At 45.8% G+C, this 72089-nt stretch overlaps 1 protein-coding gene and 1 long non-coding RNA gene across 7 annotated transcripts in view; both read right to left on the bottom strand.

Moving 5' to 3' along the window:
• Nucleotides 1-36854: 36854 nt before the first annotated feature.
• LOC119367798 (probable magnesium transporter NIPA1) lies at nucleotides 36855-41785 on the bottom strand. 2 transcript variants are annotated; one of them, XM_037633204.1, is made up of 9 exons: nucleotides 41723-41785; nucleotides 40578-40749; nucleotides 40386-40442; nucleotides 39987-40077; nucleotides 39742-39902; nucleotides 38933-39060; nucleotides 38712-38849; nucleotides 37607-37699; nucleotides 36855-37285 (listed from the first exon to the last, which is right to left on the bottom strand). In XM_037633204.1, exons 2-9 carry the CDS (start codon nucleotides 40702-40704, stop codon nucleotides 37124-37126), a joined length of 957 nt encoding a protein of 318 aa, XP_037489101.1. In that variant the 5' UTR covers nucleotides 40705-40749; nucleotides 41723-41785; the 3' UTR covers nucleotides 36855-37123. The 2 variants fall into 2 exon arrangements, with proteins under 2 accessions (XP_037489101.1, XP_037489103.1); XM_037633206.1 differs by lacking the exon at nucleotides 41723-41785 and having other exon boundaries at nucleotides 40588-40693.
• Nucleotides 41786-71288: 29503 nt separating this feature from the next.
• Nucleotides 71289-72089, bottom strand: part of LOC119364050 — a 12392-nt gene continuing 11591 nt past the window's right edge. For 3 of the 5 annotated variants that reach the window (XR_005174639.1, XR_005174637.1, XR_005174641.1), the window contains 2 exons: nucleotides 71711-72089; nucleotides 71289-71594 (listed from right to left, as the gene is read on the bottom strand). The exon at nucleotides 71711-72089 is cut by the window's right edge. This is a non-coding gene — a long non-coding RNA (uncharacterized LOC119364050). Of the gene's footprint in view, nucleotides 71639-71710 lie in introns of all 5 variants that reach the window. The other 2 variants (XR_005174638.1, XR_005174640.1) reach the window with 2 other exon arrangements.

The following is a 72089-nucleotide window of genomic DNA, read 5'->3' as shown; positions in this document are numbered from 1 at the left end:
ACCTCCCCTGCTTACGCTCCTGCGACGCGCCGCTCCAGCGCCCGCAGCCACCAACGTCGCCGCCGCTGCGCCGCTCCACGCCCAGCCCTGCTTCTCCCCTGCAACGCCGCGGTTCCCTCCCGGTTTACAAACTCCAAGGTATGCTCATGGGGACCTCGTGCGCTCGCTGTTCCCGCAGCTGGCTGGATCCACGCCAGATCTGGGCTCCCCGCCAATGTGCCATGCCTCTACAAGCTCGTCCACCTTCCCGGATCCGCTCCTCGAAGGGCCACCTCCAGCTGCGGTTGTCGTCGCATCAGGCCCAATCCGGAAGGTGTCCTTCGCTGCTGCTGAAGAGCTGCTGAATCCAGCCCCTCTCAAGCCCATCCATGGCGCCCCCAGGTCGTGCCTCAAGATGGCGGCGTCTACGACCTTCAAGGCCAGTCGGTGTGCGGCTCGGACGCCCCTAATCTCAAGCCCCGCGTCGCCATCAACCGGGTCGTCATATTTGGATGCTAGCTCGGAGGAAGGTTGGAAGACTGTCAGAGCACCGTATTGGTGGAGAGCCCTGTCTCCGAGCCTCCACCATTCAAGATGGCGACTCTCGCCTTCCTATTCCCCTTCAACGGGCAGCAGTTTCATCAAGCATCGCCGTCGGTCCTGCCATCGCTGCCTGGAGCGGGGACACTGTAAGATTGACTGTCGCGACCCCTACAAGTGTCTGATATGCCGGCAGAGTGGGCACCACGCACGCCAGTGCACCAACAGGTCGCCGCCTACGCCGCAAGCCTGCCTCCCACCGCCACCATCGATGTTGCTACCCCCTCCGGCTGATGCTAATGCGAGGGCTCCACGCCGCCCTTGTCTAGAAAGCTTGCGTGACCATCAGGGGATGGCCGATGGCCACCATGGCCATGGCAACCAAGGCCGCCAGGACAACGACCGTGACAGAGACCGCGGGTCTGTCTGTGATGAGAGAGATCGAGACTCGCACAATCCGCGACGAGAAGACCTCGACAACCATGCCCGCAAGAGCGCTGACAAGCGTCGTGGCCTGGCACGCCAGACTCTTGATGCCCGGAAAATTGACAGCGGGCGTGTGCAACGACTCCCAGGTGGTGATGTTATCCCAGCTTCAGGCAGAAGGTCCCGTGATCGCCCAGCTGACACGCCGGTGAGGTGCGCGCGCCGGAGTGCGCATACTACTAGTCCGCGCTGTGAGGATAATCGAGGAAGATCGCTGACGCCTTCCCTCGCACTACATACCGCGACATCATCGAGCTGCAGCCTTCCTTCATCGCCTCTGAGAACCTCGAAAGACCAACGCCGCCTTCGCCTCGCACTACTTACCAAGACGTGATTGAGCTGGGACCTTCCCTAACTGCCCCCTACTGGCTGCGTTGCATGGCACCGTATCGGGGCTTGACAGTGCTAACAGAGTCCGCACCGCCGGGAGGGGTTGCTCGATCGCCACTTCGTTTGTTGCACCGTGCAGCCAGCCTGGCCTCAAGCCCCGACACGCCGCTCAACAAACAAGCTTCCTCGACATGCTCCCCCGCGCCACTACTCCATCTCCATATTTCGACGGGCACCGAAGATGAGCCTGTCGCATTGTCGACCCCAGACGCGACCCCATCCTCTAACAGCTCGACTTGCACACCTATCTTCGTGTCGCGGTCGCCGACACTACTCTCGACACCCACCTCCACTCCGTCGAGGCCGCCTACTGCTAGGAGAAGAACGTCGTATGCTAGGCAGGACAAACCGGCATTGATAGAAGTTCAACTCTCCGATCAGCCGGATTCAATGCAATGGAAATTAACTACGAATGGGAGGTTTACGGTGAAATCTTTTTATATGGATCTCATTAACTCTGGCCCCCTATCAAGGTCGCTGCACATTTGGAAAGTTAAGATTCCTTTGCGTATTAAAATCTTCATGTGGTTTGTTCACAAGCAAGTGATACTCACAAAGGACAACTTAATTAAGAGGCGATGGGTAGGCTCTTCGCGGTGCTGTTTTTGTGATCATGACGAAACAATACAACACTTATTTCTTGAATGCCCACTTGCTAAGTTACTTTGGAGAACGATTCATATAGCTTTTAATATTAATCCTCAAGTTGATATTGCGTCTTTGTTTGGGACGTGGTTAGCTGGGGTTGATCAGATTAATGCGGCTCGTATTCGGATTGGAATATGTGCACTATTATGGGCTATATGGAACTGCAGGAATGATATGATTTTTAACAGACAACACACTTTAACTTTTTTGAAGGTTGTCTTCAGAGCTACAGCTTGGATCCGTGTGTGGTCCTTACTCACTCCTATGGACTCCAGGGAGCCTTTGGTTACTGGGTGCAACCAATGGGAGATGGTAGCTCGGGTTATCTTCAACCGGTTCGGATGGCGCTCGCATAACAGGATAGGAGTCTAGAGAGCTTATCCTTTTTATATTCATTGTGCCAGTTGACATGGTTCACATGTATTTTTCCTTTTTTTGATACTTTATTCTGCTCCGTTTTGTGAGCTGTAAGACTTTTATGATGATTTTGGATTGTTAATAAGATGGCTGCATGCATCATCATGATGCAAAGGCCAGGGGCATGCCTCCATTTCCAAAAAAAAAACCCGGCATCGCCATCGTCGCCTCATCCTCACGGCTCGTCTAGTTTGACCAGGACACCTCCCCTCTCAAATTCGCCAATGGGGGAGGCCTTTGCTCGTCCAAGCTCCCAGCAAGACATTTTTGTGCAGCCAGAGCAGTGCACTCCCATCTTCGTGCCTTGTCAGTCGGCCCTACTACCATCACCAACGCCAAGATCCACCCCGCCTAGGCGGCCAACAAGAAGAAGGAACACCCTTGCTGGAATCTCTAGTTTCCAGATGGGACGCAGTAGCCCGCGGCTTCACGCCAAGAATCGATCAATGCCTATTGCGCAACTAGCGGAGAAACTGCTCTGCCAAAGGCTGGGCATTGTCGAGGAAGGAGAGATGATCACCGAGGAGGCGATCAACAAGTACTTAGCGTTGTTCAATGGTCAACTACTTGACATTGCGGTGGCGGCGTTGCGTGCTCTGTTCAAGCTTGACTGCGACCTGGCCACTGCCATTGAAGATGCTCTAGTTGAGCATGGTGGAGACACGGTCCCAGAACTGCAGCCGATGGGAAACGAGGAAGCCACAGCAAGGACTTGATGTTGTTTGGTCCCAATGATAGATGTAATGCTAGTTTCTGATGGATGATAACAACTTATGCATTTTGAATTAGAATGTACGTGGTTTGAACTGCCTAGACCATCATGCAGCTGTAAAAGAAACCATTGCCTCCACCTCGTGCAACATTGTATGTCTTCAGGAAACCAAACTTGCTGTTGTGGATCCTTTTGTTGCTGCTTTTCTGGGCAGCCACCGTTTGAAAAGCTTCACCGAGCGCCCCGCGAATGGCACCCGTGGGGGCATCCTTCTCTTGTGGAATGATGACCTCATCAAGATTGATAATGTGTGCTTTGGGACCTTTTTCCTCTCAGCCATGGTGACGATCATCGGCTCAGGCACCTCTTTCCAGCTCACAGCTGTTTATGGCCCCACTAGAGGAAATTTGAAGGATGCGTTTTTCCTTGAGATGGTTGGGCAGAAACCTACTAATGGCACGAAATGGCTTATCACCGGAGATTTCAAGCAAGTCTATCGTGCCCGAGATAAGAACCGTTCCAATGTTGATCGGAGCCGCATTGTCCGGTTCCGCAACGCTCTCAATGCTTGCGAGCTCAAGGAGATACATTTGCAGAATAGGAAATTCACGTGGAGCAACGAGCGAGCTGATCCGACCATGAGCAAACTAGATAGCTTTTGTTGTAATGAAGATTGGGACATCCAATTCGGCACACACGTCCTACATGCGTTGTCATCTTCATTGTCCGACCATTGTCCTCTCCTCCTCGCTAGTGACTCCGGGCCCTCTCGACCAAAGTGCTTCCGCTTCGAAAACTTTTGGATCAAGATGTCGAACTTCAAGAAGGTTGTTCAAGATGCTTGGAACGAGAGAGTCCCCCATGCTGAGCCATGCCAAATCCTCTTTCACAAGCTAAAGAGAGCTAGTCAACGCCTACGCACTTGGAGCAAAAAGATCTTCTCCAATCATAAAGTCCAACTCCACATGGCTCTTGAGATCATCCTTAGACTGGATTTGGCCCAAGAAAGTCGAACTTTGAGCAGTGAGGAAAGAGATCTTCGGAGTAAGCTAAAAAAAGATAGTGGCCCTTGCTGTTCTAGAGAGAGCCAGAAAGAGACAGAGCTCCAGGGTTACTTTGCTTAAAGAGGGCGACGCCAACACTCGTTTCTTCCACATTCGTGTCAATCATAGAAGAAGGAAAAAAATTATTCATCGACTAAAGCATGACAACAGATGGGTCACAAACCATGATGATAAGAAAGTGATTGTGCTAGAACACTTTGGCAATGTCATCAAAAAAGGAGCACCCCGTGCTAAGGACCTCAACTGGGACTTCATCCCCACTTCGGATTGCGACCTCGCAGATTTGGCGATGCCTTTCTCAGTGGAGGAGGTCAAGGCTGCCATCTTTGCCCTCCCAAGTGACAAAACCCCGGGTCCTGACGGATTTACTGGAGCCTTCTTCAAAGAGTGTTGGGAAATTGTCAAACCAGAAATCATGGATGTCATCAACAACTTCTCCAACCTTCAGGTCTCCAACTTTCATTGGTTAAACTCAGCAAACATTGCTCTCATACCAAAAAAAGATGGTGCCGAGGACATCTCGGATTTTCGGCCAATTAGTCTTATCCATGCCATTGCCAAGATCATCGCAAAAATGATGGCCACGCGACTAGCTCCTCATATGCAGAGCCTTGTCTCCAACGCGCAGAGAGCGTTCATCAAAAAGAGGAGTATCCATGACAATTTCGTGTATGTGCACAACTTGGCTAGGCGCTTCCAATGCACGAATACACCAACTTTGTTATTCAAGCTCGACATTAAGAAGGCCTTTGATTCTGTGCGTTGGGATTACTTGATGGATTTGCTTCGCCACAAAGGCTTCCCAAGCCGCTTCCGAGATTGGATCACCGCCCTTCTTTCATCAGCATCTTAGGGTGTGTTGCTTAATGGTACTGCCGGTGACCCTATTAAACATGGGCGGGGCCTTCGTCAAGGGGACCCTCTCTCCCCGTTGCTTTTTGTGCTTGCCATTGACCCGTTGCACCACATCCTTACCACGGCGACTTCCCAAGGCCATCTTAAACCGCTCAGAGGTCAACCCATTCGTGGTCGCTTTATGCTGATGATGCTGCCATATTTGTCTCCCTAATAAAAAATGACATTCGGTTTTTGGCTTCAACTCTTGCCTCTTTTGGTGATGTCACTAGATTAGTCACCAATTGTACCAAGAGTCTTGTTGCGCCCATTCGCTGCGATAACATTGATCTTGATGACGTTCTTCAGGCCTTCCCGGCTATTCGCTCCACCTTCCCAATGAGATATTTGGGAGTGCCTCTTTCGGTTACAAGGGTGAAGAGGATACACTCTCAGTTCTTAGAAGATAAAGTTGTTGCGAAGTTACCGCCTTGGATCGCGAGGCATGTGGCTACCCCAGGCCGCGTTGTTTTGGTCAAGGCTGTGCTTACGACCATTGCTATATATCATATTACGCCTTTGGAGTTGCCGGTGAAAGTGAGGAAGAAGATTGACAGTTTGTGGCGCGCCTACCTATGGGCGGGATGTGACAAGGTGACTGGTGGAAAATGCAAGGTTAACTGGGAACTTGTCTGTAAGCCCAAGATCTTCGGTGGTTTGGGCATCCTCAACCTGGAGAAGTTTGCTACTGCCCTTCGTTTGTGATGGCTTTGGTATGAATGGGCTGACCCACCCAAGACTTGGGTTGGGATGGGAACGCCATGCAATGACAACGATAGGAACATTTTTGCTGCAGCCACCACGGTTCATATTGGGGATGGAGGTAAGGCGAAGTTCTAGGAATCACCCTGGCTCCAAGGCATGAGACCCAAAGATATTGCTCCTAGGATATTTGACCTCTCAAAAAAGAAATCTTGCTCAGTCCAAATTGCTCTCCTCAACAATTTTTGGGTTAGTCAAATTGATACCCATCATGGACTCACCCTGGAGCACCTACAGGAGTTCATCACACTTTGGGGGAAACTATCCTCTATTACTCTCAACAACAGTGTGCAAGATACTATCCACTGAAAGTTCACCTCTCAAGGAGAATCCTCGATGTCGACTGCCTATATGGTGTAGTTTGCGAGACACATAACTAGCATCATGCCTGCTGTTGTTTGGAAGGTTTGGGCCCCTCCGAAATGCAAGTTTTTTGCTTGGTTGATAATTCAAAACAGAGTATGGACGGCCGATCGATTGCTCCGTCGTGGTTGGCCGAATTGCAACCTTTGCCCGCTTTGCAAGCAAGTCCAGGAAACTGCGGCGCATCTTCTCTTCCAGTGTAGGTTCTCCCAGCGTGTTTGGGTTGAGGTTGCTACATGGATTGGCCTACATGGTGATGTGGTGAGGAGCTGGAGATTTGAGGCTTCAGTTCAAGATTGGTGGATTAAAAATGTGATTGAGCGCGGAAACCAGAGAAAGGCTATCACCTCCTTATTCATGCTTATGCCTTGGGAGATTTGGAAAGAGCGCAACGCAAGGGTCTTTCGCAACACTGCCGCTACAACGATGATGGTCGTCGCGAAGATCAAAGAGGAGGCCCATATTTGGGCTATGGCAGGTGCCACCCACTTGAGTATTGTAATGCCGCGAGAGTAGTTCTTTGTTCCCTGCTTTGTGGCTTTTTGTCTAAAATTTTCTTCCTTAATCAATGAAAATGACAAATCTTTTGCCTTGTTTCAAAAAAAATTACATAGATGAGTAGATTAATCAGTATTAATGTACCAACTACAGTAGTAGTAAGCTTTGGGTTTCAAAAAGAGAGGTGAACACGTAGGTGTTCCTTCCGTGTGCTGTCCGTGTAGCTAGCTAGTTTGGTGAAGCATATGTTGCCGGGCGGTGCGTGCGTGTATGCTGGATGTTTAGGGTGAATCCATGGAGGGAGGGAGGGAGCTAGCTAGCTTAGTGGTGGTAGGTGTGGCTTGGGGACGTACTTGCGCGCCCATAGCTGCCGCCCGTTGACGAGCAGCTTCACCAGGCGCTGGCCGCCCAGCACCGCCTCCGCCACGGACGCCCACCGGAACGCGACCCTGCCGTACCTCGGCGCCTCCCCCAGCGGCGGCGTCCTCTGGATCATCACGCTCTCCACGCACCCCTCGCCCCACCTCCTGCACCAATACATATAGAGTAATAATAATGTTAAGCAGAATGCTCCCTTGTGATGGATGGATCGATCGATCGATCATCAGGGTGACGTTAAAAGTGGTGCGTACTGTACTGCATCGAGCAGCAGCGGGCACGTCACAGGATTGCTGCTGCTGCTGCCGCCGCCGCGGCAGGCTAGCTAGCTGTGACCGAAAAGAAGGCAGGCCACCAGGCCTCCAAAACCAAAAGCAGCGCAACAAAACTTCCAAAACCGGAACGGAAAATTTTGCTTTTGTCGATGCGACCGAGTCAAAGCAGCTGTACAGGCTACGTATACTGCCCCTACGGTACGATACCAGCTCATCCGCTCTGCGACAAGCTTTGCCTTGGCTCTTGTGGTCTCGCGCAAAGCACCTGACACGACAGAGGGCAAGACCAAGGGAAAATAAACAGGGGAAAGGAAGGAGACTCCTCCTACGCTGCAGGCTGCAGCAGCGCAGAGTTGTGCAGACGAATGAAACAGCTAAAACCACCGAGTAATAGTGTGTCAAGACACAGTAGTAACAGCGTTTCGTGGAGTAATAAAACGTGTTTTCATCGGGAAAAAACTATAAATGCATGTACTAGTAGGAGTATGTATGTGTGCATCGGAGAGCAGTCAAAGGAGTGCATGCATGCATTAGTCGGGGGCTTGCTTTGCTTCGGGGTTTGGGAGCTACGTACTCTGTGAAGTAGGCACTGATCTCCTCGCGCGTTAATGGGAACCCCTTGGAGAACGTGATGAACAGCGACCGCCCGCCCTCGCCCTCCTCGTCGGCGTCGCCGGCCAGGTACGGCGCCGCCAGCTCCGCCGGGACCGGGCCGCCCTCCTTCTCGTGCCGCCGCAGCAGCGCCTGCAGCCGGTCGTCGAACACCAGCGCCCCGACGCCCCGCAGCACGCCCGCGACGCCACGCCGCGCGCCGCCGCCGCCCGGGACCAGCCCGGCCAGGAACGGGCGCGCGTCCGCGGCCACTGCCCCTCCGCAGCCGCCGCACACGAGCGGCATCCCGGCCAGGAACGGACGCGGCCGCGGCCAGGCGACTCCGTGCAGCACGGCGAGGGCGTCGGAGACGAGCCGCGCGGCGTCGGCCGGGGTGCGGACCTCGTGGCACACGCTGGCGACCGCGTCGGCGCCCACGCTGTGGTGCACCCACATGAGGAGCGCCACGGCGTCGCGGGCGGGCTGCCGGCCGGCGCCGAGCGAGACGAGGTGCTCGTAGGCGGCGCGGTCGACGCGGTGGAAGGCCAGGACGTCGCGCACGGTGGGCTCCATGTCCGGCCGCGGCTAGCGAGCACGTACGTGTGCGCGCTTGGAGAGCGCGTACTGTCGCGTCAGTGCTGGTGTGGTGTGAACCCTTGGTGGTTTGCTCGGGTGTTTCGGTGCTCGGGTTTTAAAAGTGGCCTCGTTTTCAGAATGCAGAAAGGCATACTCTACAAATGTGCTCACACGTAAACTAGAAGTAATTGCTCGTCTCATAATATGAACACGAAACTAAAATTTTGAAAGTGTCCAAATAATCTGAGAGAAAAGTAAATCATGTGTACACGAGGATGTCATCTATCATCTATGTGTCTAAATTTTCATGTAATACGTTTTTTTTTGTTTTAGTATACCTCTGAGCATATCTTTATTAAAAGACAGGTATGTTAAAGTACTATGTCTTAATGAATTTTTGCACTTACGTATAATACATCTATATATACTGATATATTTCAAATTTCGTTTGGGACTTTCAATTATCTTTTTTGATTCATTTTCCAGAGCCCGAGCTCCAAATAGCCTCACTCCATCTCTTTGTCGTAACTTTATATCTTTTGTTACTCCCATTTAATATGAAAATTTAACACGCAACTACATAACACTTAGTAGTACTCCCTCCGATTATTTTTTTCTTTGTGCATAAGCACCGGCCTGCTTTGTGGACGGAGATCCGCTACGCACATGGACGGAAGAAGCGGCAGCTATAAATGCCCCATGCAGCCATTGGCTCTCCGCCCTTGTCCTCTTCGTTCTCCCCTACCCACGCACATCTGCATGCGCGGGATGCTTTCTCTGCATGGTTGTCTCTCTGACACAACCTGCACACCGTGGCGCTGGCCTATGAGGCGAAGTGGAGGTGAAACGGTATTTCTGTAAAGAATATGCTAAAGATCTGAACACACGGAATATTGCGGATATTTTGGCAAAAAGTTATACGCGGAGTAAATGGGATCGAAGGGAGTACTATGGACTTTCGGAGGATGTTTGAATGTGATCTTAGTGGGAGTTCAAAAGTTATATGTTCATAATCAAGTTTGTCGACAATTCCAACCTTTTCAAAGTATAATTGACATACAAATTCAAAAAGCTTAATATTTCTTCAATCATCATCGGGTGAGCCTGGGAGTGGAAGGGGGCGAAAGCAAACATTGGTGTAACAGAGAAAGACAAATGCAAAAGAACATGTGAACAAAACGACCGCTCCAATGGTTGGACGTAAATTAGATGTCTCTATATCATGAGCCTGGAAGCAGTTAATTGGCGAGCAAGGGCATCTACAAAGCGGGCCCTCAAACCGCTCGCAACCGTGTAGTCCAGACGTGTGTATCCATCCAAAGCGGGCCTGTATTGATCCGCCGAGCGGTCCAGACGTACTTTTTCCAGCAAACTCAAGACAAACTGGGGGGGGGGGGGGGGGGGCTTTGCGGAAGGCCGAATAGTAGCCACGTAGGACTCCGACACCCCCAGCCCACGCAAAACGCCTCCCGGGCCCCGCGCCTCCATCCTCCCATTTTCTTTCCTTCAGTTTTTCTCTCTCGCCTTCGTGCCTTCGCCGCCGCTCCACCACCCCGACCGCCACGCGACATCCCCTACTTGACGTCAAGTCCGTCTCCTCTAATGGTACACCCAGGCTCCACGTCGCTTCTCCTCCGCTGTCGTTCCACACCTCTCTTTTGACCGCCGCACATGTACCATTCGCTCGTACGATGCTCACCATCTCTGGCGACTGTTCGGTAAATTGCTCGAGCTAAATTTTTTGTCCCTTCTTCTTTGAAGCAATGGATTCGGATATGGAGTACATATACGGGCACTATGTTGAGTCGCCCGACTCGTCTGACAAGGAGGACTAGCGATGATGCAGGCGGTTCTTGCATACACGGAGCGTGCGGAGGAGCATGTTTTGATCGACCAAGGGTCATCGCGCAACCATTTGATGCTGATGGACGACTACTTTGCCTCCGATGTCCTCTTCACTGACATTTTTGTCCGCACTTCCGGATGCGCAAAAATGTCTTCGGTCGTCTCTATCATGGCGTCTGGTCCGTAGATGACTACTTCATCTTGAAGAAGGACACCATGGGAAGGATTGGTTTCTGTGATTATGTAAGTGCATCTAGTGCCACCCCTAGTTGGTTTTGGAGTATTGACGACAAAGTTGGTTGAGGGACTAATGTGTTTGTGAGAATTGCAGGATAACGCAGGTAGTGTCCCTCATTGATTCGGTTTACCTACCGGAGATGACCCCTAAAAATGTATGAAGATATCGACGAAAATGGTGGTATGTGAAGATATTCATATTGAAGACTATGACATGAGAAGACACTGAGTGAAGACTATGGAGCGCGAAGACTGTGTTGTTTCGCTGTTTCCTTTTTCTTTTTTGTTGAGTCATAGGGACCACCGTACTGTTAAGTGGGGTCCAAGTGAACAAAGTCAGAATGACTGAAGTGATGCTCAACCCAAATCCTATGTCTTCGAGCGAAGACACTGAGAGCAAATATTATCCAGAGCTGGATGAGTCAGCTTTGCTTGTAGCCCAAGTAAAGTTGCCGTGTGTGTTTGAAATCTGACCATTGGAACACGTGTCAGTTCCTTAGTGACCCAGGGTCATTTCGGACATATCAGGTCGGGTTGCCCAGTGGCTATAAATAGCCCACCCCCTACACCATAAATTGGTGGCTGCTCAGAGTTAGTGCACGGCTTTTGTCGTTTGAGAGCAACCCACCTCGAAGCCTTTGAGAGAGAGAAATCCTTGCGAGGACCAAGCCCAAACACCCAGAGCCAAAGAGTGTTAGGCATCACTGAAGTCTTTCTGTCTGTGACCTGAAGACTTATTACACTTGAGGACTGTGAATCCTCCAGCCGGTTAGGCGTCGCGTTCTGAGCATCCAAGAGTCATTATGGATTGCCGATGAACGAAGTCTGTGAAGGTTCGAAAGTCTACCTTGAAGACTTACCAGAGTGATTAGGCGAGGACTGTGTGTCCTTAGATCAAGGGGAATAAGGTGAAGACGCGGTCTTCTGAGTTGAATCTCAGCCTCCCTAACCAGACGTACAGTTGTCACAGCAACTGGAACTGGTCCAACAAATCCCGTGTCTTCAACAAGTGACTGGTTCTATCCTCTCCCTTCCTTTACTTAGAGTTTGTCTTCGTGAAGTCATTGCCTATCTGTCGTACCTGTTTGACTTCATTGCTTGACTACTATCGTTGATTGGCTTCATACTATCTTCCATCCTGATCCTTACTACTTAGCTGCTATTAGTCCTATACTTTCACATCATTGCATACTTGACTATGGTTTGCTTGTTGTAGTTTATCTTCCGCTGCATATCAATTAGGTCATTTCTATTGTTTGTCTTCAAAACTTCCATGTTTTGAATACTTTCATAAAAATCGCCTATTAACCCCCCCTCTAGTCGATAACTAGCACTTTCAATTGGTATCAGAGCAAGGTACTCCCTTGTTCTGTGTGATTCGGTTTAACCACCTGGAGTTTTAGCTATGTCGACTGCAGGGATAATCAAAGTATCCGCTGCTTGCCCCGTGTTCGATGGAACTGAATATCCCTACTGGAAAAATAAGATGTGTATGCATCTTGAAGCCATTGATATCGACCTCTGGTATGTCGTCAAGAATGGCGTTCCCAAAACTGGTGAAGGTGTCACCCCTGCTGATGTCAAGAAGTTCATTCAACTGGACTCTACTGCCAAGAACATTATCTGTGGTCATCTGACCAAAGGACAATATGGCCGTGTGAGTGCTCTAGAAACATCGAAGCTGGTCTGGGACTGGCTATCCAAGGTCAATGAAGGCGTCTCAACCCAGAGAGATCAAAGGATCAGTGTTCTTCGCAACCTCTTCAACCGCTTCAAGAGAAACGACAATGAAAATGTCCAGCTCACGTTCGATCGCCTCACTGACATCACAAATGAGTTTCAAGCTCTCGGCGCAACTGAGATTACCAAGCATGAAATCGTCAAGACACTACTGAGATCACTTGACAGCTCCTTTGACACCCTTGCCCTCATGATACAAGAACATCCTGACTTCAAGACACTCGATCCGTCTGATATACTTGAGAGGCTCAACACACATGAGTTCCAGCTTTCTGAGAAAAGAGATATCTATGGTCCCAACTATGGCCGAACTCGCGCATTGAAGGCAAAAGTTGTTTCCTCATCTGAAGAAGAATCTGACTGCAGTTCTGATGATCCTGAAGACATTGGAAAGGAACTTGCTATGCTTGTGAAGAAGTTCCAGAAATTCACCAAGAAGAAAGGCTTCAGAAAGTCTTCACGATCCAGCTCAAGGAATGATGAAGCTTCCACCCATGACCACAAGAAGAGAACCTGCCACAAGTGCAAGAAACCTGGTTACTACATATCTGAGTGTCCACAGTGGGACAATGAGAAGAAGAAGAAGAAGAACAAGGAATATGATTCTGATGATAAGAAGAAGAAGAAATTCTCAAAGTCTTCTTCTAAGTCTTCTTCCAAGTCTTCATCACACAAGAAGAGCTCATCTGGCAAGGCTCGTGCCTTTGTTGGCAAGGAAATGGATTCAGAGGAGAAGTCTGCTTCTGAGGAGGCGGAGGTGGAGTCTGGAGAGGAGTCCGACCCTGGCGTTGCAAGTCTGGCTCTAGCCACAGCCTATGTTGCCAAGTCCATCTTCAACACTGAAGACAATGACTTCCACACCAACGCTGAAGCTGATAACGAAGACGATCCTACTCCCACCTACTGCTTCATGGCACGTGGTGCCAAGGTAAAATCACGTGATGCTTACTTTCGAACATCAAGTGAAGATGACTCTGATTGTGAATCCAAACCCAGCTACAAAACACTTGCTAAAATTGCAACTGAACAGCAAAAGGCTATGGAACATACTCAAAAACTGTTAGACAAAAGCGATGACCTGTTGGACGCAGAAATGACACGTTCATAGTCCTTAGTTGAAGATATAAAAGTTCTTCATGCTAAGTACCAAGAACTTGAAAGTCGTCATGAAACGCTCTCAACCACTTATGAAAAGCTCTCCTATGATTATCTTCAAAGGAAGCAAGAGCTTGAGAAATTGAGAGCGGCTCATGAAGATCTTCAAAAAGAGAATGAGTCACTTCGCGCTCAACAGATCAGTCCCGCTCAGGATGGATTTGAACCACCATGTCTAAAATGCATTGAGCGTGATAACGCTACATCTGTTGCCGAATGTTCCACTGTTGCTACTGTTGCATTGTCTTCAACTACTGATGTGGTAACTAACCCCTCTGCGGAGGATACCACTACTATTGCTGATGAAAATGCTAGGTTGAAGACATTGCTTGAAACAGGGATGTATAAAAGTCTGAAAGGACATCAGACACTGTGCGATGTCCTCAAAAAGCAGATTCTGAACCGAAACCCTAGGAAAGAGGGTGTTGGGTTCGAGAGGAAAATGAATGTTGATGGCTCCTACTGGAAGCATGAGCAGTATCCCAAAACCACATGGGTTGCTGCAAAGGAACCTTCAGTAGATCCATCCACCTTATCTGGCTTTACCTGTGCTAATCCTATTGTCATTGATGAATCCTTTGATGCAAACTATAAGCTGTTCAAGAATCAGAATGGTGAAGTGTTTGCCAGGTATATTGGTACTAACTGCAGGAATGAACCACCTATGAAGAAGATCTGGGTACCTAGCCAGTGCATTGAGAATCTTCCTGTGAATGTCGTCATGACACCACCAAGGAAGAAGACAAACCCCATACCTATGGCTTCATATGGCCCAAATGCTTCATACAGATACAAGACTCACCTGAGTCACCCTAACGCCAATGTTTTGCAGGGAAATCATACTCAGACTTATGAATATGAGCGTGTGTCTTCAAACCGTTATGTTCATATAACTAAGAACTTTTCTGCTTATTCATATGAGTATCATTCATCTCCTGCAAGGCTATTTGCTAGGGCTCCAAAGCCAAAATTCTCAGATGCTGCACTTAGACTCATTGCTTCTAAGCCACCCCTGAAGATGTGGGTGGTGAAGAAGAATTAACCTTCCTTGCAGGGAAAGGTCTCCAGCCTGTAATCAAAGGCGTCCTATGCTATTGCTGGGGACCTAAAACACATAAAGGAACGCATGATAAAACGATCTTACTATGTATTTCATATCTGAATCGCTTACCAGTTATACTATGTGTCCTAACCTTGATCTAAGCTGTGATCATCCTTGTGTGCATCAAATGCTTATGCTTCACAACGCTCTTCGTGAAGCCCAACCTCCTAACTATACTGTAGGGTATGACACCAAAAGCTTCAGAATGGATTATGGACAGCGGATGCACAAATCATATGACTGGTGATCGAAGTCTTCTCATGGACTCAACCTTACGTCCATCAGACAAGAGTCACATCACATTTGCTGACACTGGTAAAAGAAAGGTATTGGGTCTAGGTAGAGTTGCAATCTCAAAGGATCAACACATGGATAAAGTGATGCTTGTTGAATCCCTTGGTTTCAACTTAATGTCTGTCTCAATGCTTTGTGACTTGTGTTGGAAATATGCCCTAGAGGCAATAATAAAAGTATTATTATTATATTTCCTTGTTCATGATAATTGTCTTTTATTCATGCTATAACTGTATTATCCGGAAATCGTAATACACGTGTGAATACATAGACCACAATATGTCCCTAGTGAGCCTCTAGTTGACTAGCTCGTTGTGATCAACAGATAGTCATGGTTTCCTGGCTATGGACATTGGATGTCGTTGATAACGGGATCACATCATTAGGAGAATGATGTGATGGACAAGACCCAATCCTAAGACTAGCACAAAAGATCGTGTAGTTCATTTGCTAGAGCTTTGCCAATGTCAAGTATCTCTTCCTTCGACCATGAGAGCGTGTAACTCCTGGATACCGTAGGAGTGCTTTGGGTGTATCAAACGTCACAACGTAACTGGGTGACTATAAAGGTGCACTACAGGTATCTCCGAAAGTATCTATTGTTTTATGCGGATCGAGACTGGGATTTGTCACTCCGTGTAAAAGGAGAGGTATCTCTGGGCCCACTCGGTAGGACATCATCATATGCACAATGTGACCAAGGAGTTGATCACGGGATGATGTGTTACGGAACGAGTAAAGTGACTTGCCGGTAACGAGATTGAACAAGGTATTGGATACCGACGATCGAATCTCGGGCAAGTAACATACCGATAGACAAAGGGAATTGAATACGGGATTGATTAAGTCCTTGACATCGTGGTTCATCCGATGAGATCATCGTGGAACATGTGGGAGCCATCATGGGTATCCAGATCCCGCTGTTGGTTATTGACCGGAGAACGTCTCGGTCATGTCTACATGTCTCCCGAACCCGTAGGGTCTACACACTTAAGGTTCGATGACGCTAGGGTTATAAAGGAAGTTTGTATGTGGTTACCGAATGTTGTTTGGAGTCCCGGATGAGATCTCGGACGTCACGAGGAGTTCCGGAATGGTCCGGAGGTAAAGATTTATATATGGGAAGTCCTATTTTGGCCACCGGAAAATGTTCGGGATTTTTCGGTATTGTACCGGGAAGGTTCTAGAAGGTTCCGGAGTGGGGCCCACCTGCATGGGGGGACCCACATGGACGTGGGTAGTGGGGGCAAGGCCCCACACCCCTGGTCAAGGCGCACCAAGATCCCCCCTTAGAAGGAATAAGATCATATCCCGAAGGGATAAGATCAAGATCCCTAAAAAGGGGGGATAACAATCGGTGGGGAAGGAAATAATGAGATTTCTTTCCTCCCACCTTGGCCAACGCCCCAATGGACTTGGAGGGAAAGAAACCAGCCCCTCCACCCCTATATATAGTGGGGAGGCGCATGGGAGATATAGACGAAGTTCTGGCGCAGCCCTCCCCCTCTCACAAGTACTCCTCCTCTCCCGTGGTGCTTGGCGAAGCCCTGCAGGATTGCCACGCTCCTCCACCACCACCACGCCGTTGTGCTGCTGTTGGATGGAGTCTTCCTCAACATCTCCCTCTCTCCTTGATGGATCAAGGCGTGGGAGACGTCACCGGGCTGTACGTGTGTTGAACGCGGAGGTGCCGTCCGTTCGGCACTAGGATCATCGGTGATTTGAATCACGACGAGTACGACTCCATCAACCCCGTTCACTTGAACGCTTCCGCTTAGCGATCTACAAGGGTATGTAGATGCACTCTCTTTCTACTCGTTGCTGGTCTCTCCATAGATAGATCTTGGTGACACGTAGGAAAATTTTGAATTTCTGCTACGTTCCCCAACAGTGGCATCATGAGCTAGGTCTATTGCGTAGATTCTTTGCACGAGTAGAACACAAAGTAGTTGTGTGCGTTGATGTTGTTCAATATGCTTACCATTACTAGTCCAATCTTGTTTCGACGGTATTGTGGGATGAAGCGGCCCGGACCGACCTTACACGTACTCTTACGTGAGACAGGTTCCACCGATTGACATGCACTTGGTGCATAAGGTGGCTAGCGGGTGCCAGTCTCTCCCACTTTAGTCGGAACGGATTCGATGAAAAGGGTCCTTATGAAGGGTAAATAGCAATTGGCATATCACGTTGTGGTCTTGCGTAGGTAAGAAACGTTCTTGCTAGAAACCCATAGCAGCCACGTAAAACATGCAACAACAATTAGAGGACGCTTAACTTGTTTTTGCAGGGTATGCTATGTGATGTGATATGGCCAAGAAGAATGTGATGAATGATATGTGATGTATGAGATTGATCATGTTCTTGTAATAGGATTCACGACTTGCATGTCGATGAGTATGACAACCGGCAGGAGCCATAGGAGTTGTCTTTATTTATTGTATGACCTGCGTGTCATTGAAGAACGCCATGTAAACTACTTTACTTTATTGCTAAACGCGTTAGTCATAGAAGTAGAAGTAGTCGTTGGCGTGACAACTTCATGAAGACACGATGATGGAGATCATGATGATGGAGATCATGGTGTCGTGCCGGTGACGATGATGATCATGGAGCCCCGAAGATGAAGATCAAAAGGAGAAAAATGATATTGGCCATATCATGTCACTATTTGATTGCATGTGATGTTTATCATGTTTATGCATCTTGTTTGCTTAGGACGACGGTAGTAAATAAGATGATCCCTTACAAAATTTCAAGAAGTGTTCTCCCCTAACTGTGCACCGTTGCTACAGTTCATCGCTTCTAAGCACCACGTGATGATCGGGTGTGATGGATTCTTACGTTCACATACAACGGGTGTAAGATAGTTTTACACAGCGAAAACACTTAGGGTTAACTTGACGAGCCTAGCATGTGCAGACATGGCCTCAGAACACGGAGACCGAAAGGTCGAGCATGAGTCGTATGGTAGATACGATCAACATGAAGATGTTCACCGATGATGACTAGTCCGTCTCACGTGACGATCGGACACGGCCTAGTTGACTCGGATCATGTGATCACTTAGATGACCATAGGGATGTCTATCTAAGTGGGAGTTCATAAGATGAACTTAATCATCCTGAACATAGTCAAAAGACCTTTTGCAAATTATGTCGTAAGCTCGCGCTTTAGTTCCACTGTTTAGATATGTTCCTAGAGAAAATATAGTTGAAAGTTGATAGTAGCGATTATGCGATCAGTAGAAAGCTTATGTCCTTAATGCACCGCTCAGTGTGCTGAACCCCAACGTCGTTTGTCGATGTTGCGAACATCGGACATACACGTTTTGATAACTACGTGATAGTTCAATTAAATGGTTTAAGTAGAGGCACCAAAGATGTTTTCGAAACGTCGTGGAACATATGAGATGTTTCGAGGGCTGAAATTAGGATTTCAGGCTCGTGCCCACGTCAAGAGGTATAAGACCTCCGACGATTTTCTTAGCCTGCAAACTAAGGGAGAAAAGCTCAATCGTTGAGCTTGTGCTCAGATTGTCTGAGCACAACAATCACTTGAATCGAGTGGGAGTTGATCCTCCAGATGAGATAGTGATGTTTCCCCAAAGTCATTGCCACCAAGCTGCTAGAGCTTCGTGATTAACTATAACATATCAGGGATAGATATGATGATCCTTGAAATATTCATGATGTTTGACACCGCGAAAGTAGAAATCAAGAAGGAGCATCAATTGTTGATGGTTGGTGAAACCACTAGTTTCAAGAAGGGCAAGGGAACAAAGGGATACTTCATGAAACGGCAATTCAGCTGCTGCTCTAGTGAAGAAACCCAAGGTTGAACCCAAACCTGAGACTAAGTGCTTCTGTAATAAGGGGAACAACCACTGGAGCAGCATTACCCTAGATACTTGGTAGATGAGAAGGCTGGCAAGGTCGATAGAAGTATATTGGATATACATTATGTTAATGTGTACTTTACTAGTACTCCTAGTAGCACCAGGGTATTGGATACCGGTTCGGTTGCTAAGTGTTAGTAACTCGAAATAAAAGCTACGGAATAAACGGAGACTAGCTAAAGGTGAGATGACGATATATGTTGGAAGTGTTTCCAAGGTTGATATGATCAAGCATCGCACGCTCCCTCTACCACCGAGATTGGTGTTTGCGTTGAGCATAGACATGATTGGATTATGTCTATCGCAATACGGTTATTCATTTAAGGAGAATAATGGTTACTCTATTTTTGAATAATACCTTCAATGGTCTTGCACCTAAAGGAATGGTTTATTGAATCTCGATCGTAATGATACACATTTTCATGCCAAAAGATATAAGATAGTAATGATAGTACCACTTACTTGTGGCACTGCCATGTAAGTCATAATGGTATAAAACGCATGAAGAAGCTCCATGTTGATGGATCTTTGGACTCACTCGTTTTAGAAAAGTTTGAGACATGCGAACCATGTCTATTGGTGTATACGCATGAAGAAACTCCATGCAGATGGATCGTTTGGACTCACTTGATTTTGAATCACTTGAGATATGCAAATCATACCACATGGGCAAGATGACTGAAAAGCCTCGTTTTCAGTAAGATGGAACAAGATAGCAACTTGTTGGAAGTAACACATTTTGATGTATCCAATCCAATGAGTGCTGAGGCATGCAGTGAATATCGTTATGATCTTACTTCACAGATGATTCGAGTAGATGTTGAGAATATTTACTTGATGAAATACAAGTCTGAATTATTGAATGGTTCAAGTAATTTCAGAGTGAAGTAGAAGATCATTGTGACAAGAGGATAAAATGTCTATGATGTGAATATCTAAGTTACGAGTTTTGGCACACAATTAAGACATTGTGGAAATTGTTTCGCAATTAATACCGCCTGGAACACCATAGTGTGATGGTGTGTCCAAACATCATAGTTGCACCCTATTGGATATGGTGCGTACCATGATGTCTCTTATCGAATTACCACTATTGTCCATGGGTTAGGCATTAGAGACAACCACATTCACTTTAAATAGGGCACCACGTAATTCCGTTGAGATGACACCGTATGAATTATGGTTTAGAGAAACCTAAGTTGTCGTTTCTTAAAGGTTTGGGGCTGCAACGCTTATGTGAAAAAGTTTCAGGATTGATAAGCTCGAACCCAAAGCGGATAAAATGCATCTTCATAGGACACCCAAAACAGTTGGGTATACCTCCTGTCTCAGATCCGAAAGAAATAAGGGATTGTTTCTAGAATCAGGTACTTTCTCGAGGAAAAGTTTCTCTCGAAAGAATTGAGTGGGAGGATGGTGGAGACTTGATGAGGTTATTGAACCGTCTCTTCAACTAGTGTGTGACAGGGCACAGGGAGTTGTTCCTGTGGCACCTACACCAATTGAAGTGGAAGCTTATGATATTGATCATGAAACTTCGGATCAAGTCACTCCCAAACCTCGTAGGATGACAAGGATGCGTACTACTTCAGAGTGGTACGTAATCCTGTCTTGAAGGTCATGTTGCTAGACAACAATGAACCTACGAGCTATGGAGAAGCGATGGTGGGCCCGGATTCCGATAAATGGCTTGAGGCCATAAAATCCGAGAGAGGATCCATGTATGAAAACAAAGTGTAGACTTTGGCAGAACGGCTCGATGGTCGTAAGGCTAATGAGTACAGATGGATTTCAAAAGGAAGACGGACAATGATGGTAAATGTCACCATTAAGAAAGCTCGACTTGTCATTAAGATGTTTTCCGACAAGTTCAAGGAGTTGACTACGATGAGATTTTCTCACTCGTAGCGATGCTAAGAGTCTGCTGGAATTATATTAGCGATTACTGCATTATTTATGAAATCTTGCAGATAGGATGTCAAAACATTATTTCCTCGACGATTTTAATGAGGAAAGGTTGTATGTGATACAACCGGAAGGTTTTGTCAATCCCGAAAGATGCTAATAAGTATGCAAAGCTCCAGCAATCCTTCTAAGGACTGGAGTGAGCATCTCGGAGTTGGAATGTATGCTTTGATGATGATCAAAATTTTTGGGTTTGTACAAAGTTTATGAGAAACTTGTATTTCCAAAGAAGTGAGTGGGAGCACTATAGAATTTCTGATGAGTATATGTTGTTGACATATTGTTGATCAGAAATGACGTAGAATTTCTGGAAAGCATATAGGGTTATTTTGAAAGTGTTTTTCAATGGAAAGCCTGGATTAAGCTACTTGAACATTGAGCATCAAGATCTATAAGGATAGATCAAAATGCTTAATAATACTTTCAAATGAGCACATACCTTGACATGATCTTGAAGGTGTTCAAGATGGACCAGTCAAAGAAGGAGTTGTTGCCTGAGTTGTAAGGTACGAAGTTAAGACTTAAAGCTCGACCACGACAGAATAGAGAGAAAGGACGAAGGTCGTCCCCTATGCTTAAGACGTAGGCTCTTCAGTATGCTATGCTGTGTACCGCACCTGAAGTGTGCCTTGCCATGAGTCAGTCAAGGGGTACAAGAGTGATCCAAGAATGGCTCACAGGACAGCGGTCAAAGTTATCCTTAGTAACTAGTGGACTAAGGAATTTTCTCGATTATGGAGGTGGTAAAAGAGTTCGTCGTAAAGGTTACGACGATGCAAGCTTGACACCTATCCGGATAACTCTGAGTAGAGAGACCGGATACATATAATGGAGCAATAATTTAGAATAGCTCCAAGTAGAACAGTTGTTTGGAATAGCTCCAAATAGAGCGTGGTAGCTGCATCTAGGAGATGACATAGAGATTTGTAAAGCACACACGGATCTGAAAGGTTCAGACCCGTTGACTAAAACCTCTTTCACAAGCAACATGATCAAACATAAAACTCATTGAGTGTTAATCACATAGTGATGTGAACTAGACTACTGACTCTAGTAAACTCTTGGGTATTAGTCACATGGCGATGTGACCTGTGAGTGTTAATCACATGGCGATGTGAACTAGATTATTAACTCTAGTGCAAGTGGGAGACTGTTGGAAATATGCCCTTGAGGCAATAATAAAAGTATTATTATTACATTTCCTTGTTCATGATAATTGTCTTTTATTCATGCTATAACTGTATTATCCGGAAATCGTAATACACGTGTGAATACATAGACCACAATATGTCCCTAGTGAGCCTCTAGTTGACTAGCTCATTGTGATCAACAGATAGTCATGGTTTCCTGGCTATGGACATTGGATGTCTTTGATAACGGGATCACATCATTAGGAGAATGATGTGATGGACAAGACCCAATCCTAAGACTAGCACAAAAGATCGTGTAGTTCATTTGCTAGAGCTTTGCCAATGTCAAGTATCTCTTCCTTCGACCATGAGAGCGTGTAACTCCTGGATACCGTAGGAGTGCTTTGGGTGTATCAAACGTCACAACGTAACTGGGTGACTATAAAGGTGCACTACAGGTATCTCCGAAAGTATCTATTGTTTTATGCGGATCGAGACTGGGATTTGTCACTCTGTGTAAACAGAGAGGTATCTCTGGGCCCACTCGGTAGGACATCATCATATGCGCAATGTGACCAAGGAGTTGATCACGGGATGATGTGTTACAGAACGAGTAAAGTGACTTGCCGGTAACGAGATTGAACAAGGTATTGGATACCGACGATCGAATCTCGGGCAAGTAACATACCGATAGACAAAGGGAATTGAATACGGGATTGATTAAGTCCTTGACATCGTGGTTCATCCGATGAGATCATCGTGGAACATGTGGGAGCCATCATGGGTATCCAGATCCCGCTGTTGGTTATTGACCGGAGAACGTCTCGGTCATGTCTACATGTCTCCCGAACCCGTAGGGTCTACACACTTAAGGTTCGATGACGCTAGGGTTATAAAGGAAGTTTGTATGTGGTTACCGAATGTTGTTCGGAGTCCCGGATGAGATCTCGGACGTCACGAGGAGTTCCGGAATGGTCCGGAGGTAAAGATTTATATATGGGAAGTCCTATTTTGGCCACCGGAAAATGTTCGGGATTTTTCGGTATTGTACCGAGAAGGTTCTAGAAGGTTCCGGAGTGGGGCCCACCTGCATGGGGGACCCACATGGACGTGGGTAGTGGGGGCAAGGCCCCACACCCCTGGTCAAGGCGCACCAAGACCCCCCTTAGAAGGAATAAGATCATATCCCGAAGGGATAAGATCAAGATCCCTAAAAAGGGGGGATAACAATCGGTGGGGAAGGAAATAATGAGATTTCTTTCCTCCCACCTTGGCCAACGCCCCAATGGACTTGGAGGGCAAGAAACCAGCCCCTCCACCCCTATATATAGTGGGGAGGCGCATGGGAGATATAGACGAAGTTCTGGCGCAGCCCTCCCCCTCTCACAAGTACTCCTCCTCTCCCGCGGTGCTTGGCGAAGCCCTGCAGGATTGCCACGCTCCTCCACCACCACCACGCCGTTGTGCTGCTATTGGATGGAGTCTTCCTCAACCTCTCCCTCTCTCCTTGCTGGATCAAGGCGTGGGAGACGTCACCGGGCTGTACGTGTGTTGAACGCGGAGGTGCTGTCCGTTCGGCACTAGGATCATCGGTGATTTGAATCACGACGAGTACGACTCCATCAACCCCGTTCACTTGAACGCTTCCGCTTAGCGATCTACAAGGGTATGTAGATGCACTCTCTTTCTACTCGTTGCTGGTCTCTCCATAGATAGATCTTGGTGACACGTAGGAAAATTTTGAATTTCTGCTATGTTCCCCAACAACTTGAACATGATTGTGCTATTCGGAAAATATCGTTGTCTTGTACTAATGGAATCTGACAAGTCTCTAGTCTTTGAAGGGTGTCGAAAAGATGATCTATACATGGTAGATTTCTCAGCAGGCCCACAGCTTGCCGTATGTCTTCTCGCAAAAGCTTCTGAATGCTGGCTCTGGCATCGGAGGCTGGGGCATGCTGGTATGAGGAACTTACACACACTCGTCAAGAAGAAGCATGTCATAGGCATCGAGGGTGTCAAGTTCAAGAAGGATCATTTGTGTGGTGCCTGCGAAGCTGGAAAGATGACCAGGGCAAAGCACCCCTCGAAGACAATCATGACGACATCTCAACCCTTCGAGCTGCTACACATGGACTTATTTGGACCTACTCACTACTCAACCCTCACAACAACTGCTTGTCTCTATGGCTTCGTCATTGTTGATGACTACTCAAGATACACATGGGTGCATATAATTCTCTACAAGACTGAAGTGCAAGATGTCTTCAGACGCTTCGCCAATCGAGCAATGAACAATTATGGCGTGAAGATCAAGCATATCAGAAGTGACAATGGCACTGAATTCAAGAACACCAGACTTGATCTTTATCTGGATACAATGGGAATCACTCATGAGTTCTCTGCTCCATACACACCTCAGCAAAATGGCATCGTTGAGCGCAAGAACAGAACCCTCATTGAGATGGCTCGAACAATGCTTGACGAATACAAGACACCAAGAAAGTTCTGGCCTGAAGCTATTGATATAGCATGTCACATCATCAACCGTGTTTACATCCATAAGCTTCTGAACAAAACATCCTATGAGCTCCTTACTGGCAAGAAGCCAAATGTCAGCTACTTCAGAGTATTTGGAGCTAGGTGCTGGATCAAGGATCCCCATCACAAGTCAAAATTTGCACCTAAAGCTCACGAAGGCTTCATGCTTGGCTACGGAAAGGACTCGCACTCCTACAAAGTCTTCAACCTCTATCTCTACAAAATCGTCGAAACTGTGGATGTGCGATTTGATGAAACAAATGGTTCACAAAGAGAACTCCTGCCAAGTACACTAGACGAAGCTCCGCCCAGCGAATCTATCAAGCTGATGGGAACTGGTGAAATCATGCCTTTTGAAGCATAGCCTGAAGAGGAACTTATCATTTCTGCTCCAAACCAACCTGAAGACAATGCTCAAACTGAAGATAATCCTCCCAATGATGACAATGACCAGCAAGAGCAAAGTCTTCATCCAGTTCATCCTCGAGTTGCAAATGAAGTACAAATTGAGAAGATAATTGATAGCATCAATGCACCTGGTCCACTTACTCGCTCAAGAGCAACACAGTTAGCAAATTTCTGTGGGCACTTCTCATTTGTGTCAATATCAGAACCCAAGAAAGTTGCTGAAGCCTTTATGGAACCTAAATGGATACAAGCTATGCAAGAGTAACTTCAACAGTTCAAGCTGAACAATGTTTGGGAACTTGTCAAGCGTCCTGACCCTCGCAAGCATAACACTACTGGAACAAAATGGATATATCGAAACAAGCAAGATGAGCATGGTCAAGTCGTCAGAAACAAAGCACGTCTTGTGGCTCAAGGATATACTCAAGTAGAAGGAATTGACTTCGATGAAACATTTGCTCCTGTGGCTAGGCTTGAAGCTATTCGCATACTGCTAGCCTACGCTAATCACCACAACATTCTGCTACATCAAATGGATGTGAAGAGTGCATTTCTCAATGGCAAGATTGAAGAAGAAGTATATGTCGCTCAACCACCTGGCTTTGAAGATCCAAAACATCCTGATATGGTGTACAAGCTAAACAAAGCACTGTATGGTCTCAAACAAGCTCCTCGCGCTTGGTATGATACGATCAAAGACTTCCTGAAGAGCAAAGGCTTCAAACCTGGATCCCTCGATCCCACACTCTTCACGAAGACATATGATGGTGAACTATTTGTGTGCCAAATATATGTGGATGACATTATCTTCGGCTGCACCAACCAGAATTATAGTGATGAGTTTGGATACATGATGCAAGAGCAATATCAGATGTCCATGATGGGTGAGCTAAAATTCTTCCTTGGTCTTCAAATTCGTCAGCAAAGGAATGGCATCTTCATATCTCAAGAAAAATACCTTAAAGACTGTCTGAAGAAGTTTGGAATGGAAGATTGCAAAGGTTACACGACGCCAATGCCAGCCAAACACCATCTTGGTCCCGACGACAATGGTAAAGAGTTCGATCAAAAGGTATACCGCTCCATGATTGGTTCCTTACTTTATCTATGTGCATCTAGGCCAGATATTATGCTTAGTGTTTGCATGTGTGCTCGATTCCAAGCGGCACCAAAGGAATCGCATCACTTAGCGGTGAAGCGAATTCTTCGATATTTGGCTTACACCCCAACACTCGGATTATGGTATCCAAAGGGCTCAAAATTTGATTTGGTTGGATTCTCGGATGCTGATTATGCTGGTGACAAGGTGGATCGCAAGTCTACATCAGGCACATGTCACTTTCTGGGTCGATCACTTGTCTGTTGGTCTTCAAAGAAGTAGAACTGTGTATCACTCTCAACTGCTGAATCTGAATACATTGCTGCTGGATCTTGTTGCGCTTAGCCTCTATGGATGAAGCAAACTCTCAAGGACTATGGCATCAATCTGAAACAAGTGCCTCTCTTCTGCGACAATGAAAGCGCCATTAAGATTGCCAACAATCCAGTCCAGCACTCGAAGACAAAGCGCATTGAAATTCGTCATCACTTTCTCAGAGATCATGTCATGAAGAAAGATATTGACATCATTCACGTCAACACTGAAGAGCAACTGTCAGATATCTTCACAAAGCCCTTGGATGAGAAAAGGTTTTGCAAGTTACGGTGTGAGCTAAATATCTTGGAATCCTCAAATGTCCTGTGATCAGGCACACATCCTAACACTTATGCATGTTGATGACTTAGATGTGCAACACACGAAGTAAAGTATATCTTCAATCAATGAAGACTTACATTCTGAGTGAGAATACATTAACATGGAATTTGACTTCGGAGCGCCACGATAATTGTGCGCCGTGTCTGGGTCTAATACTTCCTATACGGTGGGTAATGCCACCACCAAATTTCTCTGTTTGAAGTGTTTCACTCATGGCGTTATTTTTGCAATGACTTCGCATTTGGTTTGTCCTCAATTTCAATTTATCTTCATGATTTTCTTCACTATGATTTGATTGCTTTCTGATATATATATATATATACTAGTGTTCTGTCCTCTACATCATTCACTTATAGCTATGTCTTCCTAGTTGAATCCTTTGAACTAAGTGAATGTGATTGGACCCTAATCTCTCTATGCTTTCTATCTCAAACTCTATCTGTCCAAATCATATGCATTCTAGTGAAACTGTCGAATGTCTTCTCTGCGTCCTAGTCAGCAGAAGACACAGAGACAAACATTAAGTCTGTTTTAGATGACTCATCCTTATTTTCTAAATCTGGAGAAGCCAAAACAACCATCCGACATGCCTGACGGGCGTGGGAACATGGGACAACTCTGAGTATGTTGCATGCTTGCCACGTGCCCCTCAGATGTGAACCGCCAGGGGCACCTGCGTAATTGCGCTGTGCCGCACACTTCCTTATAAATACATGTCCCCTGTGGTAAAGAAAACCTTCTTCCACCTCTTCACCTCGTCAAAACCCTAGCGCCACCGCTAGCTCTCGACGACGCCGGCGACGAAGCGCTTAGCTGCCGTGACCTCTCCGACGCCGTCCTCACGCCGGCCGTGGACATCGTCCTCTCCGCCGTCGTCGTAGGTGTCCTCCGTCGCCAAGTTAGGGCACGGTGGATTGAACTGCTCGGTCTCCTGTTCATCCCATCTAGCAGTTCTTCGTGTGGTAAATATAACTCTATTTTTACCATCCTTTTGATCTTCAAAGATTCATCCTATTTACCAAAAGTTGTTTCTGCCTACACAATGTTAGATCTATTCTGTCTGCATCTCATACTGCCTAGTCTATTCACTTAAACTTCATATCTAGTTTGATTCCTCACTTGTACTTATTCACGGATTCGTACAAATCTGGAACCAACTCTCAACTTATAAGTGAATATCTTCGCATCATGAGGTCAATGTCTTCAAACTGATTTATCTTCAAAATCTTCTGAGAATGCATATGACCTCTTCCCCTTCCCTCGCATCTCTAATGCTGTCACAGGTACATGTCCATGGGAGAATCCCTTGGTTCTCATAGTCTGCATTCGTTTGCAGAATTCTTACAACATCACATTAACTCTCCCAAAGCCAGTTCCTGTTTGTCCAGCAAGCGAAAGTCCCTGAAGCCTTTGAACGTATTGAAGCCATTCAGTTTGAAGTTCATGGCTGCAGAGAAATTTGTAAGGAAGGGTGGCAGACAGCGTCGTGGGGGAACATCAAAAGATTTGCCTGATGACCTCGCAGAACTTTACAAGACAAATCCTGAAGAGAATTATCATCAACGCAAGACACGAATCCAATGGATTCGACGATATTGGGCTGAATAATGTTTCAAATACAAGTTCGTGACCCAGGAATACGCTGAGAAGAACGCTATCAAGAGTCCTTGGGGTGATATTCTCTATCGAGGCCTTCAACCCAAGAACAGAGCTGAAGCTATTGCACAGGGTTTCTATCCCTGTATGGTCCGTGGACCTCAGCCTGAAAATGCCGACCCATCATCATTGCTCTGGTGTCGTGACGATACTCTCTTCAAGCGCAACTTCCAGCACGCAAAGGCATCGGCCAAGGAAAACAAGAAGTCATTGGGATTAGACTTCAACCCTGGTCCCACTGCTCCCCGTGCTGACGGCTCACGTGATGCTGATCCCAATGTCATCGGCCCCTTCTCCAACCTTGATGGCCTTATCACTTACATCTTGGTCCAAGGTGCCAAAGTGGATCATTCTGATAATGATGCTGACACTGATGAAGCCCCAGCTCCTCCTCCAAAGCCGCAGAAGCTAAAGAAGCCTAAGGCTTCAAGATCAGCTGCTCCTCCAAAAGCTTCACGTGCGAAGCCACTGGCCACTGCACCTCCTGAAGACAGTGTGCAGTCTGAAGATCTATCACGTATCTCCAAGAAGACGGAGAAGAAAAAGAAAATCGTCAAGCATACTGATCAGACCTTGACTCCTGCTGCCATTCTGCGAGAAGAGCACATTGATCTGTCCAGCGATGAAGATCTTGCAGATGATGCCCTTGAGCAACTGATCAAGAGCAAGGAAGAAGCAGAGATCTTCAATAACTTGCCTCTCTTCGATGTGGCAATCATCCATAACTTCATTGATGAGTGGTTTGACACCCCAAATCTCAGTTTTGAAGATCTGCAGCTTCCCATTGGCCTTAGCGTCTCCTTCAATGGCGCCATTGCTTCTGAGCTAGCTCTCACTCAGTGCATCGTTGAACTTAAGCACAAGATTGATTATGAGAAAGCTTAGTTCAAGAAGCATGTGGCAAAGCTCAGCGTGCAAGATGTCAGAAACTTCAAGATCATGCTGCACGAGCTTAAAGAAGCCTTTCTCAAGAAGTGTGAAGAAGCTTAGGGCTCTCGTGAGCATATGAAGAGTCTGGCTGACAAATGTGTGATAGCCTACAATGAGGCTGAGAAGCGCAAGTCTCTTGGTCGTCCTGGCATTGACCCCAAAATGGCTGCAAAGAAGAAGAAGCTATCAACCGCTCAATCTGCACCTTCAAAGCAGGAAGCACCGCGCATAATCTTCCCAAGCAGCATGACTGGCTCGAAGCCAAAGGTCATGTCAACCTCTTCAGAACAGAAAAAGACGAGGGCTACCGAGGCTGAAGCCAGAAAAAGGAAAAATACTGAAGCCTCTGATGCTGCTCCCTCCAAGAAGAAGCGCAAAACCAAGAAGAATCAGGCTGCTCCCATAGAGCCCTTAGTTGTTGAACCTATCTCAATGGTTCGCCCTACATCTGAACACCAAGAACGACGGATGATAGTTCATGAGCCTGCTTCCACAGAGGCAATGTTGAAGATGATGAAGTTCTTCCGCAGATCGAACACAACTTGGTATCATCGCCTATTCTCACGAACAGCGAACTCATCAGCATTGGTCGTCCTCTGACGCCAATTGCTCAGGATGCATCATGGGCTGATCACCCACAACAACAAGACTCCCCAAGTACTCCCCAACAACAACCACAAGTCACACCACCTGTGCAAGAAGAACAAGAGGACTTTGAGGCCCAGCCAACTCCATCTCCAAAGGCGTCGCCAGCATTACACAGGCTTCGCAAAGGACCAAGGCCTCAGGTCCCTCTTTAGAGCATTCCAGAAGGAGAAGTGCACCACCCATCTGTTGCACGTCAAGTGTTTCCTGAAGCCACTCCAACTGTGAATGTCTCCGTGTCTGAAGCCCACACTGCTGAAGACAATCCGGCTGCATCAGCCGATGACAATCAAGAAGACATACGTGTCCCTACTCCCCCCAATACTGAAGAAGTTGTTCCTGATGTAAACGTGTCAGTGCCCGACCCTCCAACTCATCAAGTGGAGGTTGAAAATCTTGAGGCTGCCACCACCAACACAAATGAAGCCAATGATATAATCATGGCTGAAGTAAATGTGGAGCCTGCACCAACCAATGTGCCCGAAGCCAATGATGCACCTGCTCCTCAAGTGTCTGTTGTGCAGCCTGAAGCCGCAGTTGTTGCCACTGCTCCTGTTCTGCCACCAAGGCCCTATACAATTGAGCAAGCATACAATCATGGTCAGCTAACCACTGTCTGATGGCCCATTCTGGTCCCTCCGCCTACTGTCTCTGGTCCTCAGTTTGATTATCATGTTGAGCATAGGCCTCAGGTCCAGAAACCAAAGCCAAGACTGCCAAGGTTCCCAGGTACTGCAAACTCTATAGGGTCCTTCAATGCAAATGGCTTCAAAAGCCACAATACCTTATTTGACAGTGCAAGGAACCCCTACTCAAGGCCAAGAATACCATCTGATCGTTTCTGGAGCTATCAGCAGCGAAGCTATTACTCCCGCGTTCTGTATGATCAAGGGCGCATTTTCCCTCATATGCGCCTCGACACTGAAGCCATTGCTGGACTGCCATGCTTAGAAGAAGCACTTGACTGTTTTCGTGATGCCGGTCCGCTCAGCTTTGTGACAGACAAAGAACACTGGAATGAGGAACTTTTGCTTCAATTCTATGCTACCCTCCACATTCGCGGCTACAACAGGGATATAAAGACATGGGTTCTCGAGCGGATGACAGGAAATGTTCATCATGAAGCCAAAGCTCTTGACATCATTGAGCTTACAGGCCTACCCACTCCCGGAGAGCTGTATGAACCTGATTGTCAACTCCACCGCAATGCACCGGAGAGCATCTTCCATAAGCCAGAACCAAACATGAGCCAGATGTTGAGCATGATGAAGCCTCTGCCATCTGACGCTGAATACCCGAAGGAGTTCTTTGTTGATGACCTAGAGTATCTGCCTCGCACAATATATCACATCATCAGGCAAACTCTATGGCCTATCAAAGGGCATTCATCAGCGACCAAACTTGAAGGAGCCATGAAGACATTGGTCTTTTACGTCCTCAATGGCATCAGCTTCAGTTCACAAGAATTCTTCATCCAGCAATTGGCTGCGTCTGGATCTGACCTTTTTGGCCTGAAATTCTATGCTCCATGGGTCATGCGCCTCATCAAGCTACACTCCTCTGTCAACTATCAGCCCTCTGCTCGCAATCATCTGATCTTTCTACCAGAGGTTGATATGTCAGTTGAAGCCATATACCCTGAGCCTGCCAAGAAGACTCTTTGTCTTCAAAATGCTGATCACCAAAGCTTCACTCAGCCCATGGAAGGCGTCCAAGCAGTCACACGTATCTATCCAATGGCTGGGAACACTCGTCTGCCTCATCATGCGCAAACTGAAGCTACTGAAAGCACCATTGCCCAAAGGCCTAAGAAGCGCTCTCGTGTTCTAAATGACCGAGAACTTCTTGAGGCACTTCATCAGAAACAAGATAAGCATCACTTTTGGCTCAAGAGACAGATGCAAAGCCTCTTGGTGGACGTCAATCGCATTCGAAATCTTGCCACCAACAATGCTTTTGTCACTCACGAGACCTGTCGGCGATCATGGAAGAGTTTGACGCTGCTTAGTGCTGAAGCAGATCTTCAAGACGATGGCTTCACTGAAAGATTCAAGTTTGACTCCACTCCTCCACGGACTGCTGTCCTACGTCGAACTCCATCCCTTGAAGACTCTGACTATTCTTCCTCCACGGCAACTGTGAATGCCAGAGTGATCGATGATGAAGATGATGCTACTTCACCGCCCCCTACTTCTGCATGCATCAACACTGCACCAAGTACATCTGCGCCGCCAAACAACAACGACAACCCTGCTGCTTCACCTACTCATGAGGGTGAGCAGATGCTCTATGTCTTCAAACCTTTTTGGTCCTTACTGACAAAAGGGGGAGAAGCATATGAGTTTGATAGTCTTCAAGCGGATTCATATGGGCGATTGCTTTATATTTTGCCTAGTGTTTACAACTCTCGCTTTTGATACATTTGGTTCTTTGAGTTGTAACACTTAAACTCGATGGTCGTCTGCTACTTATTTGCTTCACTGTGATGCGATGATAAATTCCGCATGTGCGATGATAACTTCCGCACTTAGATCATTCTGCAGACGTCCATTTTCATTATGCATGTCATTCTATTTGCTATATCATTTCATGCATGATGAATTATCTTCATAAGTTGAAGAGGATCTCCACAAGTACAACCTGCCATGTGCATTTGCATTCCAAAAGCAAATTACTTATATGCACATCTTCAGGGGGAGCCTTTGCTACTTATTAAGACAATACCCTATCCTTTACAATTTCACATACTTTATCCCCGTTGAAAACTTCAACCAGTTTGTCATCAATCACAAAAAAGGGGGGATATTGTAAGTGCATCTAGTGCCACCCCTAGTTGGTTTTGGAGTATTGACGACAAAGTTGGTTGAGGGACTAATGCGTTTGTGAGAATTGCAGGATAACGCAGGTAGTGTCCCTTATTGATTCGGTTTACCTACCGGAGATGACCCCTAAAAATGTATGAAGACATTGACGAAAATGGTGGTATGTGAAGATATTCATATTGAAGACTATGACATGAGAAGACATTGAGTGAAGACTATGGAGCGCGAAGACTGTGTTGTTTCGTTGTTTCCTTTTTCTTCTTTGTTGAGTCATATGAACCACCGTACTGTTAAGTGGGGTCCAAGTGAACAAAGTCAGAATGACTGAAGTGATGCTCAACCCAAATCCTATGTCTTCGAGCGAAGACACTGAGAGCAAATCTTATCCAAAGCTGGATGAGTCAGCTTTGCTTGTAGCCCAAGTAAAGTTGTCGTGTGTGTTTGAAATCTGACCGTTGGAACACGTGTCAGTTCCTTAGTGACCCAGGGTCATTTCGGACATATCAGGTCGGGTTGCCCAGTGGCTATAAATAGCCCACCCCCTACACCATAAATTGGTGGCTGCTCAGAGTTAGTGCACGGCTTTTGTCGTTTGAGAGCAACCCACCTTGAAGCCTTTGAGAGAGAGAAATCCTTGCGAGGACCAAGCCCAAACACCCAGAGCCAAAGAGTGTTAGGCATCACTGAAGTCTTTCTGTCTATGTGACCTGAAGACTTATTACACTTGAGGACTGTGAATCCTCCAGCCGGTTAGGCGTCGCGTTCTGAGCATCCAAGAGTCATTGTGGATTGCCGGTGAACGAAGTCTGTGAAGGTTCAGAAGTCTACCTTGAAGACTTACCAGAGTGATTGGGCGAGGACTGTGTGTCCTTAGCTCAAGGGAAATAAGGTGAAGACGCGGTCTTCTGAGTTGAATCTCAGCCTCCCTAACCAGACGTACAGTTGTCACAACAACTGGAACTGGTCCAACAAATCCCGTGTCTTCAACAAGTGACTGGTTCTATCCTCTTCCTTCCTTTACTTAGAGTTTGTCTTCGTGAACTCATTGCCCATCTGTCGTACCTGTTTGACTTCATTGCTTGACTACTATCATTGATTGGCTTCATACTATCTTCCATCCTGATCCTTACTACTTAGCTGCTATTAGTCCTGTACTTTCACATCATTGCATACTTGACTATGGTTTGCTTGTTGTAGTTTATCTTCCACTGCATATCAATTAGGTCATTTCTATTGTTTGTCTTCAAAACTTCCATGTTTTGAATACTTTCATAAAAATCGCCTATTCACCCCCCCCTCTAGTCGATAACTAGCACTTTCAGATTACCAGAAGTGCACGGCAGCACTGTGGATGCTTGTATATGGCACCACCGCTATTTCATGGGACGAGTACCTACGAATGTCCGAGAGCACATGCGGAGATGCCATGGTCAGGTTTGCAACTTCGTGGTCGAGGTGTTTGGACCTCAGTACCTGAGAGAATCAACTGTGGTAGACATTGAGAGGCTCTTGGCAATCTCAGAAGCAAGAGGGTGGCCAGGTTTGCTAGGATCACTTGACTGCATGCATTGAAAATGGAAGAACTAAACCAAAAGCTTTATAAGGGCAATATCAGGGTCATATTAAGAAGCCCACCATCATTTTTGAAGCAGTTGCATCACAAAATCTTTGGATTTGGCATGCTTTCTTTGGTATGCCTGGGTCTCACAATGACATCAATGTGCTGCAGCAATCACCATTGTTTGGTAGGCTGGCTGGAAGAAAAGCTCCTCCTTGCCACTATAATGTCAAATGGGCATGAGTACAACATGGGCTACTATTTGGTTGACGGTAGCTATCCTCCTTGTGCTACCTTTGTGAACACCATCTCTAGCCCAGTTGGTCAGTAAAAGTTTCACTTTGCCCAAAGACAAGAAGCAACTAGAAAGGATGTTGAGAAGGCTTTTGGAGTTCCGCAAGAATGTTTTGCAGTTGTTCATGGACCTGCTAAACACATGGGATCCGGAGACCTCGTGGGAGGTGATGATCTGTTGTGTGATTATTCACAACATGATCATGGAGGATGAGGATGAGGATGTTGTCGCAAGTCTTGAATTTGAGAACATGGGTGATCCTATCAAACTTTCCGACCAAAATTCGTCCACATTTGAAGAGTTTGTTCAAAGGCATCAACAAATTCAGCATCCAGCAACTCACAAGTAACTGAAAGATCTCATTGAGCATTTGTGGGCGGTTAAGGGGGGCAACAATGTTGGAGTGTAATATTTAAACCTTTTTAATTAAAACTACTACTACATTTGAACATTTGAACTATTTTAGACTATATATGCGGCTATTTGAATGTGCAGACCTAAAAAATTGGGGTCGAATGTATGCCGGCAGTGTTGGATGGCCAGCTCCCACATCCATGTCCACGGCTTGGTCCCCCCTCTCCGCGAACGGATGCCGGAGCAAATTTGCGGATTAGTGTTGGGGATGCCCTAAGAGCACAAAAGCCACCCCTCCCCACACACAAGGTGAATTCTGAACGACAATCAATATCATGGTCATGAATCCAGTTCTTTGTCAACACGTCTTCTCTCATCTCCTTCTTCTCCTTTGGGTTTTCAAATCACGGCGAAACTTCTATGCACCGACTTCCACTGATCTAAGCAAAGCCTTTGACAGAATTAGCATGCTTTAGAAACATAGGCCCCAATATAGAGATTTCACTACGTCAAGCTTCGGAAAACATTTCAGCACATGTCTCACCAAAAAGTATAACATCCTCTAAATTTAGCTTCCATTGCACAAGATCGACTTCTGCAAAATTGTAACTTCGTATTTCATCCCATCGAAACAACCATATACAAACAAAAAGAAGGGATGATGAGAAGGCTGCAAAAACATAGTCGTCGCTCATCACACTAGAGAAGTCAACCATGCACCATTGTGATGTCCAACTATGCTCTAAAGCCCTCCTGACATTGAGTTCTTGAACGCATGGATGGCACCATGAGGTCACCCCGTCGAGGTAGTCTCAAGGTAGAGAAGGAAGGAGGGAAATGAGAAGAGGTGTCAACGCAGTTGACAATGACATTGACAAAAGTAGCGTTGTGGCAATGACGATGAGTGTGATAGCTCTTCCGTAAGTGTTGTGGTGGGACGATGGTAGTGTCATGGTCCTTGCATAGATAAGAAAGGAGAAGGCGAGGAGAGGCGGTGACCGTGGTTGAAAATGGCAGTGATGACAAGAGGGTGGTGCATCAATTCCTCCTACATGTACTACGGTGGCGCATGAGGGGCAAGGCGGGAGATTCCATCAAGAAGATGGGGAGAATTGTGGAAGGCTGGAAGAAGACGAGGCAAGGCTCTCATGGTCATGGGGAGATAATGGCAATGTAGGTCCCACATGAGCGCCCCGCATGAAACCTGAATCAACTAGCCACGGGTGACCCCCAAAGGGTAGTTCCGCTTAAACTCTTAAAATAACTTTCTATACAGCTTCTAGTTTAATTGCATGTCATAGTCTCTCGGCCATTTGGGCCAGTATGGCATTGCGATGGACACTGAAAACCCACATGATCTAAAGACATAAACAAACCGATTATTAAGAAAATATATTCCAACAGTATATGTAAACTATGATACTATATTGTTAGAGATGACCAACATAAATTGGTATCTGTCATAAATCTTATGTATCCATACCCCCGAGCTTTTCTTAATGTTTCTGCTATTAACCCTTAATGCACAGATATACTTGTCCTAGACAATTCTATATGTTTCTGCTATTAACTCTTTGTCTAGAGTTACATTATCTCAGAACGAATCTAGAGAACAGAACTTCATAGGCAAAAGAAGAGTAGGGGGGAAAAGTGTCTACATATTGATGGCATGTGCTAGGTAAAGAAATGTTTGCTTTATCACAATGTGTATGCTTCCCGCAAAAGAAAGAAAATACTAACGTACTATAAATGATGCATGATTCGCATGGTTGATGGTTTGCATCTAAACAAGCAAAAACTCCACTTAACTCCTGCCTCTGTAGTTCCATAAGTATATTTTGTATCAGAATTACTACCCCGATGTTAACATCCCAAATTTAGCGACACATTACGGTCGAATATAATCAATTATACTTACAACTACAACGGAATATAAGTGTTTCCCTAAACTGAAGAAACGTCAACTCTTGGCATAATTAACAATTTAACATTACAGCAACGATTCCTATAAAGCTTATAAAAACACATATATGTAGATCCTTAATTGTCAATGTGCTAAACCAGTATCATTAGAGCAAATAATCCTATAAGTGAAGCTGCAATTGATGCATGTGGACTGAGATTCCAAAAGTTCCGGTATATGTTAGGGAGATCTCTATGTTAGATGTTCAACAAGAGTATGTGTTTTGATATGTTAGATATTCAACAGGAGAGTGTGACTAGCTATGCTCCTGGAGTTCACAGTCCGCTCTCAGAGAATCCGAGTCAGGTTGTGTGTTCCCCATATCTCTGGTCTTGTGCAGAAGAAATGTCCCCGCAACAATCGTCACGAACCCACACACCTCACTTGCTATCTGTGTTGCATTCTGAGAGTCCCAGTCCTGCAATAGTAAAGTACAACCATCAAATGCTATCCCTGTCGTATTCATAAGGCAATAATACGTAATAGTTTATTTAAGTCCTTAATATGATGGAGGATTTAGAATGGAATTTCGAGTCAATATCACTAGTTCATAGTGCTGCATTTCAGAATGATTATGTAGTATCGTAGTGAACACATTTTCAAATAGGAATTCATGTGAAACTTCCATATCTTGTCTTCATGAAATGGGAAAATGGCTAACTAGAAAATATTGCAATCATGAAACTGCTAAAAGCTATTGCATTCATGAAACTACAAAAGGAAACGATATGTGCATCACCTTGTACATGATCATGTTCGCAAGAATAGTAAGAGTGGTGAACATCACATAATATACAGGTGCGACCACAGCTGTATTGAATGAATCCAAGGCCTGAAAATAACACAAGGGAATAGTTGTTGTTGCAAATATATCATAACACCGTGCTCGAAAGATGCAAATTACTGACATATATCAGCAAATGTAAAACTAAAGCAAGTAGGAACTTGTGAGATTCTTACAGAAGCACTAAGCCTTTCATCACAAGCGCTAAAGAAGCTATGAAAACTTCTACTTCCTCTGTAAAGAAATATAAGAGCGTTTGGATCACTACTTTAGTGATCCAAACGCTCTTATATTTCTTTACGGAAGGAGTAGCTCACAAATGTGTGCTAAAAAAGCTATAACTCAAATTGGTATGTTCTATAATCATTTCTTTTATGCAACGCAAACTTTAGAACGCTTAGATGTCTGCAATGAGATATTTCAGACGAGGTCAGAGCAGTATATTGTGCACACCATTCAGAGATGGGATTTGTCACAAAACTGTTGCCGCAAAGTACAAGGTTCAGTACACTACTTGTACTTCCCTTAAAAAAAGTACAGTACTTGTACACTCATCAGTACAGTACTACTTTCCAAGTAATTACCATTTTTTTACAAACAGGAGAACTCCAAAATCGATGTCCGAGATTGTAGATATGCTTAAAAAGATTGCTAACCATCAAACTTTACTTCTCAGAAAATGTCTTGGATGAATGGCAATTGGCAAGCATCCTTTGTTAACAGACCTATTACGATGGGAAATACAACCATTGTACATTCATGTAGTTTGGGATGCAAGCAGGAGCCTACATAAACCAGCATATACAAGTATAATAAAAGTCAAACCAGTGTAACTTTTATTTTAGATTCACATAGGACTGACTTTTGATATACTTGTATGTGGGCTTTGTGGAATGCCCGCTTGCATCCTTCGGTTTGTCTGTAGTTGTTCTAGTGACAAAAATATTGGCAGTTCCATATCAATTGTTTTTGCGGAATACTGTAGGTTAGGCCCCGAAGTAATGCAATTTATATGTATGGCAGTATACTTCAGTTGATTGAATATGACGGGAGAGCTTACCTTGTTTAAATAATTCAGCTGCACTAAACAGCATATAATCACAACAGAAATAAAGAACCACGTTTGGATGTAGACAAATTGGTTCACTCCGTTAAATGAGAGCTTTAAGGCAATGGCCACTGCTTTAACACTGATAACCTGTTCCAGATATAGCACTTCATCAGGGCGTTCTAAATCAATTTGAACAACTCAAGTCCTGGTATGATGTATTGTAAACCTACCGTAAGAGACCCGAAAAGTGAACATATTGCAACATATGCGAGCATTTTCCTTTGCTCGGTATGGTGAACAACCCAGAACATTAAAACAAGTGCAAGAGCTACAGCCAAGCAAGAATATACTATGAAACCTGCCAGCACAGATTATAGTTGCATGTCAAAAATGGATTTGATAACATAAATAATATACTGAAAAAGTGGGATAGAAAACATAACCACAAACACAAAGAGTGTTGCACAAATGGAAACAACTTCCCTCAGATACTTTCTTGGTGGTGTAACAGTAACACCATATATACTTTTTATGGAAGTATTCCACAGATATGATGCATATAAACATAGATGGTATTAAATCCAGTAGAATGACACTGCATGTTTTGTCCACAGAAACAAGTAACGAAATCGAAACTGTTAACTTAGAAACTGATTCCTGTATGTAGCATTTTGTTTTTTAAAGCCAAGGAAGTAGTACTGCCATCCATTAAAAGAATGAACAATAGCAAACACTACAAGGGACCAAGCACAAAAGGAGCGGCTAACAGAAGGATATTCTTTTCGTTGAATTATATACCCAAGATATTCCTGAGCCCTACTTGGGAAAATATGAGACTAACTGGAAAACTCTGGTGAGAGTTAGAAAATATTACTGCATCTATTGTTAACCGAACAATGCATTTCAAACCAGCATTGATGGTAAATTGGTTATAAAGCAAACTATATTATTAAGGACACATGGTCACAATTAACATTCGTTAAAGGGAAAACTATGAGAAATGGCAGCTAGAACTATTTAAGGACTTAAAAAGAGATACCTGGTTCAGTTGCGAGTTGCCATATTTCGCTAACTGAATCAATCTTTCTTTCCATCGGGGCATGCAAAACTATATCAATTGAACCAACAACACATAATGCACAACCAACCACGCCAAACATATGCAACCTCTCATTCAAAATGAAGTGTGCTAGCACTGCGCTGCATGAACAAAAGAGAATTAAGGAAACATTCTACTATCGGTTCACCAGAATTATGGCTTAGAAAGGATGGCATGTGGAAAACCTAAATATGATGCTCAATGCTCCCAGAGGAGTAACAAGTATTGCTGGCGCAAATGCATATGCTGCAAAATTGGCCACCTCACCCAGAATCACTGCAAGAAATAATAGAGCGATAAACATTACTAGAAAATATTGTTCATTCCAAATAAAACTATAGTAAAACTAGGTTCCTGTGTTCTAGTATTGTGAGGAGGTGATCCATCCTTCTTCTCATCAATGGTACAAGCACGAACACTATCCGTACCTGACATCTAATGCCCGATGTAAAAACTACCAAACTACACATCTATTCGAAGATATTTGTGTGACAACAAAAGTCACTTGGGTTAGTATCTTTACTGAGTACCTTTGTTGTAACGCCAACGTATAAAAACAACAACTCAATGTAAGTGATACTTACTAGTTACCATTCCTATCCACCATAACGGTTCATACAAGTACGAGTAGCCTCCAGAACCTATAAATCATGAGGGTAAAAAGCATAGATTAATTATTAATGAATTAGACGCAGAAGAAATATTAAAACTCTATCTTTAAATCACCTTGTATGCGATAAAAAAACATTGAAATAGATATAGGAGGGAGGCACAACCTGCTCTTACCCCAACGTCCCCAGCTTTCTTCAGGCCAATCTTCTTGATCACAAAGCTAGATCCAATGAAAGCACTTGAGGATGTGGCTAATGCAAAGCCCCTTAAATTGTCTAGAGACATCACCATGTTTGGCAGTCTATTGGCAATCAACTACAAAATTCAACACGTATCCTACATAAGAAATAGGTTTACATTTGTTAAACCATTTATATATGTTCAAACTGAACATATTCACTGGAACACTAGGACCTTGGGTTGCTTTAATTGGGATTTTCAGGAACAGGTCCCTATAGAAATGTAGAAGAACACGATGAGATATTATGAGAATTAACAGATGTGCGTCCAAATTCTTAAAAGTATAAGTGAAGTATAATCAGAAACTGTGGGCTGTCACAAAAATCACAATACTAAGATGGCAATACAAGAACAATCGCAACCTGCTACTGATAGAGAACCTGACATCCTCAAGAGTAAGTTGTTTTAGTTTTTCGCTATTTCAGAAAAGTATTGGGATAAAATGGCTGCTCCAGCTCATGTATATATTATGTACTATATATATATATAGCCTAGAAGAGAAACTCGTACATGCAAATGGAAACGTCCAGACATAAAAAAAAATCCTACACATAAAGGCAAATGAAATGACTGTTTGTACAACGACGTAACCAATCCAAAAGGAGGCAAACCATCATTCACCCCAAATGTCTTCTGTCAAACTTTGTAAAAAGAAGTATAAAGACTGAAAGACATACACAATGCAGTATAGGGGCGGCAAACCATCCTAATCACTCAAAGGAACCAGGACAACAAAAGTAAAGGTACCCCACTAATTTGCTGAACCTTAGTTGTACCACCAGAAATTCTCAAAACGGGGTTCCAGATTTTTGAACAGGAGTGCAGCACACACAAATCGTGAGAATGTGATTCGTTTCTACTTGGAAGCCACGTATGTTCCACGCCATTCACGGGTTTGTTCCTGGACAGGAGGGGTGGATTTAGTGTGCGGAGACGTGGGTTCAGTTGAACCCCAAAAAGTTCAGCCTAACTGACACCGATCGAGATCGATTTGGGCTCTCGAAGTAAGCACGTAGACAATCTAACTAGATGAGTAGCCAAAGGAAGCTAGGGACCTAGGGTTCCTTACCGAGAAAAGGTGAAACCGATCCGAGCCCGTGCGGAGCCGCCGCCGCCGCCGCCGGACCCCGCGACGAGAGATGATTCGGCGGAAGGTGGCGGCTGGGAGTTGCCGTGTCCAGTCGCCGGCGCCGCTGACGATGGGGCGCAACTGATTTAAGACTGGGGATTTGGTGTGGTGTGGTGTGGGGAGTTGGCGGAGAGGAAGAGCAGCGTGGGGAGGGAGGAATCGAAGAACCGTCGGGCGTCGGGCGGCTCCTCCACGTTCGCTGGAACGGCTCCCGCAGCCCATGCAGAAAGAGGAAAGCGGGCCCGGTACTCGATAGCCAGCTGTACTGCTCTGCGAGTACGAGGAAAATTGAAACGAAATAAACCTCAAACTTTAAGTGTGAGCTGTCACGTGTGATCACACTCACGCAGAAAATAACTTCGGCCAGTTATTCGTGCCAAAAAAGATCCGGCTAGCCATGCATGGTGACCCTCTGTATTTCCAATTCTGAAAGAAATGCTCTATAGCGAACTGGGCCTAATCAGTTGCTGAGAGAATCTTACGCCCAGGCTCCACAAATACGAGAAATACCCTTTGATTCCCAGGTGTATATACATCCTTGTCTCAAAAAAAAAGGTGTATATACATCCCATATAGAAAAAAGAATGATAATTCAAGAAAAAGTCAAAAAAAATTGAAAGTTTCTTTTACAATAAACTTGACTTTTTTTTTTGCACTAGTAGTATATATTTTTTTACCAATAAAAAACCATCGTTGACTTCAGGGCAAAAAACAAAATTTATTTGTTGTTATAGCTCACTATTCACACTATTTTGACCAATTTTTTTGTCTTTTTAGAAGAAGTTAACGAGATACTTTTTGTGGAATTTCTTTTACCAGTACAATGGAAGGTCTAGTTTATTTTTAAAATATTTTCAGAATTTATTGACTTTTATTTAATTTCTATTTTTTCCATATAGGGTGTATATACATTCATAGACCAAAAGTTCCCCTCCCCTGAAATGGCCCATACTTTCAGGAGAACGGTCTGGTGAGTGACAGGTCAAAGAATCGTGAACCATCCGGGCTCCTCAGACCGGCCATATATGTCTTGGCTGACCGACACCTCCATATCCAGATCATATCTGGGATAGATATGAGGAGGCCCGGTCATGCCTGGACGCGTACGCCACGTCAGACTGAGGAGTGTGACCCGCTGGACACATGTCCAAACCCATCAGTCTGGTGAGGATGCATTCGTGTTGCCCCTCTAGCATGTCGTCGAAGGGGCTTAATCTGGCTATTCACTACTGGGAAAAAGGCTTATAGGTGGCCTCAAATAAGTGGTGGGCATAGGCAATCACCCGCCATTGCTACTTTGGAAACGTGGTAGTGGCGGGTAGCAAAATGTACTCGCCACTATTGTTAGCCTATCAGTGGCGGGCGAGTATAAAAACCCGCCACAAGTGAAAGTGAAAGTGAGCACTGGCGGGCAAGGATGGGAACCCGCCACTGGTATGGAGGGTATCAGTGGCAGGCCCTAGCTATGCCCGCCACAGGTAAATTAGGAAGACCCGCGTCAATAAATTTTATATATCCAGAAGTTAGCAGTGGCAGGCAATACTTATGCTCGCCATAGATAAAATGTGGTGACCCGCACAAAAAAATCCAGAAGTTAGCAGTGGCCGGTACATGGAAGTGCCTGCCACATGTAAAGCTACTTCAGGCGTGAGTGTCTTGTTTATACATGATGTGCATCAAGTTTTTGTCGTAACAATTTTAAATTTTTACAATACCCTACAGGTGTCCAATGAAGACACCGTACAAAGTTTCAAACATTTCCGAGCTCATGAAATCTCTACTGCTAAAGGAGGAGTTGGTAGCTTCTCCTCACCAGTTTATTTTCATCGGGTTTAATATCGCCTCACCTCCCACCACCCTTTCACTAGATTTTTCTCCCTCCCATTAAACCGGTGAGATCTTGTTTCGTGCTTGCTTTGCCAGGTGCCGATTCAATTCAATCACGCAAATAATATGTTTAAGAATCTAGACATTACACCATATATGCGAGATCACCTTCCAAAAATATAGACATAATATTTTTCTTGATAACCTTCACAAAAAATCAGATATTCCTCAATAAAAAATTCCTAATCTCGCATACTATACCATTTATTATTATTATTATTATTATTATTATTATTATTATATTGTGACAATGAAAATCTCTACTATTAAAGGGAGAGTCGGTAGCTTCTCCACCAGTTTATTTTCGTCTGGTTTATTTTCACCTCGCCTCCCACCACCCTTTCACTAGATTTTTTTCTCCTTCCCATTAAATCGGTGAGATCTTATTTCGTGCTTGCTTTGGCAGGTGCCGATTCAATTTAATCGCATGAATAATATGTAATTAAGAATCCAGATATTACACCATATATGTCAGATCACCTTCCTAAAAGATAGACATAATATTTTCCTCGATAACCTTCCCCAAAAATCAGGTATTCCTTAATAAAAAATTCCCAATCCCGCACACTATACCATATACCACTATTATTATCTCTACTATTATGTGACAATGAAAACTTTTCTTTTTTGAAACTCATCACACCTTTATTTAAACCTCCCACTCAGGGATCTCGTCTGAGACTAAGTGCAAAATGAAATCTGGGGGGCACATGCAGCCACACCTTACACAAATTATGCGAAACCGCCTCTCTAGCTAACAAATGAGCTGCTCTATTGGCCTCCCGCCGCGCCCAAGAGACTTTCCAGCTTTCCCTCGTCGCCAGAATTTGCTTAACATCCTCCACGATCGGCCCCAGCGCTGAGAGATCCTTGTCCTTGTTTTGAAGTTTGCAAACTATCTCTTTACAGTCCATCTCGATGTGGATCCTGGCTATGTTCAGATCATCCGCCAGCTGAGCTGCTCTTTTGCAGGCAAGTAGCTCTACCCTCGCCGGGTCACTCCCCAGTGGGAGGACGTGGCACGCTCCGCCCAGGTAAGCACCTTCATGGTTTTTGAAAATCATCTCAGCACCCCCGCTCTCACTCCCCTTCGTCGTAGCGCCGTCGACATTGACTTTGACCCAGCCTTCCTCCGGGGCCTGCTACCTTTCCTTCACAGCCGGCTGGCCCTGCTTGCTTCTGCGACCGTGTATACCTTGCCACTCACCCATGAGGTGAAAAACCCTGCACGCAATCTCCTCAGCTTCTTCGATGCGTTTGCCATCACGAGCATTGTTTCTTGCAAGCCATAGCGCATACGTTCCTTGCACTATAACCGCGCGTGCATCATCTGACGCCTTCTCGAACCACGAAAGTAGCCACCTCGACAACGCACTCTGGGGGTCGACTGTCTCCAGCGGGATCGCCACCGGTACCCCCAACTCCGAATGCATTATCTTCCAGAACTTTGCCGAATGATAGCAACCCCAAAAGCGATGATGGATCATTTCCTCCATGCCGCACGCAACACAGAAGACGCCCTGCTTGATCTTCCTTCTCAACAGTTCAGCTCCTACCGCCAGCCCGTTCCTGATTAGCCGCCACATATGGATCTTTGCTTTGCCCGGCGCCACTGTATCCCACAGGTTTATCCATGCCCTATGATCCGCCACCGAGGAAGAAGACTCCGGCTGTCTGGATCTCAACCTCTTCTGGCTCATTCGAAGGTGGTACGCCGATCGGACGGAGAAAATACCGTTTTTTGTATAGTTCTACGACAAGTAATCCTGAACATCTTGCCCCCCCCCCCCACCGGGATTTGTAGTATCTCATTCGCTTCATCCGGGGGGAACATCGCATGTAACTTGTTTCTGTCCCATGAGTAGCCATCATCCTCAAGTAGATCCCCTACTCGAGTGATGCCGTTGATGTAAATCTGGCCCAGTGGCCTCAGACTGCCTTTCCTCGGAATCCAGTTGTCGTGGTGGATGGAGATTCGAGAGCCGTCACCGATCCGCCATATTAGCCCGTCATTAAGCAGGTCGCGGCCATGCAATATGCTCCGGAAGGTATAAGAGCCCCCAGTGGGACATGTAGCATTCAGTATTGATCCATCAGGAAAATACCGTGCCTTTAGTACCCTTCCACATAACGAGTTTGGCACCTGAAGCAATCGCCATGCCTCCTTGGCTAGCATTACTTGGTTGAAAGCCTCCGGGTCCCGAAACCCAAGGCCTCCCTCCTGCTTACGTGTACACATTTTTTTCCATCCAATCCAATGCACTTTCTTATGACCGTCCGCTTCACCCCACCAGAAGTTTGAAGAGATAGATGACAGATTTCCGCACATTTTCTTCGTGAGTTGAAAGTAGCTCATGGTGAAAGTCGGTGTGGATTGGAGGCCAGATTTCACCAACACTTCCCTAGCCATTTTCGACAAACCTTGACCCTTCCATCCAGAAACCTTCCCTTTGGCACTATCCTTGACATATTTCAAAGACCCGTCCTTTGACCTCCCCACCACCGTAGGGAGTCCCAAATAACGCTCGCTCAAAGCTTCCTCCGCTATTTCAATTACTTGCTTCAGCTCGTGCTTAACCTCATCCTTAGTGTCCTTTCCGAAAAAATTGCCGATTTCTGTAGGTTGACTTTTTGCCCCGAGGCCACCTCATAGTCCTGCAAGATTGACCGCAGCGTCTCAAAACTCTCTCGTGAGCCCTCCAGGAAGACTACACTGTCATCGGCAAAAATAAGATGGGTAATCATGGGTCCGCCCCCTCCAAAGGACACTCCTTTGATTTTGTTTTCCTCTTGAGCATGTTTCAACAAGGCGGAGAAGCCCTCCACACAGAATAAGAACAGATATGGGGAGAGAGGATCCCCCTGACGCAGCCCACGTGATGGAAGAAAACGGTCAGACAGGTCTCCATTAAGCTTCACCGAGAATGTTGCAGATTTCATACATCTCATAACCATCTCCGTCCAGTGACCAGAGAAGCCAAATGTCTGCAACATTTGTTCAAGGAAATCCCACTCAACTCTGTCATATGCCTTCATCATATCCATCTTAACCGCACAGATGGGCTTCCTTCGCTTTCTCTTCCTTATAGCATGCACACACTCATACGCCACCAGAACGTTATCAGTGATTAGTCTTCCCGGCACGAACACACTCTGTTCATCGGATATCATAAACGGGAGGACCACTTTAAGGCGGCTGGCCAGTGCCTTCGCCGCAAACTTATATAGAACATTACATAAACTGATAGGCCTGAACTGTGAAAAAAGCTCTGGTGACTTCACTTTCGGGATCATTACCAAAACAATATCATTAAAACTTGCAGGAGCGGTCTTGCCAGCAAGGAACTCGCGCACCGCACCGCAAACATTCATCCTTAACCAACGCCCAGTGGCGTTGGTAGAACATGGCCGGGAGGCCGTCCCGGCCAGGAGCCTTTGACGGCTCCATCTGGAAAAGGGCCACCTCGATCTTCTTATCTGTGAATGGTGCGCATAAGTTTGCATTCATCTCATCAGTAACCACAACATCAATATGTTGAAGTACTCTCTCCGCACTCTGTGATCCTTCCGAAGCAAACAGCTGTGCATAAAACTGTGCCGCCAACACTCTCATCCCCTCATCGTCCGTACACTTCGTCCCATCTTTCACGTCGTAGTGCCTAGACAGTGTTCTTCCTCCTCCGGTGCGAAGCCCGGTTTTGGAAGTACTTAGTGTTCTGATCTCCGTCCTGAAGCCAATCCACACGTGAACGTTGTTTATAGTACACCTCCTCCCTCTCATAGAGCTCATGAAGCTGGTCCTCTATATCCTTGATCTCCAGACGATAGCCCGTCCGAGCAAACCGCTCTTTTGCTTCGACCAGTTGCGCTTTTAGGTGCGATATTTGTTGTTGGATCGAGCCAAAAACTCTTTGGCTCCAGTCCTGCATCGCCGACGACACATCTTTAAATGTGCTGCATGCTGCCGCGAGTTGGCCCCCTCTCTGATTGGCTGCATGCGCTTCCCGCCATGCATTAGTGACCATAGCCTCATAGTCATCATGTCGTGTCCACGCTGCTTCATAAAGAAAACGACGCTGGCCTCTCGCTCGGACGGGCTCCTCCGTCAATAAAGCTTTGATTACTAAGGTTTGGTGATCTGACTCTTCTGTCATCACGTGTAGCACCTCTGTTGATGGGAAAGCTTGTGCAAAATCAGCATTGCATGTTGCCCTGTCCAGCCGAACTTGTATATTGTCACCAGCATCCCGCTTGTTATCCCATGTGTACGGATACCCCGAAAAGCCAAGATCTGCTAGACCGCAGTCGGTCAGGCATTCTTCAAACATTTCCATTTGCGCCCTACTCCTCGGGTTACCTCCTTGCTGCTCATCTTAACGAAGTGCTTCATTGAAATCACCTGCACAGATCCATGGGAGATTGTCTTGGCCCTGAAGATAACGCATGACCTCCCATGTCTTTGATCTTTTCTCAACACACGATTCTCCGTAGATTCCAGTGAACCTAAAGGAGACACCATCACAGACCATGGCCGCATCGATGTAGTATTGACTCCACGGCCTAACGGTGACCTCGACCTGGTCTCTCCACCAGAGTGCAAGACCGCCACTCTTGCCCTTGCAGTCCACCGAAACTCCTTTGCTAAACCCCAAGCTCCACTTAAGCCCATCCATTGCTCCCGCCCTCTTTTTGGTTTCTGATAAAAACACCACCACTGGGTTGTATGACCTAATCAGGTCCCGAAGTTCGCCAACTGCCGAGTCCAACCCCAATCCTCGGCAGTTCCAGGCCAAGATGATCATTGTTCTCGGCGGCCCCGCTCCCCGGCAGGGTCCGCCGATATCTTCTCATGCTCCTCAATACGATCAAACACGGAGGAGGTCTTTTGTCTGGTGTCTCGAATAAATGATTCATCCCCCTCCCTCTTCTCACCATCTCCCTTTGGCATCCATACTTGTCTCGGTCGCCTTTTCCTAGAATTTGGTGTGGTGTGGGGGCTGCCTCCCCTCCCCCTTCTGTCATCATGATCCTGTCTAGGTTTACGAACATAGTAGCCTCTCCTCCGTTCCACGGGATAAGATGGATGGTAATCATGCCTGTCATCACCCCCTCTACTTGTGGATCCTCTTTCCCACTGACCCCTCTCTACACAGTGATCACGGTCATACTCCCTCTGCCTCTGTTGTGACTTCAGCTGCTCCTGGAGGTCCCTCTCTTTCTTCCTCTCAATATCATGTCTCAGATCTCTTTCTTCTGGCTAGTCCCGCCTTTGCCTCCCTTTTGTTGGAGAGATAGCTAAGCCTTTATCCATCTGTTCCTGCCCACCAGCGTGGAAGTTAACCGGCCGATCAAAATCTGCATACAAGTTGCGTTTTACTGGGGCGCCTCGACCACGAGCATGGCTATCCTGCTCATTGGTGTTGCCATTAGATTTGGTGCTCATAAAGCTACTACTATTTGCATTATTGTTCTTCACCCCATTGCCTTCGTTCTTGGAGCCAGTGCTCCTCCCAGGTGATGCTCTTAGCCAGCCTCCCCAGTGCGCCGACTTGTCCACCGGTGGAACACAGTGCCCATCTACATGCACCAGCCGCCCGCACTTGAAGCAGAAGTGCGGGATTTTCTCGTAATGGAAGTCGAACCACGTACCCACCTTATCTTCTTGAGAAGTTTTAAGGACAAAACCACGAACCAGCGGTTCAAAATGAGAGATCCTTGCTCTAACACGCAGCTGATTACCTCTGGCCATGCCCTCCTTATCAACGTCCACTCTAACAACCTCTCCTAGCAAGTTCCCTAAAGCTTTTTCGAACGCATCCGTCCTCTTCCCAGGTGGGAGATCCTTAATTTTTACCCAAACTTCAATACTATTGAAGACCATCTCAGATGGCCTAACATTGCTCTCATAATCCTTCAAAGCCAACACACTGAAATCATACTGCCAGGGGCCACTGTTCATAGCATGTCTCCAATCCCCCTCGCTTCCAAAGTGGACGACGAAGATATTGTCGCCCATGTCCCAGAACCTTGCCTCGTGGTGAAGCCCCCAAGCCCTCTGCATAGTTTTCTTCAGCACTATCCTATTCAATGGTCTCTGGGAGAAAGATTTCCCCACCGCCGACCACTTCATGTTCTTGGGAAAGATCTGATCTGGTTCTTCATAGACGAAACCCTCCGCCTTCTTGTCTAACAACACCATCCCTCCCAATCTCGCTGAGAGGCTCGCAGCGGGATCTGGCGTCTTGCACCTGATAGGGGACTTTGAGGATCCCGCACTGTTTGTTTTCCCCGGGGTTGCCGTCGCCGCCGGGGTCGACTTCTTCGCCGGAGTCACCACTGGAGTCGCCTTCGCCTTCTCCGCCATTGCGCCGCTCCGTGGAGGAGAGACTGCACCAGTCCGTGTTCAGGGAGACGCAGTCGCCGCCCTTTGCACCACTGTAATCACCCCACCCCCGCCGCCAAAACCCTAAACCTAGCGCCAGCAGGAGATCGCCAAGCAATCGCCCTCCTAGTCGCCCCTTAGCGTTTCGCGCGTGGTGGACCCCCCGACAACACCTTATTTCTGCCGTCAATGAAAACTTTTCTAATATAACAAAAATAACATATCTTTTTTACCAAATCACACATATATTTTGATCTTAGAAAATCACATATGTCTCTACTATTAAAGGGGAGTTGGTAGGCCACATTCGCGCGACCCTTGGAGGTACACCATGGCGACACCATGGATGACATCGTGGATGGACCTAACACCGGCACGATGCTCGAGAATCCAGAGCATGGAGCACAGTGTCGAGGATGGCCGTGGCGGCAGGTGGGTTGTCAGGCAGCCACGTATAGTCGTTCGTGTACACGATTATATTATATTTCTTGTTAGTCATACAGAGAGCCAAATAGACTACATTCTCAAATCAAATGGGATCATTCAAATGTCAAGAAATTCGTTAAGAAAATGTGTCATATAATACATAGTAGGCCTTGTAAAATTGAATCTACTGCAAAAGCGTTACCACAAAGACTCAATCAAACAATACAAGAGGTGCGTGAAATGGGTAATATCTCTATTATCAAAGGAAATATTTACGTAGTCGTTATTCATAGCATTCACTAATGAGAAAATAATTTGGAAATCAAATGTTGAACCAATTTGGAAATTAAAGCATTAAAGCAATTAATTAGCTAGATAGCTAAATACACTAGAAGAAAGCCCGACTTTAAGAGTTCAATATTACGACATCGGCGACCTTTTTTACCATCAAATCCTCACACACACACTCTCTCCCCCTCCCTCTTCCTCACTCCCTCTCCCCCTCTCTATCTAACACACACATAGCCTATTCTCCCCGCCAATAAGACTTACTCAATTGGCAATAATATGTGGACTTGTGGTGAGCTTGACTGAACTGATGGATAGTGTGATATATTCCCCAATCATTTAACAATGAAATTTCAGAAATGGGAAGATTATGTAACACCTCAAGTCGTTAGCTATAGTGACCTCCCCCTAATGATGCCATGTCATCAGGCTTGCTAAGCCAAACTTCCACTTGATAAAAATCAATGCCCAATTCAAATTTAAAATAAAGTCAAATAAATCATTTCGTCAAACAGTAAAACTAAAATGTTCACCATATTGTATAAATTCCACTGTTCTTTGACATGTTGAGCCCAACATTATTTGACCCAAAAATTAAATTTTGTCAAATTAATAAGAGGTCCAACAGTAGTTAAAATAACCAATTAAATATAAACCTAATTTTGTGTATTTCCTTTTGGCCCCAAAACTTTTGGGCCACCTAAAAATATTGTGCTCGAATTGTGTGCATAGTTTCACAATTAACAAAATCCATTTAGTTGATATAAGAATAAATAGAAAACGGTGTTAAAAATGAGAAATGGATTAGAATACATTAAAAACCAAAAGGACGGTGAAAAGGGGGATTCCCCTACCCCCCGAGCCTTGCCACCGAACCGGCCCAGTGGTCCAGTCCCCGCACGATCGTCTTCTCCTGTTCCCCGAGCCCGTCGCTACAGAGCCGGGCTCCCGCCCGACCACCTCGCCGACATCGAAGGGGAATGGATAAGGGTGACGCCCTACCTCCCCTGCCCCCATGGCCTCACTCCTCCTCGACGCCCCCTCCCAGATCCACTTCTCCTCCTCGACGCCCCCTCCCAGATCCACTTCTCCTCCTCGCTCGCTCGATCCCAGTGATCTGGACGAAGTCAGATGCCACGGCCCCATGACCGACCTCGTCCACACGGCCACTGCCCTCCCTGCTGGCTAGGAGCTTGTCGAGGAGCTCCGAATGCCTGTGCTACTTCGTCTGCGCCAACGAGATCAAGCCTAGCACCCCCAGATCGACGTTGTTTCCGTCTTCCTCAACCTTTGGCCACCGCGACATTGCCATTTGATCCACGTTGCCCTGAGCTCCCCTGTCTTCCCCTAGGGTGCCATTGACACCGCCGTGATCTCCTCTTGCCTTTCCCCAGTTTCCCCTCTCGTTTGCTCTCGTTAGGTATTTCGCCGTGGCCGAGAACCGTCGTCCGCCATGGCCATTGCAGGGGTAGCCACCGAGCTCCTCGGATTTACCCCGTGGCACATGCCCGCTCCTATGCCCGCCCATGCCCGAGCCTTCGGCTCTTCTTCCGCACCCGCGGGGCCACTCCCTCTCTGGTTCTCCATGCCGACACACGTGCCACACCGCGTCCGTCGCGCCCGCCGTTGCCATCACGCTCGCCACAGCCACCGCACCACTGTGCCCCGCACGACGCACACCCTGGCCGCGCGTCACACTCTCGCTGGCTGCCCCGTCTGCTGCCGCCTATCCCTTCACTCGCCCCGCTGTCGCGCCCCTGCCTCGCGCCGCCTCCTGTCGCGACCATCTTCTGCTGGCCGCATCTCTGCCCTCCACCGCCGGCCGCTCGCCTCGCCTGCTGCGTGCTTCTTCCTGCTGCTATGCACTGCTCTACCACTGGTACGCTGTTGCACCATGCCCTCGACATCGCCGTGGACAAACGTGGCGGAGGGATTGTCAATGGAGTACGAGGAGGAGGTGGCGGAGAAGGTGTGGAGAGGCAAGAGGTCTAGGGTGGCGTCAGCTGACTGTGGTGGAGGTGATTATGCAAGGAGCCGGAGCGGAAGGAGAGATCACAATTGAAAAGAATCGCAAAAAAAACATAACCCGGAGATCTCATTCCAAAATAATGATAATATCGATGGAGGGGTGATTTCCTTCAATAGGTGGAAAACATAGAAAATATTTGATGTTATCAAGGAAAGGTAAAAATTTAGGAAAGTTAGGATTTTGAACTGATTTCTATGCAAATGGGGTTTTATTGTTTGGTAACATGATATCAGTACATGCCCGTTTGTGACGTGTCTGATTAGGAAAGTTTGCAAATGTTAACAAACTATTTATTGGGAGGATAGTTTGTGACGTGTCTGTTATTTGTTTCCTAAAACAAATTTCACTAATGAGAGAAATCGATTGATTTAGATAAGTTAGGAAAGTTAGATTCAAATATATTATTTGTTTCTTAAAAATTTGTTATTTGTTTCCTAAGACAAATTGAACCAATAAAAGGAATCGATTGATATGAATAATTTAAGGAAATTAGATCCGTGATTTGTTATACGTTAGGAAAGTCCTGGTTGTAATAAAGAGTGGAGAGAAAAATAAACCGATGAACTAGGATGGGAGGGGGTGGTGGGAGGAGAGACGAAAAAAACCCAGCGAAAATAATCCATGGAGACTATTCACCAACTGCTCCATTAGGATTAGAGATATGCAATTAATTAGGTTCATTTCAATGGGATTTTTTTGCACTGAATCAATTTGGAAACTGGAGTCATTAATGCAATTCATTAATTATGTAGATAGTTAATTATGCCTACTGATTCAAAAGTAGGGATTGTTTTTTCCAATTTAGCAGATAATTAATTGGCTTGGTTGGCAATTAAGTAGGCATGGAGAGAATTAGGTAGGCATTCAATTGTTTTTATAATTAATTAAACAGATAGTTATTCATGCAAAATCATTTTGAAAGCGCTCGCGAACAAGGACGGTCAACATGCTCTGAGCGACATAGTTGAGCACCGCTTGCCAACATGAACAACAACCATGATACATCTCTGTCGTATCTATAATTTTTAATTGTTTCATGCCAATATTTTAAAATGTTCATATGCTTTTGGTAATATTTTATATTATTTTTGGGACTAACATATTGATCCAATGCCCAGTGTTAGTTCCTGTTTGTTGCACGTTTTTTGTTTCGCGAAATATCCATATCAAACAAAGTCAAAACGTGATCAAAATTTATGATGATTTATTTTGAAATATATGTGATTTTTGTGTAGAAGAATCAACACAAGACGGTGCCTGAGGGGGCCACGAGGCACCTGGTGTTGGGAAACGTAGCATGTAATTTTAAAAAAATTCCAACGCTCATGCAAGATCTTTCTAGGAGATGCATAGCAACGAGAGGGGGAGAGTGTGCCCACGTACCATCGTAGACCGAAAGCGGAAGCATTAGTTTTATGCGGTTGATGTAGTCGAACGTCTTCTCGAATCAACCGATCAAGTATCAAACGTACGACACCTCCAAGTTCTGCACACGTTCAGCGCGATGACGTCCCTCGAGCTCTTGATCCAGTAGAGGGTCGAGGGAGTAGATGAGTTCCGTCAGCATGACAACGTGGTGACGGTAATGGTGAAGTGATCCGCGTAGGGCTTCGCCCAGGCACTACGACAATATGACCGGAGGAGTAAAGGGTGGAGGGGGGCACCACACACGGCTAAGACAATTGATTTGTCTAGAGGTGCCCCCTGCCCCCCGTATATAAAGGAGGAGAGGGGAGGAGGCCGGCCCTAGGGCGCGCCCCATGGGGGGAGTCCTACTAGGACTCCAAGTCCTAGTCCGTCCCCCTTCCTTCCAACAGAGGGGGAAAGGGGAAAGAGAGGGAGAGGGAGAAGGAAAGGGGGGCCGTGCCCCCTCCCCTAGTCCAATTTGGACTCCCCATGGGGGGGCACCTCCTTGTGGCCTGCCTTGCCTCTCCCCTATGGCCCATGAGGCCCGTTACTTCCCCTGGGGGGTTCCCGCAACCCCATAGTACTCCGATAAATCCCCGAAACACTCTGGAACCATTCCGGAGTCCGAATACCACCTTCCAATATATCAATCTTTACCTCTCGACCATTTCGAGACTCCTCATCATGTCCATGATCTCATCTGGGACTCCGAACAACCTTCGGTCACCAAAACACATAACTCATATAATACATATTGTCATCGAATGTTAAGCGTGCGGACCCTACGGGTTCGAGAACTATGTAGACATGACCGAGACCCCTCTCCGGTCAATAACAAATAGCGGAACCTGGATGCTCATATTGGTTCCCACATATTCTACGAAGATCTTTATCGGTCAAACCGCAATGTCAACATACGTTATTCCCTTTGTCATCGGTATGTTACTTGCCCGAGATTCAATCGTCGGTATCTTCATACCTAGTTCAATCTCGTTACCGGCAAGTCTCTTTACTCGTTCTGTAATGCATCATCTCGCAACTAACTCATTAGTCACATTGCTTGAAAGGCTTCATATGATGTGCATTACCGAGAGGGCCCAGAGATACCTCTCAGATACTCTGAGTGACAAATCCTAATCTCGATCTATGCCAACCCAACAAACACCTTTGGAGATACCTGTAGAGCATCTTTATAATCACCCAGTTATGTTGTGACGTTTGATAGCACACAAGGTATTCCTCCGGTGTCCGGGAGTTGCATAATCTCATAGTCGGAGGAATATGTATTTGACATGAAGAAAGCAGTAGCAATAAAACTGAACGATCATTATGCTAAGCTAACAGATGGGTCTTGTCCATCACATCATTCCACTAATGATGTGACCCCTTTCATCAAATGACAACTCATGTCCATGGCTAGGAAACTTAACCATCTTTGATCAACGAGCTAGTCTAGTAGAGGCATACTAGGGACACGGTGTTTTGCCTATGTATTCACACATGTATCAAGTTTCTGGTTAATACAATTCTACCATGAATAATAAACATTTATCATGAATAAGGAAATATAAAATAACAATTTTATTATTGCCTCTAGGGCATAATTTCCTTTAGTCTCCCACTTGCACTAGATTCAATAATCTAGATTACATTGTAATGAATCTAACACCCATGGAGTCTTGGTGCTGATCATGTTTTGCTCGTGGAAGAGGCTTAGTCAACGGGTCTGCCACATTCAGATCCATATGTATTTTGCAAATCTCTATGTCTCCCTCCTTGACCAAATCTCGGATGGAGTTGAAGCGTGTCCAAAGCAGCTATGTACTCCGCTTCACACGTAGATCCCGCCACGACGCTCTGCTTGGAACTGCACCAACTGACAGCTCCACCATTCCAAAAAAAATATGTATCCGTATTGTGACTTAGAGTCATCCGGATCAGTGCCAAAGCTAGCATCGACGTAACCACTTACGACAAGCTCTTTGTCACCTCCTTAAACAAGAAACATATCCCTAGTCCTTTTCAGGTACTTTAGGATGTTCTTGACCGCTGTCCAGTGATCCGCTCCTGGATTAGTTTGGTACCTCCCTGCTAAACTTATAGCAAGGCACACATCAGGTCTGGTACACAGCATAACATACATGATAGAACCTATGGTTGAAGCATAGGGAATAACTTTCATTTTCTCTCTATCTTCTTTAGTGGTCGGGCATTGAGTTTGACTCAACTTTACACCTTGTAACACAGGCAAGAACCCTTTCTTTGACTGATCCATTTTGAACTTCTTCAAAACTTTGTCAAGGTATGTGCTTTGTGAAAGTCCTACTAAGCGCCTTGATCTATCTCTATAGATCTTAATGCCCCATATATAAGCAGCTTCATCGAGGTCTTTCATTGAAAAACTCTTATTCAAGTATCCTTTTATGCTATCCAGAAATTCTACATCATTTCCAATCAACAATATGTCATCCACATATAATATTAGAAATGCTATAGAGCTCCCACTCACTTTCTTGTAAATGCAGGCTTCTCCAAAAGTCTGTATAAAACCATATGCTTTGATCACCTCATCAAAGCGTATATTCCAACTCCGAGATGCTTGCACCAGTCCATAAATGGATCGCTGGAGCTTGCACACTTTGTTAGAACCTTTATGATCGAAAAAACCTTTTGGTTGCATCATATACAACTCTTCTTTAAGAAATCCATTAAGGAATGCAGTTTTGACATCCATTTGCCAGATTTCATAATCATAAAATGCGGCAATTGCTAACATGATTCGGACAGACTTAAGCATCACTACGGGTGAGAAAATCTCATCGTAGTCAACTCCTTGAACTTGTCAAAAACCTTTTGCAACAAGTCAAGCTTTATAGACAGTAACATTACCATCAGCGTCAGTTTTCTTCTTGAAGACCCATTTATTCTCTATGGGTCGCCGATCATCGGGCAGATCCCCCAAAGCATTAGTAAGGTACACATCAATAACATGTATATCAAATATACCTTTGTTCACTTTGCCATCCTTCTTATCTACCAAATACTTGGGGCAGTTCTGCTTCCAGTGACCAGTCCCTTTGCAGCAGAAGCACCCAGTTTCAAGCTTGGGTCCGGCTTTGGGTTTTTTCCCGGGAGTGACAACTTTCTTGTCATTCTTCTTGAAGTTCCCCTTCTTTACCTTGCCCTTCTTCTTGAAACTAGTGGTATTGTTAACCATCAACACTTGATGCTCCTTCTTGATTTCTACCTCCGCAGCCTTTAGCATTGCGAAGAGCTCGGGAATAGTCTTTTCCATCCCTTGCATATTGTAGTTCATCACGAAGCCTTTGTAGCTTGGTGGCAGTGATTGAAGAACTCTGTCAATGACACAATCATCTGGAAGATTAACTCCCAGCTGAGTCAAGTGATTATGGTACCCAGACATTTTGAGTATGCGCTCACTAACATAACTGTTCTCCTCCATCTTGCAGCTATAGAACTTGTTGGAGACTTCATATCTCTCAACTCAGGCATTTGCTTGAAATATTAACTTCAACTCCCGGAACATCTCATATGGTCCATGACGTTCAAAACGTCTTTGCAGTCCCGATTCTAAGCCGTAAAGCATGGCACACTAAACTAACAGGTAGTCATCACATCGAGCTTGCTAGACATTCACAATGTCAGCTTTTGCTCCTATAGCATGCCTTTCACCCAGCGGTGCATCAAGGACATAATTCTTCTTTGCAGCAATGAGGATAATCCTCAAGTTATGGACCCAGTCCATGTAGTTGCTACCATCATCTTTCAACTTAGGTTTCTCTAGGAACGCATTAAAATTCAAGGGAACGGTAGCACGGGCCATTGATCTACAACATAGATATGCAAAAAACTATCTGGACTAAGTTCATGATAAATTAAGTCAATTAATCATATTACTTAAGAACCCCCACTTAGATAGACATCCCTCAAGTCATCTAAATGATACATGATCCAAATCAAATAAACCATGTCCGATTGTCAAGTGGGATGGAGTAGTCATCAATGATGAACATCTCTATGTTGATCATATCCACTATATGATTCACGTTCGACCTTTAGGTCTCCAGTGTTCCGAGGCCATATATGTATATGCTAGGCTCGTCAAGTTTAACTCGAGTATTCCACATGTGCAAAACTGGCTTGCGCCCATTGTATTTGAACATAGAGCAAAATAAGATGCATAAAGATAAACATCACATGCAATCAAAATATGTGACATGATATGGCCATTATCATCTTGTGCTTTTGATCTCCATCAGCTAAGCAACGTCTTGATCTCCATCGTCACCGGCTTGACACCTTGATCTCCATCGTAGCATTGTGGTCATCTCGCCAACTATTGCTTCTATGACTATCGCTACTGCTTAGTGATAAAGTAAAGCAATTACACAACGTTTGTATTTCATATAATAAAGCGACAACCATATGGCTCCTGCCAGTTGCCGATAACTTTTACAAAACATGATCATCTCATACAACAATCTTTATATCACATCATGTCTTACCCATATCACATCACAACATGCCCTGCAAAAACAAGTTAGATGTCCTCTACTTTGTTTGTTGCAAGTTTTACGTGGCTGCTACAGGCTTCTAGCATGAACCGTACATACCTACGGCACAAAAACCACAACAGTGATTTATCAAGTTTGCTATTTTAACCTTCACAAGGACCGGATGTAGTCAAATTTGATTCAACTAAAGTTGGAGAAACAGACACCCGCCAGCCACCTTTATGCAAAACTAGTTGCATGTCTGTCGGTGGAACCGGTCTCATGAACGCGGTTGAAGCAACCGAAAGTGGAAGCGTTAGCTTAACGCAGTTGATGTAGTCGAACGTGTTCTCGAATAAACCGATCAAGTACCGAACGTACGACATCTCCGAGTTCAGCACACATTCAACGCGATGACGTCCCTCGAGCTCTTGATCCAGCAGAGGATCAAGGGAGTAGATGAGTTCTGTCAGCACGATGGCATGGTGACGGTAATGGTGATGTGATCTGCGCAGGGCTTCACCTAAGCACTACGACAATATGAACGAAGGAGTAAACGGTGGAGGCGGGCACCCCACACGGCTAAGACAATTGATGTGTCTAGAGGTGCCCCCCTGCCCCGGTATATAAAGGAGAGAGGGGAGGAGGCCGGCCCTAGGGTGCGTGCCATGGGGGGGAGTCCTACTAGGACTCCAAGTCCTAGTCGGCCGCCCTTCCTTCCAACGAAGGGGGAAAGGGGAAAGAGAGGGAGAGGGAGAAGGAAAGGGGGGTCGCGCCCCCTCCCCTGGTCCAATTCGAACTCCCCATTGGGGGGGGGGTGCGCCACCTCCTTGTGGCCTCCCTTGCCTCTCCCCTATGGCCCATGAGGCCCATTACTTCCCCCGGGGGGTTCCGGTAACCCCTCGGTACTCTGATAAATTCCCAAACACTCCAGAACCATTCCGGTGTCCGAATACCACCTTCCAATATATCAATCTTTACCTCTCGACCATTTAGAGACTCCTCGTCATGTCCGTGATCTCATCCGGGACTCCGAACAACCTTCGGTCACCAAAACACATAACTCATATAATACATATCGTCATCGAACGTTAAGCGTGCGGACCCTACGGGTTCGAGAACTATGTAGACATGACCGAGACCCCTCTCTGGTGAATAACTAATAGCGGAAGATGAATGCTCATATTGGTTCCCACATATTCTTCGAAGGTCTTTATCGGTCGAACCGCAATGTCAACATACGTTATTCCCTTTGTCATCGGTATGCCATTTGCCCGAGATTCGATCGTCGGTATCTTCATACCTAGTTCAATCTCGTTACCAGCAAGTCTCTTTACTCGTTCCGTAATGCATCATCCCGCAACTAACTCATTAGTCACATTGCTTGCAAGACTTCATATGATGTGCATTACCGAGAGGGCCCAGTGATACCTCTCTGATACTCGGCGTGACAAATCCTAATCTCGATCTATGCCAACCCAACAAACACCTTTGGAGATACCTGTAGAGCATCTTTTTAATGACCCAGTTATGTTGTGACGTTTGATAGCACACAAGGTATTCCTCCAGTGTCCGGGAGTTGCATAATCTTATAGTCGGAGGAATATGTATTTGACATGAAGAAAGCAATAGCAATAAAACTAAACGATCATTATACTAAGCTAACAGATGGGTCTTGTCCATCACATCATTCCACTAATGATGTGATCCCGTTCATCAAATGAAAACTCATGTCCATGGCTAGGTAACTTAACCATCTTTGATCAACGAGCTAGTCTAGTAGAGGCATACTAGGGACACGGTGTTTTGTCTATGTATTCACACATGTATCAATTTTCCGGTTAATACAATTCTAGCATGAATAATAAACATTTATCATGAATAAGAAAATATAAAATAACAACCTTATTATTGCCTCTAGGGCATATTTCCTTCACCTGGGCGCGTCGAGGGGGTTGGGTGCGCCCAGATCGCTCATGGGGCCTTTGTAAGTCGGTTGTGGCCCTTCTTTCACCGCAAGAAAGATAATATCCGGAAGAAATTCGTGTTAAATTTTTAGCCCAGTTGAAGTTACAGATCTCCGGGAATTTAAATAAACGGTGAAGGGCCAGAAACAAGAATGGGAAACAGAAAAGAGAGAGAGAAAGAGAGAGAGAGAGAGAGAGAGAGAGAGAGAGAGAGAGAGAGAGAGAGAGAGAGATCCAATCTCGGAGGGGCTCCTGCCCTCCGGGAGCCATGAAGACCAAGGACCAGAGGGGAAACCCTCCTCCCATCTAGGGGGGCAAGGAAGAAGAAGGAAGGGGGCTCTCTCCCCCTCTTTCCGGGTGGCGCTAGAACGCCGCCGGGGCAATCATCGTGTGACGATGATCTACTCCAACAACTCCCTCATCTTCACCAACACCTCCATCATCTTTCCTCATCTATATTCAGAGGTCCACTCTCCCGCAAACCATTGTACCCTCTATTTGAACATGGTGATTTATGCTTCATAATATTTTCCAATGATGTGTTGCCATCCTATGATGTTTGAGTAGTTTTTTGTTGTCCTTTGAGGTGATTGGTGAATTGCTATGATTGGTTTAATTTGGTTATGGTTATGTTGCTGTCCTTTGGTGCCCATCATATGAGCGCACATGTGGATCACACCATAGGGTTAGTTGTATGTTGATAGGACTACGCATTGGAGGGCAAGAGTGACAGAAGTTTCTTCCTACCATAGAAATTGATTCATACAGGATTGAAGGGGACCAATATATCCTAATGCTATGGTTGGGTTTTCCCTTAGTGAACGTTAGTAGTTCCAGATGCTTGCTAATAGTTCCAATCATAAGTGCATAAAATTCCAAGTAAGGGATGACATGCTAGTAGTGGCCTCTCCCACATAAAAACTTAATATCGGTCTAGTAACATAGCCAATTGCTTAGGGACAATTTCGTAAATCCTACCACCACTTTTCCACACTCGCTATACTAACTTAATTGTTCTTTTAGTAAAACAACACCTTACTTTTATTTTCACGTCCTTTATTATCTTGCAAACCTATCCCTTTACACCTACAAAGTACTTCTAGTAATATTCTTGTTCTAGGTAAAGTGAATGTTAAGTGTGTGTAGAGTTGTATCAGTGGTCGATAGAACTTGAAGAGGATATAAAGTCTACCTTTAGCTCCTCCTTGGGTTCGACACTCCTATTTATCAAAAAAGCTACAGTTGATCCCCTATACTTATGGGTTATCAGGCCACCATCGCTCACAAAATGGGCGACGTTCACCAAGTTGGATTGCGACCATGCTCTGCAGGATGTGCACATGTTGACGATTGCTGAAACATTCGCGGGAGAGTACAAGAAGCCACTAAATTAGACAGGCAGTTCATGATATAGTATAAAGGAAGAGTGTTCTAAGAATAAGAAGGAAAAAAGAATTGAAGAGGCCAAGTGGTCCATGGTGTTCGTGACCGAAAGACTCTTCCAGAAAATAAAGCGAAACAAGAAAGAAAGAGTATTCTAGGAAATAAGTAGGAACAAGAACTAAAGGTGGCGAGTAAGGAGGAAGAAGAAGATGAGACGTCACTAACGAACACATTGATATTGACGTGGTCCTGGTTGGCGCCAATGAAATGGGTTGATGAAAGGACTTGGTAGAAGACGTAGGGGAAGACTAAGTCCCTTCTAGCAAAGAATGGTGTGTGGCTGAAGGTGGAGCTTACTGGTGACTAGGAATATGTTTAGGTTACCACTCGCGTCCCATGTCAGTGTGCATTTGCAAAGTTGAATGGGCCTTTGAGAATGATCTCTGTAGTCCTCTATAGTTATTTTTTTGTTTTTAATAGTATGTGTTAGTTTAACCCACTCTATTATATTATAAATATGAAAAAAATTGTCCCAGTTGCAATGCAAGGCGAAGGTGAGGTGGGGTCATCCAGTTTTATAGGTGAGGGCTCTAACGAAAAATGTCCCGCTACGGCGAGAAGGCGAGGTTTCGATAGGAAAAGGGAAGGGTGCATGGTGGGGTGGAGTTATTGTGTTGGGACCGCCTGTTAGACATAACACGGCTGATAGTCTGAACAACCACATTTCTCCCCCACATATGATCTGGATTTAGGGCAGCCCAGACTGTCCAGACGATTGAATTTTGGGGAGCCTACTCGGTGCTCGTTTGATGTGTGAACATGCCCGAATGTATGAAGGAGAAATGAGCTTCAACCTAGAGACGACATTAATCATTGACTTATTTATATATGCATTATAGCATGTAGAAACACACGGGCATTCTACTAGTTCAATTAATGCCACAAAAATAGCAAACCAACTCAAAAGGCTGCAAATTTTGAGCATGGGCCTTCCAATAGCGTCTATTACTCATGGAAGAAGTTTTAAGTTCATTTTTTTAAATGACCTCTATCTTGAGGATGTTGTTTTCGTTCGAAACCCTTACACTTGGTGGGAGAGTGTCGGTTTGTGCATGATGTGCATCAAATTTTGGTCGTAACAATCTCAATTTTTTACCACACACTATATGTGTCCAATGAAGACACCATGCAAAGTTTCATTCCTTTCCGAGCTCGTTTGCATGCCCAAAGCTTTTTACCCCTTTTAGTTACCGAAAATTCAATTAATGCCACAAAAATAGCAAACAAACTCAAAAGAACTTCAAATTTTGAGCATTGGGCTTCCAATAGCATCTACTCCCTCTGTTACTTTATATAAGGTGTATTTATTTTTCAAAAAAAATCCATAATGTAAGGTGTATTTCTATTTTCCTATCAGTTTTCCATGTGTGCCCTTCCACTATCCATTACCTGACTAGTTCCCAATAGGAAGGTACTAAAAAAGAACATCTCTCCCTGGTCGCATGACCTCACATTTCTCTCTCTCACATCCCATCGATTGATTTTATTCTGGTGCAACAAGATTTAGTTACCTTTTAACAGACCATTGGTTATTTACTTGCTGCTAATTAAGATGCTAACTACCTAATTAGTTAAGGATACATTCATCAAAAATTCTCCTCAATTATGTGCCTTGGTCACCGCGCTCAAAAAAATAGACTATATATAAAGAAACGGAGGGAGTATTACTCGTGGAAAGAGTTTTAAGTTCAATTTTTTTAAATGTGTACTACGATTTGTGAGGTGGCTGTTTTTCATTTGAAACCCTTACACTTGGTGGAAGAGTGTTCAGTTTGTACACGATGTGCATCAAGTTTTGGTCGTAACGATCTCAAAATTCTACCACGCCCTATAGGTATCCAATGAAGACACCATGCAAAGTTTCATCCCTTTCGGAGCTCGTTTGCACGCCCAAAGTTTTTTGCCCTTTTTTGTTACCAAAAATTCAATTAATGCCACGAAAATAGCAAACCAACTCAAAAAGCTGCAAATTTTGAGCACAGGGCTTCCAATAGTGTATATTACTCATGAAAAAAGTTTTAAGTTCAAATATTATTTAAAAATGAGTTTTGTGCGTGAGGGAGTTGTTTTCGTTCGAAACCCCTGCACTTGGTGGAAGAGTGTCCGGTTTGTACACGATGTGCATCAAATTTTGGTCGTAATGATCTCAAATTTTCACCACACCCTATAGGTGTCCAATGAAGACACCATGCAAAGTTACATTCCTTTCCGAGCTCGTTTGCACGCCCAGAGCTTTTTGTCCTTTTTAGTTGCCAAAAGTTCAATTAATGCCGTGAAAATAGCAAACCAACTCAAAAAGCTACAAATTTTGAGCATGGAGCTTCCAATAGCATTTATTACTGATGGAAAATTAAGTTCAGATATTTTAAAAAATGTGTTCTATGTGTGAGGTGACTGTTTTCATTCGAAACCCTTACACTTGGTGGAAGAGTGTCCAGTTTGTACACGATGTCCATCAAGTTTCGGTCGTAATGATCTCAAATTTGTACCACACCCTACATGTATCCAATGAAGACACCACACAAAGTTCCATCCCATTTTGAGATCGTTTGCATGCTCAAAGCTTTTTGTCCTTTTTAGTTTTCAGAAATTCAATTAATGTCGCGAAAATAGCAAACCAACTCAAAAACATGCAAATTTTGAGCATGGGGCTTCCAATAGAGTCTATTACTCATGGGAAAAGATTTAAGTTCAGAATATTTTAAAAATGTTTTGTGTGTGTGAGGCGACTGTTTTCGTTTGAAACCCTTACACTTGGTGAAAGAGTGCCCAGTCTGTACATGATATGCATCAAGTTTTAGTTGTAACGATCTCAAATTTTTACCACACTCTATAGGTGTCCAATGATGACACCATGCAAAGTTTCGAACCTTTCTAAGCTCGTTTGCACGCCCAAAGCTTTTTCCCCTTTTTAGTCGCCCCTAATCTTCTATCTATCTATCTATCTATCTATCTATCTATCTATTATATAATTTTTTTTGATGGGAACATTGCATTCCATTAAACTTCAGCCAGATCGCTAGCAATAATATTCAGGATACATGGAGGAGCGTCACCCTCCCAGAATGAGTCTGCATTCTCACAACTCACACCAAACCTTGCCAACTCATGAGCAACCACGTTACAAGCCCGTCGGCCAAATGAGAAATTAAAGGAAACAAAGTTTAAAATACTTAAACTCCTAGCTTCTTTCACCAGCACACCAATCGTTGACTTGTCATAGTCATAGCTGTTGAGCGCTTGTACCAAGACTGAAGCATCAGACTCAAAGATGATCTTGTTTGCGCCCACCCTGATGGCGCCATCGATAGCAGCAAGACAAGCAACAGCTTCAGAGTGCAGAGGAGACCTCAAGTGCACTGAATTACCCGCGCCAGCAGCAACGAAAACGCCCGCCTGATCGCGAATGACATAGCCCCATCCTCCAGAACCACTAATCTGGGAAAAAGCCCCATCAAAGTTCACTTTCACAAAGTTCTCAGGGGGTTTAACCCATCTGCTAAGGTCAGGTGGTTTTGGTGGCTTATCTGGCACCCTGAGCATCAAGAAATCCACTCCCAGACTTTCCACTCCGTGGCAAATAGTTTGGGCATTTGGAACCACCTCCCCCGCATTGGCCTTGTTCCTTACATTCCACCATTCCCACATAAAGATTGTAGCTTTCAACTGTATATTTTCGTCACACTTCCAGAGCTCCTCAAACATATGGTGAGCCGAGCTGCAGGGCAGGAGCTTCTCACGCGTCTCCCCCAGCCCCAGCCTCCCCCAACACTCCTTAGCATGTTTACACTTTAGAAAGATATGTCCACCGTCTTCGTTTTTCCTATGACAAACCGGGCACGAGGTGTCCAGCTCGATCCCAATCCTCGCGATTTTCATCCTGAGCGCCAAGCTATTGTGGGCTAGCCGCCACACAAACATCTTCAGCTTGTTTGGGACTCTCATCTTCCAAATGTGGTTCCAATCAAAATTTACCTGACACTTTCCCGTACTCACTCTGGAGCAGGCAGCATCACTGCCACAGCTTCTATCCCTGAGCATTACCCCCACTTTGTAGGCAGACTTTACAGAAAAAATGCCCTTTGGATCAAAGTGCCAAGCTAGATTGTCTTCCATGTCATCGCAAATGCTAATGGACAGAATAGTCTTCACATCCTCGGGAGGAAAAATGCCTTGTATCATGGTCTCGTCCCAAGCCCCTGTAGTAGGGTTGATAAGATCAGCCACCGTCTCAACAACAGAGGAGCCCCTCACAGCGCGTGGCCTCCGAGTATCCCCTTCAGGCAGCCATGGGTCTTCCCAGACTTTGATCTTTGACCCATCCCCCACTCTCCAAACCAAACCCTCCTTTAGGAGGGAAACACCCCTCAAGATGCTGCGCCATGTGTAAGAGATTCCCGGCTTCACGGTGTCCCCCAAGATGTTGCCATCAGGGAAATATTTTGCCCGCAACACTCTCCCACACAAAGAATCACGCTCCTGAATTAATCTCCAGCCTTGATGCACCAGCATACCCATGTTGAAAATATGAAGATCCCTGAAGCCGAGCCCACCCTTGCACTTGTGTTTTGTCAAGCACTGCTAACCCAGCCAGTGGTGTCGATCCTCCTCCTGATTGTTCCACCAATAGCGGCACACCATCGAGCTGATATCGTCGCAGAGAGTTTTAGTGAGATCAAAACAGGACATGGCAAAAATAGGGATTGCCTGCGCCACCGCCTTAACCAATATTTCCTTTCCCGCCCTAGAAAGAAACTTTTCCTTCCATCCCTGGATCTTCTTCCACACCTTCTCCAACAAATAGCCAAATGCTTTGCTCTTGGACTTGCCCAGGTAAATAGGCAAACCAAGATACCTTTCATTGAAGGCCTCGTTACTAATTTGGAGGAGATTCTTGAACTTCCTCTTCACCGCCTGAGAAGTCCCCTTGCTGAACATGACAGCCGATTTGTCTTTATTAATAACCTGCCCCGAGGCATCCTCATACAAGGCCAAAATGCTCATCAACTTTCCTGCACTAGCCTCGTTTGCCTTCATGAAGATGAGAGAATCGTCCGCAAAGAACATATGGTTTATCCTTGGGGCTCCCGTACAAACATGCACCCCCTGAAGGCTACCCTCTCTCTCGGCATCTTGGAACAGAGCAGAAAGGCCCTCCGCACAGAGAATGAAAAGATAGGGTGATAGGGGGCATCCCTGCCTTAAGCCTCTCTCAGGCACAATGACCTCCGTCAGATCATTGTTGACCTTAATCCTATAAGTCACAGTAGTGACACATCCCATAATTAGGTGCACCCAGTCCCGGGAAAACCCCATCTTCAGCATCATATTTTCCAAAAAAGACCACCCAACGCGGTCATACACCTTGCTCATATCCAGTTTGACAGCCGCCAGCCCGTCTCTTCCCCCCTTACGCTGATGCATGAAGTGAGTGGTCTCGTAAGCGATCAACACGTTGTGCGTTATCAATCTTCCCGGCACGAAGGCACTTTGACTTGGGGATATAATCGCTGGCAGCACCTCCTTCAAGCGACGGGCAATCACCTTTGTTATGATCTTGAAAACCACATTGCACAGGCTGATAGGCCTAAGGTCCTTCATTCGCGATGGATTAAGGACCTTTGGAATCAGAACAACAATTGTCTCATTCCAGCCGACGGGCACAGGACCCCCGTTCAGGACACCAAGGACCGCCTCCTGAACCTTTGGCCCCACCAGGTCCCAAAACCTTTTGTAGAAGATTGCTGGCATACCATCCGGCCCTGGTGCTTTCAAGTCCCCCATAAAATTCAGAGCCTCCCTAATTTCTTCAATGGTGAAAGGCTTTGAAAGATACACGTTCATCTTTATAGTGACCACAGGAGACACTTTACATAGGAGTTCAGCCTCCCTTGTCCCTGCCACAGAAGAGAAAAGAGACTTATAATAGCTAGCAATGAGCTCCCGCAACTCCCCCTCGCCCTCCACCACGCCTCCCTCATCAGTATGTAGCTTTGTAATTTGGTTCACCCTTCTCCTATCCGACGCACAAGCATGAAAGAAGCTCGTGTTTCGGTCCCCATCTTTCAGCCAATGAGCATGCGCCCTTTGCTTCCAGAAAATATTCTTCTGGTCCTGAAGCCTTTCCAACTTATAATGCAACAGCTGCTCCTGAGCCACCTGCTGTTTGGAGATCGCCCCCTTCCTACACCGGTTCAGGTCCTTTTTTGCTCTTTTAATCCTATTTTTCAGATCCCCCAATATATCCTTGCTCCACGAGTGCAAATCATACCCCACTCTTCTGATTGCCTCGGCAACAGTAGTATCACTTGTCAGCATAGCCAAGTTCCACGCATTTTTTACCACATCTTCACATTGCTCCTCCTCCAGCCATCTTGCCTCAAACTTCGGTTATGACACCACAGTCGCCCTCCTTCCGCGGGAATATTCAGGTTCCATCACCACAATCATAGGCCTGTGGTCAGAGTGCCTGGGATCCCCGTTAATAGCCTTGTAGGCCGGGAAGTGGGCTCTCCATTCTTGGTTAGCCACAGCCCTGTCCAACCTCGCTTTGATGTAGGTTTCAGCTTGATGACTATGGTTTCGCCACGTATACGGGTCTCCCACGAAACCCAAATCCTCCAGCTCGCAGAACTCCAGGGCACTTTGAAATCTGCCCATACCTGCTTGTGCCCTCTGCTTCCCCCTTGCTTCTTTTCGGCAAACAGGATCTCGTTGAAATCACCACAGCACAGCCAAGGCAGCCCTGAATGCCCGTGAAGGGTTCGCATCAACTTCCACGTCTTCTCCCTTCGCCCCACCTTTGGTTCCCCGTAGATGCCCGTGAGCCTCCACAAGAACCCATCCTCCCCGGTGATCTCCGCATTAATGTGATCGCGAGACGCCCCAGGCTTCACCTGAACCTTCACCTCTTTCTTCCAAAACAGAGCCAGGCCACCGCTTTTCCCAACACAGTCCCTAACCTCCAGGTTTTGCATGTTCAACATCCCCTTGAACCTTTGCATCCTATTCCTGTCAAGCTTTGTTTCAGACCTGAAAAGGATATCAGGATCTTCGGCCTTTTGCATATCCAAAAGACCTTGAACTGCCGGCTGGTTCCCAAGCCCCCGGCAATTCCACGCTACCACTTTCATTGATCTTTGCAGGGCTGTACATGCAGCCCCGCTTCTAAGGTTGTGACAAATTGTTCCCCGCTCTCTCCCTCCTGCCCCACGCTTGTCTTGCGGTGGGAGTTTTCATTCTTTTGCTTCTTCAAAGTCTCGATGCTCCTATCCAAGTTCTCCAGTCTTTTATCAGCCTCTACCCCAATGGTACCCGCTACTACCATAGCCAGAGCCGTGTTGGGTTTGTCAAAATCATTCTGACTCGACCCCAGTTCGTGCATACCCCCACCAGCATGTGCCGGACCTGGCTTTCGCTTCTTCTGTCCATTCCCTTTTCGCTCAGTCTTCGCCGGGAATAATTTCTTTGCAATCTCAGACACCCGAGAGGCCCCTTGGGCCAACTTTACTTTGGGTGGAGGTGAGGCCACCTCCTGCTTGCCCGACTTGACGTTCTCCCCTTCCCCCGATTCTCGGGAGGTTCTGCTGGCCGCGGAGCCAGGGAAAGATTTCGCCCCTCCCCCACCTCCCCTATCTTTGGGGTCGCTATACCAAGATGCTGAAGCAGCCGCCTGACTAAAGGATTGCATCCGTCGTCTTCTGTCTTCTGGCGCCCTCAAACCACGATCGAAAGGGAGCTTCCCATCCGAATCACGCTCAGCAGGATTTGGACACTCCAAGTCGCTATGTCCAATCAAACCACAACTGAAACAAATGAAAGGCAGCTTCTCATACTGCAACTCAAACTTCTCCGTAGCACCTCCCCTGGATATGGTGACCCATCTATGAATTGGCTCGGCAAAAGGGATTGCAACCCTTGCCCGAAGGAAGGTGCCAGAGGCCTCCCCGTCTTCATCCACATCCACCTTGCAATTTTTGTCAATCATCTTCGCAATCTTCAAACCCTTTCTATTGTTCATCCACTCGAAAGGAAGGTTGATGATCCTAGCCCAGATGGCCATAGAATCAAACCTGATTTCCGAGGGCCTGAGGCGAGGGTCGTAATCCCGTAGGATTACAGCATGCCTGCCCACCATCCACGGTGTGCCCTCTTGAGCTCTATCCCTGTCCCCTTTATTTGCAAAATCAGCGACGAAGACATTGTCACGCACCGTCCTTAGCCTGAGCCCCCTGGGATTGCCCCAAGCTGGCCGCATAGCAGCCAAGGTGGTATGTGAGTGGATCACTGACGGAGACAAAACTTTCCCGAACAGGGACCACTTCACCGGCGGAGCTGCATCCTCCTCCTCATCGGCACTCATGTCCACCACCTCTGTCTCGTCTGCGAGCAGGTTTAGGCGGCCCATCATGGAGTCGACACCTTCCTCCCCCATAACAGTCGAGCCTGTTGGTTTCTCCTTTCTCTTGTCAGATCCCGCCCGGCCACTGGTTGACATTGTTGTTGTGCCTAATCAGACCAGCACCCCCTTCCTTCGCAAGAGCAGCAAATCCCCACTCAGCAGTTAGCACAGCCACCAGCAGCTAAAAGGCCGGACCACACAAACCCACTGTTGATCGAAAATCCACAGGGTAGAGGTTGCAACTCACCAAGATTTGGTAAGGCAAGGTAGATCCAGACCGGAAAGAAAAGCGCCACCGCCTGCCAATGGGAGACCGGAGCCGGAGCCGTCAAGGGTGGAGGGCGGCCGTAGGAGAGGGGCGCGCGCCCGCTGGGAGCAGCGGCCGGGCCTAGAGGCCGGAGCCGACGGCGGCGACGGCGGCGACAGTGGAGCAGGGCATCGGGGCAAGGTGTGGCTGCGGGCTCTCGACAGTGGAGCAGGGCATCCGCTGATGGACGAGTTGATTGCTCGCTCATCTATTTATTATATAATTGAAACAGAAGTAAAACAAGCCGTCACATTCATCCACATAAGTTAGAATTATCTAATCCGTTAGATTGTAGTATTAACGGCCTTGATTAAAATCAACGCGTAAACGAGAAAAGTTGTGTTGTCACGTGTACGTTCATATAACGTGTACGTGCATATAACGGACCAACACATCCATGTTCCATCATGTGTAATTAGGATAAAAGCAATTATATTGTAATTAGGATAAAAATAGTAGTCAAACCTAAATAAATAAATAAATAAGGAACCTAAGCAAATAAGGACATCATTTTTTTTCAAACTCGGACACACATGCAAATAAGACGTGTATACGGAGTACAAACATGACTTGCCAAGACAAACACGGCACATAAAAACACATACATGCAACCGCACCCAGCACATGCCCAAAAATTGAAGTCAGCCAAATCTGCTACCTAGCTAGCACACTACCAACAAAATCAGTCTTCCAATTCAACTACGTAATGTCACCAAGCCAGATGTAGTGACGCCCAAGCAACCTTCTGAGTGGCTTCTCACCTGAGTCATAAAGGTTTCTAATTGTTATTCTGGATCCAATCTACCTTGGCAATCAAAGTCTTCCGATTCAACTATGCAACGCCGATGTAGTCATGGCAACCTTCTGAGTGACTCACCTGAATCATCAAGGTTCGCAATTGTTATTCTGGATCCAATCTACCTTCTGAGTAGCCTCTCACCTGAATCATCAAGGTTTGTAATTGTTATTCTGCATACAATCTTCATAGATGCATTATTAATAATTCCCTAGCGATTTTGTGATCCTTTTGCAGCAATGGCATACAACAAGCATAGCGAGTTCACAACAGGAGAACGAAACTATGTATTCAAGTGCAAGTAATGAGAATATGAAATTCAATCAATCCTACAATTAATTGGCTCTGGAACCTCGGCATGATATTCATAGATGAAAAGGTTTAGCCATTGCATATTTATTAGCAGATTGTTCTATTGTTTGTTTTAACTACTAAGTATGCCGGTATGATATTCATCGAT

The sequence above is a fragment of the Triticum dicoccoides genome, chromosome 2B (assembly GCF_002162155.2).
Source record: "Triticum dicoccoides isolate Atlit2015 ecotype Zavitan chromosome 2B, WEW_v2.0, whole genome shotgun sequence".
Classification (NCBI taxonomy): domain Eukaryota; kingdom Viridiplantae; phylum Streptophyta; class Magnoliopsida; order Poales; family Poaceae; genus Triticum; species Triticum dicoccoides.
This window is presented reverse-complemented; position numbering and strand designations above follow the sequence as displayed.

Coding starts and splice junctions, on each gene's coding strand:
- LOC119367798 (XM_037633204.1), bottom strand. CDS start 40,704: ATGGTGATGTCTCTAGACAATTTAAGGGGCTTTGCATTAGCCACATCC. Junction 39,061..39,741: donor GCAACTCGCAACTGAACCAG/GTATCTCTTTTT, acceptor CTGTGCTGGCAG/GTTTCATAGTATATTCTTGC. Junction 38,850..38,932: donor CACTTTTCGGGTCTCTTACG/GTAGGTTTACAA, acceptor TATCTGGAACAG/GTTATCAGTGTTAAAGCAGT.